The sequence below is a fragment of the Castanea sativa genome, chromosome 7, assembly GCF_040712315.1.
Source record: "Castanea sativa cultivar Marrone di Chiusa Pesio chromosome 7, ASM4071231v1".
NCBI lineage: Eukaryota > Viridiplantae > Streptophyta > Magnoliopsida > Fagales > Fagaceae > Castanea > Castanea sativa.
Window position 1 is genome coordinate 35,700,276 of NC_134019.1, and position 55,507 is coordinate 35,755,782.

A 55,507-nucleotide genomic window follows, 5' to 3' on the forward strand; every position below is an offset into this window, starting at 1 on the left:
TTTTCAAGGTATTTAGATTTTACACGCACAAATTCTGAGATTTTAGGGTCTAAAATTTAAGTAGCCCCAAATTTTATGGTCTAAAATCTACAAACTCCTAAAATTTAAGAGATAAAATTCAAATTCTGAAACGTTAGAATATAAAATCTAAACGCCATCAAACTTTAGGGTCTAAAATCTAAAATTTGAAATTTTAAAATATAAAATCCAAACAACTCAATCCTTACGGTATAATTTGCAATTTACTCTATTAATTTAATTATAATTCAAAATTACACCAAAACGGCTAAACCCACTGACCCACTCACGACTCGCCCACATTACCAGACTCTCTAACTTGAAAAGTACTCACTAGTATACAGATTTACGGAGTAAAATACAGTTAGAAAGCAATATCAAATATGCGAGAAGCAGATCGGACGAGCGCTATGCTATTTTTGAAATTAATTAAACATGAATATCTGTATAAATGGTTTTTTTTTTTTTCAAAGGCTAAGAAACTGGGCTTCCTGTGAAATGTTTTGGAATATTGTTTGTTGTTTTGAACTTTGAATTAATCAAATATATCCCAAAATCAACGTTCGTTCAAGTTGGCTTTGTTGATGGCATTCTTTGCTTTTGCATATGTTCTCTAATATACTCTGTTTCTCTCTTAAATACATGTTAAATTATTGTTTTTAATTTTTGAGTGAACCCAAATCCTATTTGTGAATTTTGGGTGAAAAAGACATTGTGAACTTTGGGTTAAACATCAGAGTATTCTTCACCCACCCAAATTTTCCTTTTTCTGTTATAATCCAAACCCTTTTCTCCCCATAGAGGATAAAGACCAGTGAACCACTTGATAACAAATGTACAAACAAGAAATAATGAGCTTGTTATCTATGGCAAAACTGTTGAGTGCAAGTTCTTAATTATATGGCATGGCTAGGAGGAGAATTTAGTATTTTATTTTTGTAGAGAAGTTATGGATATGCTAAAAATGAAGTTAGAATTCTAGGAAATTGATAGTGACGTTTTTTACAAGCTGTCAGTACATTAAGAAGGCTGATGGGAATATACAACCCGTCAGCCATTCTCATTAGGACGCCTCCTTTTGACGTAATAAGCCACACCCCTTACGTGACGACGTTAGGCTAAAGTATCAAGCTAACGAGTCAAGGCTGACGACCTTGATTGTGAAGTTCCTTAGCTGACGTTCTTTTTGGAGACGTACATAGGCTGACGACAGTGTAGGAGGCACACGTGGGCTGACGACCTTGGCAGGTAAAAGCTGAAGAAGTAATCCAACCTTCATTCTTAGCCTATCTTGACTTCTACATACGTGAATATAAGGAAAGTTCTTGCGCTACACGTTCGACCTTGGTCAAGAGGATTCCTATAAGGAAAGGGCTCTATACAATAGGCAAAGATCCACGAATTACTCTTCTAAAAGGAAAGTACTTCTTCATCAGGGCGTTTATTTCGGCTCCATACCACTATATATACCTCAAAACCCTCATGACCCAAAGGTACGCACAATTATCTCAACTCTGGCACTCTAGGGTTGATTAAAAGACTCTAACTTGATCGTCGGAGAGTTTTTGGTCGGCACTACACCGGTGCTCTCTGTTCGATCATCTATTTCCTCTTCGCAGGTGTTGTTTCGATCTGGAGAGTGCTCGCAGCTTACTGGTGATTTCTTCGGCATCATCAGTTGGCACCGTCTGTGGGAACGACATTTTCGAGTATTTCAGCCTTGCTCTATTCCTGAGACAAAAAGTTGCATGGTACTCACTTGATCGATGGCAACAAACAACAACCAAGGCGACGAACCGCACGCCACAGGTCTAGAGAGGCAGGTCCAAACGCTTGCAGCGATGGTTGAGCACCTCACCAAGCAGAATCATGATTTGGAGGAACAGTTGCGACAAAGGACTGCACACCCGAGTGCACCAGAGGAAGACCAGGAAGGTGCTAGTCCAGAAGGAAGGAACGCGGAAGGACTTGAGGGCAACAACGCTCCGACTAGACCGGAGCGACAAGAAACCAACCGACCATCCGTCTCGGACACCTTGCCGACCCACATCGCTGCTGAGATGCAGGAGATGAGGGAACATATGGACGTAATGATGAACGCCCTTAGAGGACGAGTATCCAGCGACTTGGACGACCTAGTCCACAGGACGGATTCGCCTTTCACAGCGCTCGTGAATTCATGCCCTCTTCCTCCAAAGTTTCGCATGCCACACGTAGAGAATTACGACGGATCCAAGGACTCATTGGACCACTTGGAATCCTTCAGAACCCTAATGCATCTTCAGGGTGTATCGGACGAAATCATGTGCAGGGCTTTTCTCACCACTTTGAAAGGGCCTGCGAGGGATTGGTACAGTAGGCTGACGCCTAATTCCATCGGCACTTTTAAGGAACTAGGCGCACAGTTCGTATCACACTTTATTGGAAGTCACCGACACAAGAGGTCTACTGCGTGTATACTGAGTATTAAGCAACGAGAAGACGAGACATTAAGGTCATATATAGCCCGCTTTAACAAAGAAGCCCTCTCGATAGACGAGGCAGATGACAAGATACTTGTGGCAGCATTCACGAATGGGCTACGAAAGGGTAAGTTCTTGTTCTCTCTATGCAAGAATGACCCGAAGACTATGTCCGATGTATTTTACAGGGCGACGAAGTACATGAATGAGGAGGATGCCTTGCTAGCCAGAGAGGACAAGCCCAGAAAAAGGGAAAGACAGGAAGATGCACAACCAGACAGAAGACAAAAAAGGGCGAGAACCAGAGAGCGACGAGATGAGCGACGAGATGATCGACGACCCAAGCCGCCTACAGGAAGATTCACGAACTTCACTCCCCTAAATGTGCCCATCAACCAGGTGCTAATGCAGATTAAAGATGAGGAAACTTTGGCCTTTCCTGGCAAACTAAAGGGAGATCCCAACAGGAGACTAAGGGACAAATACTGCCGTTTTCATCAAGATCATGGCCATGACACCGCTGATTGCTACGACTTGAAATAGCAAATAGAAGCTCTTATTAGGCGAGGAAGGCTGCAGAGGTTCGTCAACAAGGAGAGGGCGGACCCGTCACAAAATCAAGCCCCTCGGCGAGACAATGATCGCCCCAGGCAACCTGTAGGAGATATAAGGATGATTGTAGGAGGCACCATGATCGTCGGGTCTTCCAAGAAAGCCTGAAAGACATACATCAGAACGGTTCAGAACGTCCAGATGACAAGTCCTGCACTTGAAAGGTCACGGATCGACAATCCCCCAATTGAATTTTCGGAAGGGGACGCTAGGCGCCTTCATCATCCCCACGACGACGATTTGGTTGTCACCATACGGGCAGGAGACTATAACATACACCGAGTTCTCGTAGACAACGGTAGTTCAGCAGACATCCTTTACTATCCCGCTTTCCAACAGATGGGAATTGAAAAGGAACGACTAGTTCCGGCTAACGCCCCACTCGTTGGCTTTGGAGGGGCGAGGGTACATCCACTTGGCGTTGTCACTTTGGCGGTAACCATTGGAGACTACCCACAGCAGGTCACCCGGAATGTAACAGTCCTGGTAGTCGATTGCTCGTCGACTTACAATGCCATCATAGGACGTCCAACCCTCAACTCATGGAAAGCCGTAACCTCGACATACCATTTGATGATAAAATTCCCTACTGATCATGGAATTGGAGAGTTGAGAGGAAATCAGGTATCCGCACGCGAATGTTACGTGACCATGATGGAGATGGACAGTCACATTCAGGCCATGAACATAGAGGAACATCGGGTGGCGACAGAGCCCGTCGAGAGACTCGAAGACGTACCTCTCGACGAAGCCCACCCGGAGTGAACGACCAAAATCGGCACCCTGGCCGACTCGGCGATACGCCAAAAACTCGCGACCTTCTTGAAAGAAAACAAAGACGTATTCGCATGGAGCCACGAAGACATGCCAGGAATTGACCCGTCAGTCATGGTGCACAGGTTGAACGTGTCGCCATTTTTCCCGCCCGTCCGACAGAAGAAAAGAACCTTTGCCCAAGAAAGAGATCAAGCAATAGCAGAAGAAGTCCGCAAACAGCAAGAGGTGAGATTTATCAGGGAAGTGTATTACCCCGATTGGTTGGCAAACGTCGTGATGGTCAAAAAGAACAACGGGAAATGGAGGATGTGCGTCGACTTCACGGACTTAAACAAAGCATGCCCCAAAGATAGCTACCCCCTCCCGCGGGTCGACATCCTGGTGGATTCTACGGCCAAACATCAACTGCTGAGCTTCATGGATGCATTTTTCGGGTATAACCAAATCCGAATGGATGAAGCTGATCAAGAGAAGACTTCGTTCGTAACGAGCCAAGGCCTCTTTTGCTACAAGGTCATGCCCTTCGGCCTGAAAAACGCTGGCGCAACCTATCAGAGGCTCATGAACAAGATGTTTGCACGACAGATTGGAAGAAACATCCAAGTATATGTCGACGACATGCTGGTCAAAAGTCAAAGGGAAGAAGCTCATCTGGAGGATCTTAAGGAAACATTTGATACTCTTCGCTCCTACAACATGAAGCTCAATCCAAGCAAGTGTGCCTTTGGAGTAACGGCGGGAAAGTTCTTAGGGTACATCGTATCCCAAAGAGGGATCGAGGCCAACCCGGACAAGATTCAGGCCATTATGGGGATGGCCCCTCCTAAAAATATGAAGGAAGTACAAAGCCTTAATGGCAGGGTCGCCGCGCTTAGTAGATTTGTGTCGAAGGCGGCAGATAGATGTCTACCTTTTTTCTAAACATTGAAAAAATCCTTTGAATGGGCAGCCGAATGTCAACAAGCGTTCGAAGATCTGAAGGTCTACCTCTCTTCGCCGCCGTTGCTAAGCCCCTCACAACCAAGAGAAGAACTGTTTCTTTATCTAGCCGTTTCCCCGGCAGCTGTCAGTGCGGCCTTAATCAGAGAAGACGACAAGGTTCAACGACCCGTGTACTACGTGAGCAAGGCGTTGCATGGTGCAGAAGAGAGATATCCCCTATGGAAAAACTTGCCTTCGCTTTGGTTACAGCGGCCCGTAAACTCAAGCCATATTTCCAAGCCCATACGATAGTCGTCCTAACTGACAAACCTTTGCGACGAGCAATGGGCAGCCCTGCGGCTGCCGGACGAATGGCATTGTGGTCGATAGAACTAAGCGAATTTGACATACAATATCGCCCCCGCATTGCCATCAAGGGACAAGCGGTTGCCGACTTCATTGCGAAGTTCACCAGCGCGGAAGGCGAAGAGGAAAAGAATCCCCAATAGAGCATTTTCACTGACGGGTCGTCCAACAAGAAGGCTGGAGGGGTAGGGGTCGTACTTAAATCTCCGGAAGGCGATGAGCTCAAATGTATGATTCGCCTCGATTTTTCTACAACTAACAATGAAGCTGAGTACGAAGCCCTGATAGCAGGTTTAGACCTTGCCCAAGTTGTAGGGGGCCGTGAACGTAGTTGTTCACTGCGACTCCCAGGTCGTCACAAGCCAGGTAAATGGCGAGTACGAGTGCAAGGGTGAAAGAATGAAGAAGTACTGGGAGCAAGCGAAAAAGAGAATAGATGGGCTACAAGCCAAAATAGTCCAAATTCCAAGAGGAGAAAACGAACATGCCGACCGTCTTTCCAAAGCCGCATCTGCGGAGCCTATGATCACCATTGACAAGGTACTTTCTTTTACTCAGCCCTCATCGTTAATAGACATTGTCAACATACAGGAAATTGGTTCCGAAAACAATTGGACCACCCCCTGATCTCCTACTTAAAAGATGGCACGCTACTTGAGGGGAAAGAGGCCACAAGGAAGCTGAAGGTCCGGTCAGCACAGTTTGTCTTGATAAAGGACGTCCTTTACAAGAGGGGCTTTTCTCGACCGTACTTAAGATGTGTAGACCCCGAAGAAGCAAGCTATGTTATGAAAGAAGTACACGAGGGGATATGCGGCAACCACTCTGGATCACGGTCATTGGTACATAAGTTGATTGGGGTCGGATAGTACTAGTCGACAATGCAAAATGACGCCCAGGTTTATGTGAGAGCTTGCGACAAGTGTCAAAAGTTCAGCAACATCATTCGGCAACCGGCGGAAGAATTGACCCCCATAACCGCCCCATGGCCATTCGCCCAATGGGGGTTGGATATCATGGGACCATTCCCAATGGCAGCAAGGCAGCTGAAGTTCCTCGTCGTCGGCATCGATTACTTCACCAAATGGGTTGAAGTTGAAGCCCTAGCCACAATCACTGAAAAGAATATAAGGAGTTTTGTATGGAGAAACATTGTTTGTAGGTACGGAATTCCAAGAGTCCTAATTTCTGACAACGGTAAACAATTTGACAACGACTCCTTCCGAGCCTTCTGTTCAGAGTTAGGAATCAAGAACCATTATTCCTCCCCAGCCCATCCTCAAGCAAACAGACAAGTGGAAGTCACCAACCGATCCTTGCTTCGAATCATCAAGACTCGGCTTGAGGGGGCAAAGGGCGTATGGCCTGAGATGCTACCCAGCGTGTTATGGGCATACAGAACGACAGTACGAACCCCTACAGGAGAAACCCCTTTCCAGCTGACATACGGAAGTGAAGCGGTCATTCCAGCCGAGATAGGACTCACGAGTTATAGGGTGGACAATCACGACGAGGGAAGAAATGATCAAGAACTTCGTTTACAACTCGATCTAATTGACGAGGTAAGGGCGATGGCTGAGCAGAGACTCGCACGATACCAGGATCTCGTGGCCAAGCACTACAACTCCCGAGTCAAGCACCGAGACTTCAAAGTCGGAGATCTTGTTTTAAGGAAAGTAATGGGCGCAGCCAGAGATCCCGCACAAGGAAAGCTCGGCCCAAACTGGGAAGGACCCTACAAGATTATGTCATGGCTAAGAAAGGGCACCTATCACCTAGAAACTCTTGACGGGCAGAAGCTACGACACCCATGGAACGCCGAGCATCTCAGAAAGTACTACCAGTAGAAGATAGCGAGCAGAACACTACTCCTCATATCTAGTTTATGTTCTTTAATTATTTGTCTTAGCTTATTCCTCTCTACAGTATATTTTAAGTCCAAAGGGCTGAAAGTTTATCTTTCCTTCTTGAACAAAATTTTACTTATGCATTCATCATAATAAGAGGAGGTTCATTCAGAAACGACTAGTAAGTTTTTTATGTCTTGAAGAAAACAGCAAATCCTCCACAACTAAGTCCAAAAATTGGACGACCTACAACTAAGTCCACAAGTTGGACGACCTACAACTAAGTCCACAAGTTGGACGACCTTATGGCCAAGTCCACAAAGTGGACGGCCTACTTCTAAGTCCACAAAGTGGACGACCTACTTCTAAATCCATAAAGTGGACGACCTACTGATAAGTCCACAAAGTGGACAACCCTATGGCCAAGTCCACAAAGTGGACGACCTACTTCTAAGTCCACAAAGTGGATGGCCCTATGGTCAAATCCACAAAGTAGATGACCTACTTCTAAGCCCACAAAGTGGACGGCCCCATGAATAAAGTCCACAAAGTGGATGATCCCGTGGCTAAGTCCACAAAGTGGACGACCCCATGCCTAAATCCACAAAGTGGACGGACCTACACCTAAAATCCGAAAGGTGGACAACCCTGTTTCTTAGCCAACAGAGGTGAACAACCTCCTTGCTAAATAGAGGGCCTTATTACCAAATGCATAAAAGGTACAAGCGCAACAAGATTTATTCCCTTTGATTGAACCCGTCGCCTTGCCATGATGCAACTAAGTGACGGTGTTATATTCAAAGTGACGGATAAACCGAAATCATCTTAAAATAAGTTGACTAAACCGACGGTATTGTTCATAAAAATAATGGGCGTATGGCAAAATAGATACATCCAGCTAAATCAACTAAAGAGCTGACGCCGTTAGGAAATTGACAGGCATACAACTAAGTTTTATTCAACGACATCACCCATGAAACTGACGGAATGATAAAAACGACCCGAAGTTTTAATAGAAAAGAAGCTGACGCCATCACCAGTTCAACAAAAATTGAATTGAAAAATTGAGAAAAAACCTCGTCACCCATGAGCTGACGAGCACGTCACGAGCATGTGATTTTAATTTGGAATATGTATAACAAAAAAGAGAGAAAACACATACTTGAAGTATAAAGTGACATATTAAGATTAACACAAGCAATGTCTTTACAAAAGCCCAGAAAAACGGGCGTCAAGTACTACAGTTCGTCTACACTTTTCCTTAAAAAAAAAGAAAAAGAAAAGAAGAGAAAACTTTTTAAGATCATGAAATGAGGGGGCCTCAAGGCCTTCCATCGTCTTCGGCAGTAAAAGGCCAGGCGCAGGAGATAGAAGGGCTGACGGCATTTGGATCGTCATTGTGAGGGTTTGCTGAAGTAAGAGTGACGGACTGATCCGCGGCTGGCTGAGCTAGAACGACGCTGTTGTCCCTCTGACTATTGTCGTCAGCTCCCTCATTGACGACGTCGCCTGCAGGGGTTGACGGGATGGACTCATCCATAGAAATCCTTGACAAATTCAAGTCAGGATAGACGGATTTTACTTGCTTCAAGTAGTCCTCGAACTCGTCACCGTAGTAGGCAGCACAAGCGTCTATGAAGGATGACGAATCCTTAAACTCCGTCACAACATCGTTCCTAGCCGTCTCCACTTGGACTAGAATGGACCTCAGCTCCTTTTTTGCCGTCAACTTGGCCTCCTCTTCTAGCTCCCGTTGGCGGGTTTCCTCTGTCAGCTTCTCCTTAAGATCCTTCAGCTCTGCACCCAAGATGCGGTTCGCATCCTTGTACTGCGCTTGACCGTCAGCTAGGTACTTGACGCGCTCGTGCAGACGGGTGATCACCCCTTCCTTGGCAGAGCACCTGTCTGACGGAGCCTTCATGCGAACCATAGCCTACACAAAAAAAAGGGAACAACACAACGTCAGGGTATAAAGATTGGTCGAGCACCAAGGTAGAGAGCGAGGCTTACCCTAGTAAGGTCAAAAAGGCCTGACGCCCTTATCTCGTCGGTAGCCTGCTCAGCACAAGGGTCCATTTCTTCATCTTTCAAGATGGACTCCGTCACCTCTACGACATAGTCTTTATGGGTCAGTAGGCGGCGTACAGATCCTTGGGAGATAGGGCCTGACGAGGTCATTGGCCCCTTACCTGCCCCGTGGACGGACCTGGGAGGTGACGGCCTTCGAGAAGACTTGTCTCCGGAAGTTGGGGCAACCTTCTTCCCTGGACGGTCTTCCCTGCCGTCAGGTTTCCTCTTGGCCACGGCCCTCCCGACGGGCTTTGGGGCAGACAGAGGGGTCGACTCACCCCCAGCCTTCTCTTGCTGTTTTTTCTTGGCCGCAGTGGCAGCTCGAACCCTTTGCTTAGCTGATTCCATTTCTGCAAAAAATAAAGGTTAGAAAGAGACAGCGTTAGGATAGAGACAAGAAGTCGAAGGATACTCACGACGACGGGAATAAGCGTTTAATTTGCAAGCTTCCTCCGTCGGTTCGGGGCCACCACAATATAAATTAAGAGTATCTAGGGTAATTAAATCCCGACACTTCCTCTCATCCAAAGGAATGGCCGTCACTCGACGAATAAAATCCTCTTGCTCCGCAGTAATACGTGGACGATTGTTAGCTGCAATGAAAGGTGACGAGTTAGGATATCAAATAGGTAGACGAAGCGAGAAGGTCGACGGGATTAACCTGAGTTTCTAACATGTGCCCATGTGTTATCAAAACCATTGGGCATTGACTCCCACTCCTCCTGATGGCATACCCAGTTTGTTCCTTCTACAAAGAAGTATCTGCCCTTCCACTTCCTATTGGAATCAGGCATATCTGACACTAATTTCAACTCCTTTTCCCTCACTGCAAAGTGATACACTCCTTTTGACGAGGAAATGTGTTGAGGATGATAACACCAAAAGAACTCGTCCAAGGTCAGCTGACGGTTTCCACCACTTAGACGACCCCACAAGATCTCGGCACCAATAAAGGTTTGCCAAGCGTTTGGGGCAATCTAGCTGACGGATATCCCAAGGAAATTAGCTAACTGACGATGCAACGCCGTCAGCGGTAGCCTTAGCCCGGCCGCGAACATGGCATCATACATGCCAACGTCCGCGGTTCGTCCCGAGTAACACCTCTCACCTTCCTCAGGAAGACGGATGGGAATGTCGTCTGGTATTTGGTAGCGGGACCGCAAACTCTTGAAAACATTCTCCGACATCGTTGGGAGAAACTTGTTGACGGACCACTCTGAGGGTAAGATGAAGGGACGATCATCACCAGAGGATCCCGAGGTACTCTCTAAGGTCTCCTCGTTGCCGTCACTCTCACCCCCGTCACTAATACTCGCCTTTTCATTAATCCCCTGGTCTTCATCGTCTACCCTTTCTTCGCCACCGTCACTACTCACCTCACTTCCTCTAGAACTCCCTACTTCCCCGTCAGAAGGAGTTGACGATTCTCTTTCTGACGACCAGGATAGGCCCTCCGCGGGCTCACGACCTGATTGGAAAACGTCGTCGTAACCCGCTTCGTCGCGGATCGACGATTGATCACTCGGCGTCTCCCTAGACATCTGACTACCTACAAACGACGGGTTTTTATTCTAAGATCCTAGGTAGACGACTTCACTAAAGGGCGTCACTAGAAAAAGTAAAAAGGTAAAGGAGAACTTACGAGTAGGAGGACGGTCTCAAGAAGCTGACGGCTGTACGATTGACGGCGTGATAAGATCGGCAGTGACGTATTCTTTCTCTCGAAATGAACAGGATGTAAAAAGTGGAAAAAAGGTAAATAATGAAGTATATATAGGAGAGAGGAGGCGCGAAAGACGAAGCGACACACCCATCCAGACACGGAGCCAATCAGTCTACGCCATGTGTTCCACCATTTAATGAAGATGGCGCGAATCACCATGCAAGAACCATTTCCCCAGTAACGACAACTCCATGACCCGTCACCCATAGCTGACGGGGTAATGGAGTGGGGGGCAGTTGATAGTGACGTTTTTTACAAGCTGTCAGTACATTAAGAAGGCTGACGGGAATATACAACCCGTCAGCCATTCTCATTAGGACGCCTCCTTTTGATGTTCGAAGCCACACCCCTTACGTGGCGACGTTAGGCTAAAGTAACAAGCTGACGAGTCAAGGCTGACGACCTTGATTGTGAAGTTCCTTAGCTGACGTTCTTTTTGGAGACGTACATAGGCTGACGATAGTGTAGGAGGCACACGTGGGCTGACGACCTTGGCAGGTAAAAGATGAAGAAGTAATCCAACATTCATTCTTAGCCTCTCTTGACTTCTACATACGTGAATATAAGGAAAGTTCTTGCGCGACACGTTCGACCTTAGTCAAGAGGATTCCTATAAAGAAAGGGCTCTATACAATAGGCAAAGATCCACGAATTACTCTTTTAAAAGGAAAGTACTTTTTCATCAGGGCGTTTATTTTCGCTCCATACCACTATATATACCTCAAAACCCTCATGACCCAAAGGTACGCACAATTATCTCAACTCTGGCACTCTAGGGTTGATTAAAAGACTCTAACTTGATCGTCGGAGGGTTTTTGGCCGGCACCACACCGGTGCTCTCTGTTCGATAATCTATTTCCTCTTCGCAGGTGTTGTTTCGATCTGGAGAGTGCTCGTAGCTTACTGGTGATTTCTTCGGCATCATCAGAAATATTTGTATTGATAGAAGAACGGAGTATAACTGCACAACTCTTTCTTTTTTTAGTTTTCATGTTCCTCAGCTTTCATTACACATAACATCTATTTATACATGTATTAAGTCAGCTAGAGTACTGCACAACTTCCTGCTAGAGTACTACACAACATACTTCTAGAGTTTGATGAAAATTACTCCTTGAATGACACCTAGCATTATAGGTGTCTATCTTCAATTTCATTTTGCTGACTCTTATTTCTTCACTTGCTAGATTGTTGACACCTAGTTGATACTTTGGGACCTACTTGATAATTACAAATTACAAATTACATTTTAACAAAAACAAGGTTTGATTGATGTGCTTGTTAGTTTGTTAGTACAGTCAGAAAACGTGTAAATGGGTCCGAGACTGAAGACTCCATGATGCATATATAGGCAAATATTTAAAGTTGTTTTTCTCACCCAAAAAAAAAAAAGTAGTTTGCTGGTCTTGTGAACAGTGCACATGACCCACTAAAAAAATGCGCCGCTCACTGAAGCTAAGTGTTTATAATAGTCTGCACTATGGGCAAGAAGCAAAACCAGTTTGGTTTCTTGACGGGACCTTGATTGGTCTTCAGTAAGACCCAAGAGTTTGGGTTTTTTGTCTCCATAATCTCCATGGCCAAGTGGGGGCATATGGGCCTATCTCGTTCACATGGTATACGTCCACTGCTCAGAGATGGATTCTAGGAGACTTTTAACATTCAATTTTCCTTCTATATTAGCAATTTGTTTCCTCTTTTTACTTTTAAGTAGGAAACCAAAAATTAAAAATAAAAATAAAAATTAGACTTTAAATATTCAAAAAGATCCTGTTTAAAAACACCTTCAACGTTGATTGACAAAACTTGATATAATGTCTTTATCGATTAAAAACCACTACTTCTCGGGTTCATCTATTGAAGTTCAGAACTAAACTACTATATTTTTTCCACAATGTCTCATCAACCACCCCAGACCATTGAATAGAATGAACAAGTAACAAAGACACTAGGCTTGAACAAATATTCTGAATCCCTTTAAGCAGTAACTAAGCTAGCTCTAAAGAAGTTCAAAACTGTGAACTCCCACAGCTAAAGAGAACAAATCTCATTGAAAGTAGAGTTTACCTCACTGTCTGGACAACGACATTGGATCCAAATCGGCAAAGAAGCAATCCCAAGCCAACCTGCATCAATCAAGGTTGAATAACCCACTTAGCCTATAGCATTGACAATATAGCAAGAAGAAACAATACTAGGAAGACAAAGCGTTAGAATAATTGTCCAAAGATGAGAATTACATTTTTCCTTTTCTAACCCAAAAAAAAAAAAATCTATTAATTAAAACTCTGGAGACAAATGATAATTTATGATATACAATATAAAAAAAGAAAGAAAAAGAAAAGTAGATGTTGAGTTTATATCTTGTCTCCACTCCATCTCATTTTATTTATTTTATAAATATGATAAGATTTGATATCTATGACTCCCCACAATGATGATTACTATTTATCATACAAATACCCAAAAAGTTTTATTTATTTATTTTAATATAAGTCATTGATTACTATTTACCGTACTGCACCAATATATATATATATATATATATATATATATATATATATATATATATATATATATATATATATTTTAATGTAAACTAATTAGCTCAAGTGATGAAGTCCCTACTCTACCTCCCATAAGATACTAAAATTCCATGTGTTAAGCCGAGGACAATTTACCAAAGCTCATTACCATCAAACCATGCACCATCAGATTATAATTTCTTGAAATTAAACTAATAATACCTCTAAGTCAAACTAGATGGTACTAATAAAGATGAAGTTAGAGAGAGAAAGATTGAGATAAATAGGTTGCGAGAGAGTGAAATATTGGGGGTGTTTGGATATGAGGGAAGTCTTTGGGCCTTGTGGTTTTGTCTCTGAGCAGAACAGAGCTTCTGCCGGGATTTGAAACCTGGATTCTTTATTACCAAAGAATTGCCAATGTGCTACAGCGGACCAGCTGATATATTCTCATATATTTTTATTCTTATATGTTTATTGAATAAAACTAATTATTACTCATAAACTAGGGAATTAGTTTAGCTCAATGTCAATTAAAGGTTCTTTTAGAACATTATCATGATTCAACTGACCACCAGGATAATAATTAACCTAAGCATGTCTCCAATCTTACTCTTATTCAAAACCCTATCCTAACATTTTCTACTTCCAAGAATTTTTTGCCCAAGAGTATCATAATTCAAACCTATCCTGTATGATACATACAATTATTTATTTAAAATATTATTAGAAAAAGAATGTTATAATCAGAATTTGAATTGATTTCAAAAGTAGGGGTGGCTGCTATGAGCTCTGCTCTAGCATGAGCCTTTTTCTATCTTGTCAAAGGGTTGTCCTACTCCTACCTCACTTGTGGGTATTTCTCGGACCTTTGTGGAGGTTTTTGCAATCCCTTGCGTGGATCTTAAGCCAGCCTTGTGGGGGGGGGTGTTCTGTCCAGATCTTGGACCGGTCTGGATTCAAGCTCCTTACAACAAAATGTTTGGGTCTAAAGGTTGGAGTTTTAGCACCGGATGGGTACCTCCTCATGGCCACCGAGCATCCATGTTTTCAAAGCAGGGTGAGCTCTCTCTTTTGGATTTGGTTTTCTCCAAGTGTCTTTGGCTTTGGGGTGGATTACTGGAGAGCTTTGGTTTTTTGTTTCCCAATTTTTATTGATGATTTTTCTGAGTTTGATGTAGTTTTGATATACTGATAATTGTAAATTTTCATTGAGAGTTTAGGGGCGTTTGGTAGAGTAGTTTAAGATGAGATTTTTGTAGTTTTTTGTAATTTTTTGAAATATATGTAGGTGAAAATGTGTGTAATGTTGTTTAAAATGTAAAAATGTAAGTTTGAGATGAGAAAACAAACGGCCTTTACTCTCTTACACCATATTTATTGTTTTTTTTTTTTTTTTGTCGTATGTTGATTTTAGCAATAAAATTTCTGTTGTGTATCTCAACAAAAATAAATAAATAAATCTATGACAGGATTCCTTGTTAGCCTAAAAAACATTTCATGTTGGCAAAGTAGCATAAAAATGTATTCAATTTAAAATCTCCAATTATATCAAAATGCAGTTAAAGCAATCAAATTGGACAATGGTGTACCAAACATTTCTACACTACTACATCAACCTTTGAAAAAGTACTTAAGATTTAGATACCCACTATTAACCACTTGAAACTTATTCAGCCAAAAAAAAAAAAAAAAAAAAACCACTTGAAACTTGAAGACACCCAAGAGGAATATTTTGATAAATGCTTTGCGTAGACGTCTTTCAGTCTTCACTAACACCCATTTACCAAAGTTGACGTGATAATTACTTACGATGGTACATCAAGTATCATGCTCGTATACATTAACTTATGTGATCTTAAATCTGCAAATTCTATCATCTATGAGCTGTAACATGAAAAAGAGAAGGAAAAAAACAACTTAGAAATACAAATTTCCCATCATGGATATTATTATTACCGGTCAAATCATTATTTCCCAAACTAGAAAATCGCACTAAAACACTTGGATGGACTCCACATGGGACTCATTCAATGGCATAGGTGATATGACACACCAAAAGAGATAGCCTTAAACTCTGCAATTTGCATAGTGTAAAAGAGGAAATCTTTGATTGAACAAACATTATGGGCTGCATAATATTTTTTTGATAGGTATGGGCTGCATAATTGAGTACCCTTCATTCACTCAATTCCTTTTTGTGAACTTTGGGTTAAACCTAACATCAGAGCATTCTTAACCCACCCAAATTCTTTTTTTCTGAGTTAATCCAAAGCCTTTTCTCTCTATAGGGGACATTGGACAAAGACCAGTGAGCCACTTAATAGCAAATGTATAAACATGATATAATGCGCTTGTAATGTATGGCAAAATAAGCTTGAGTGATGTGCTTGCTAATTTGCTATTATTGTCAGAAAACATGTAAATGGGTCCAAGACTCCAATATGCATATATAGGCAACTATTTTTGTCTTTTGTAAATGCTGTTTTATACTTTTATTCATTCCTTTGTTGGTTCTCTTCACTTTTCACTTCGAAATGATTTCTACTTCATTCTCCTTCTCTTTTTGACGATAATATTCATTTCTTTTGGGAAGTTTTTCATATTTTAGTAGACCTGTTGACTGTTATGAGTCTAAAACATCAAGAAATTAATGTTTAGTTTATACTTCTGCTCTCTTCAATAAGTGGATCATCTTGCATTGCTCCCTCTATAAAACCGACAGCCCCTACACTCCTCACTCCATACATGACATGAGAAAGGGGTCATAACTCTTAGTTGCCTCTAACCCCGTTTAAGCCACTATAGAGTTTACACTCCCTCAGCCACACACTTTTCCCTAAACTTCTCAAAGGCCAGGCCAAGCCATCAATCAAGGATAAACCTAGGATTTTAAGCTAGCGGGGGTCGAAGTATAAAAAAAAAAAAAATCCAAATAAGCATTCATATTGTATTAAAAAAAAATATAAATACTCAAAATCATTTCTAAATACATTAAGATGCAATTATTTATTAACAAATACCAAAAAAATAATAATAATAATAGGCTGGCTAGGATTTTTTTTTGTTTTGTGTGTGTGTGTTTTGTGAAGTTAGAGCATTATAGTGATGGTGCTAAAATTTTTAGCTTTTAGCACTTCAAAAAATTACTTTATCTATTTTACCATCTTACTTTATAATACATTCCTAAAATCAAATGTTCTATATTTTTATCACTTCATTTATAATAATATAAACAACTCATTAAAATAATAAAGGAAGCGAGAAAATTTAAGTTTTTTAATTGAAGAAAGAGATATAATCTTAATAAAATATTGTATTTGTGGTGGGCCTTTTTGTAACTTTTAGGTTGGGCTGTCTCTTGCCACGTCATGGCCCACTGATTTTGGGTGGGGGAGTCAGAACTGGCTTGGCTGCAACATACCCCACAAGGAACCACTTTTCAATGTGGGTAACCTCACAAGGAAGTCCTTCCGCAGAAATTACCCACTTTGAGAGAATGGGTCTAGATGGCTTTATCCTTTAGTTCCTTAATCCTTACTAGAGAAAGAGAGAGAGAGAAGGAAATAGCCTATTGGTCCATGCCTACTAACACACTCTCTGTTCTTTCTCTCTTTTTCTTCTCTGTTTTTCTTTCTTTTTCTCTATTTTCCCTTCATTGCTTCTGTTCTGCCACCTGTCGCCCCCATTTTGCACACCAAAAGCCCTTTTTATACTTCATGTTGTGACTGTTTTTTACTGTTTTACCTCTTAATTGCTTTTGTCTTGGTATGAGTGTTCTTCCCAGACCACCCACTGATCTATCAGCTACCCAGCTATCACCACTTACCTGTGTTGGCCGTGCCCCATTCCATTCCCAGAAAAAAGAGTTTTATTTTGTTTCCTTGCTCTTCGTGGCATTCTCATCCCGATAAAGGTGGGCATTTTCCCTTACTAACCCTATGACATGGACCCAGTGATTCTAGTTCATCTTTCCCTCTTTTGGATGGTATGTCATCTAAGCAGGATATTTCCCCTAAAAAAGTTTGAGCGGGAACCTCAGAATAGGCTTTTCCTTTCTCCTTATTGCAAACCATTCTCTTTTTTACCCCTGACCCATGGCCCACCACTCTTCTATTGGTTGGGTATAAATTGGTGGTGCCTGAGCCCTATGCGTGCTCCACTTTCATGTATGTCCATGGCTTATCTGCCACTCATGCGTTTGCCATGACTTGGTGGTTCGTCTGGCCTTTATTGCGCATTCTGCTATTCATTCTTGACTTCTTATGGCATGAATCAGTCATTAGGTTTCCTTTCTTTATACCTTACTTCCTCCTTGGGTTGGGTCTTGCTTGGGCATGAGCCTTTCTTTCTTCATTTCAACCTTTATTTTTTGTGTGGGTCGCTTGGCACCTTTGCCACGCCGCCCCATTGTTTCTGCCATGCTGTCATTTGACTTGTGCCTGCCGAGCTTTCTTTTGGGCATGCTGTACATTTTTCCTCTATTTGGTTCCAATAGCCTAGCACTATTGTTGGGCTTTTGCTTACGCTATTTTGGGTTTCATTAGCCCATTCCATTCCTTTGGGACTTCCTTGGCCCAATTTTATTTCTTTAGGTGTCTTCGGCTTGTTTTATTCCTTTGAGTGTCCTCAGCCCATTTCATTTCCTTGGTCATCCCCGACCCATTTCAATCCTTCCTTCTCATGGGCTTTTGCTAAGTTTTTTAGGCTTCCTCGGCCCAAATTACCATATTATTTACTTTGGGGTTTATAGGCTTTTCCACCATTCTCATTTACCTAGTACCTTTCTTTGGGCTCTTTTGATCCTTTTTTGCTTAATTTCCATTTCTCATAATACCCATGGGTTTACTACTTCTGTCCTCGGATCTTTTTGGACCTGTTTTGCTTTCCTTGAGACACTTTTACTATTCTGTGGGCCTATGGATCATTATTCCTGCCATACAGGCTGGAAAGTTTCCTTCTCAATTTGCTAAGTCTCTCTTCTTTATCCCATCCCATATTGTTGGGCTTCTTCCTATTATTGGGTCTTCCTGCCAAAGTGAGCATCGATAATATTTTATTTTTAACAACTTACTACAGTCAACTAGCATAGTCAATTGGTATTTATACCTGTTTACTGTAGTTGTAAAAAATTTAGCTTTAGCTTTTCCAATACACATGATTTTTTGATTCTTTGGTGGTAAAATAGTTTTTTTTTTTCTTCTAAAATGCAATCATCATTGTGAATGTTTTTATTGTTTTTATTAAGTTTTTGGGTTAGATAGTTGCTATTTGGTTGAGACTAATTAAGCTTACTAAGGAGAAAAGAGGCCTAAGGTTTTGGAAGGAGGCCCAACTATAAAAATGAAATATATAATAGCTAAAAAAAATAAGACCTAGGGGGCCGAGCTTTCTTGGGCCCCCACCTGGGTCTGTCCCTGCCACCTACTATAGTGTTTTTTTTTTTATAATCAAATTGTACTCGGTCTTTAAAGTTCATTTATTTTTATTGAAAATCTTTAAAGTTTACTTATTGAGCACTTTTCAACAGACATGTATAAGGTCCAAATCTTTACTTCCTATTTTAATTATTATATTATAGAAAGAAAAAAGTTGTAAGTAGGTGTTATTGGTCACTAAAATTTAAAATACGAGTGTTATTGTTTCATCTGTCAGCATTATTTACATCAAATTACAATATTCCAAGCAGCATTATGTGGATTAGAGGTCAATTGTGCCGTTAAAGAGTTAAAGTCTCAAAGACTCAGCCGACTCATTCTAATCCTCAGGAAATAGTGACCCTGCAACTTTTCTATCATCTACGATCTGTAGTGCAAAGTGACATAATGGGTCTTATAAATGCAAATTTCCTATAATGGATATTATTTTTACCTGTTAAATCATTATTTCCCTAACTAGGAAATGGCACCTTGGAATTTGGATGGACTCCACACGGATTCATAATAGCATATGTGATAGGTGTTGGGTGTGCATTGCACCACGAGGGTCCAGGCATCCAGTCCATACTTTGTTTTAGCTCATTAAATGAGTTTGTTGAAAGAATGCCAAGAAGTCAGCAAAGCAAATTGGACATGTTGGAGAAGCTTTCCAATGAAAGGAATTAAAGTTATCTTTACATACAAAAGTCAAGATAAGTTGGCTTCTATTTACTGTGACTTGATGTGAAGAGTGTGCAAGGAAGAAAAAATAAGTGAAAAAATAAAAGGAAAGGCCATCCACCATTTGGGGTAGAAGAAAAGAGTGAAGAAAAGTCCTAGTGAGGGAGACTGAGGACAGGAGATAAAATTGTGAGCGGTACACTGTGAAGAAGTGAGCAGCGAGTGAAAAGAAAAAAATGAGTTTTTTTTTTTTCCCTCAAGTTGTATATCTAAGTTTTGTAATTTTTATTTAATATAGTGAAATTATTTTAAGTTTTTCCTATGATTTTAATGAGCAAAATTTTTCATGTAAATTTATGCGTTCTTTTGTGGTTGTGCTTTCACTGTGTTTGCTGAAATTTATTTCCATTTATATAAAATTTTTCCCGACAATAGGTGATCGGATGAGGACCCACCCAAAGATACCCCTAGACCTGGCAGATTGTCAAGCAGAGACTTTTTTTTAATACTAGATTATAAATTTTTACTCTAAATTATTGAGTCTTACAATTTTGAGTTGTTTCATGTTAATTTGAGATTTTCATTTTAGTTCGTCAAATTTGATTTCCTCTTTGAAATGATCATTTTGTTTAGCATTAGTAAAGAGAAAGGTAACACTTATCAGCCAGATGACTTACAAAGATGGATGAAAGGGTAATCATGAAATACAACTTAATTGGCTCAACTTAAAAGAATCTATGACATAGCCAAAAAAAAAAAATGTCAAGTTTGCAAAGTAACATAAAAATTGTATTCAATTGAAAACCTCCAATTATATCAAAATGCAATTATATGAAGAATCAAATTCGACAATGGTGTACTAAAAATTTCTAGACTAGTAGATCAACCTTTGAAAAAGTACTTTAAGCTTGAAGAGACCGAAGAAGAATATTTTTGTATCAAACATTTTGATGAATGCTTATGCTTTGCATCCATATCTTTGATCTTTCAGTCTTCACTACCATAATAACTTTTGGTGGTACATTAACAAAGTATCATGCTCGTACATTAACTTATGTGATAGTAACCATGCAAATTCTATCATCTATGAGTTGTAATATGAATGAGAGTAGAGAAAAAAAAAAAAAAACTTAGAAATGCAAATTTCCCATATCATGGATATTATTATTACAGGTTAAATCATTATTTCCCAAACTAGGAAATGGCACTAAAAGTCTAAAACACTTTAAGACTCAACATGGGACTCATTCGATGGCATAGGTGATATGACACACCAAATAAAAGGGATAGCCTTAAACTTTGCATGGTGTGAAAGCCAAATTATTAAAAAAAAAATTATAACATTTTGATTCTTAAAATTTAGAGTTAGTTTCATTTTATTCTCCTAAATTTGAAAATTTTCATTTTAGTCTACAAAGTATAATTCACTTTTCAAAATTGTCATTATGTGTATGCCTGCTACTAATCTCGTCGTTAATTAAGAGAAAAGAGAGAAAAGAAGGAAAGAAAATAATGTTGTTTTGTTGGCATTTATAACCTAAAAACTAGATCAATCACAATGAATAGATGACAAATGAAATGACCATCTTAAAATACAACTTAATCGCTTCCTCCTTTAAAGATTCTATGAAATGGTTCCCTATTAGGGTAAAAATTTCAGTTTTGCAAAGTAGCATAAGAATTGTATTCAATTTAAAATTTTCAAATTAGATAAAAATGCAATTAAAGTCATCAAATTCGAAAGTGGTGTACCAAAAATTTCTACTCTATTAAATCAACCTTTGAAGCTTTGGCTCTCTACTACTAACAAATTGAAAGAGACCCAAGAGGAAAATTTCTATGTTAAACATCTTCATGCATGCATTACATCGACATCTTTTGTCTTCACTAACACACATTTTCCGTAAGTGGTAGTAACTTTTGACGGTACATGAACAAAGTAATCATGCTCGTCCTATTTTGAGGACATGGGGATGCTGTGTATCACATGATCATCTTGACAAGGTATATCGAGTGCTAGATTGCTAGTACATGAATAATTGTGCTTCTTTTTATTTATATATTGCCAATGTATCACATGCTCGTCTTCATAGTATTTTCACTATTCTTGACACAAATATTTATATCTACATCAACTTTTTGAAATGTTGTTTGAGAATCTTTCGAAATTGGGAATCATACATTTTATGAAATTGGGATATTGAAAAATTTTAGAATTCAGGTATTGAACACAATTAAATTTTTAACTACATAATTAATTATTTTTGTGTGCAATTATTTATTAACTATGAAATAGATTTATTTGTTCTTATTTGGCAATAATTTACGTTACACTTTTAGTTCAAAATGGAACTCTTTTTTGAGAAACAATTTCATTTTGTAATTAAATATTCAACTAAACTAAAAGATGAAACTCACCCATGTTCTAACTGAAGCCAAGGCCATGGAGGAAGGAATGCAGTTTGCTTGGGAGATGGGTATTAGAACTACAATTTTTGAAGGTGATTGATAGGTGGTCTTTCACTCCCGGCTTGGTTCGACCACTCCTCTATCAAGCATCTCTAACATTATCTTAGGGTTTTTGTTACATGCTTAGAGGTTTAGTGATTGCAAATTTTCTCTTTTTTTCCACAGGACGGTAATAAAGCTGCACATGGTCTGGCTCAATATTCTAAAAACCTGTCAGAGTTTAGGTCTTGATGCTAGAAACCTATTAGAGTTTAGTTCTTGACGCTAAAAACCTATTACAGTTTAGTTCTTGGAAAGAAGAAACTCTATGGGTCCGTTTGGATAGAACTTATTGCTGAAAACTGAAAACTGAAAACACTGTAGCAAAATAATTTTTAAATGTGTAAATAGTGCTGCGGGACCCACTTTTAATAAAAAATTGCTAAAAAAGTACATGTACAGTGCGCGCACAGTGCACGCACAGTATGCGACGCTTGTCTCCTGCAGCAGCAAAAAGAAAAAGAAAAAAAAAAGCAAAACTTGGACGCAAAACGTGGACGCTGCATCCAAACGTCCTCTATGTATCATTGAGCACTTGGTGTCTTAAGATGTAATGTTTTTATCTTCATTTGAATAAAATGAACTACTTTTCATTAAAAAAAATAATTATAATGGGCATGTAAAAGAGAGAAAAAGAATGATCCCAATGTATGTGTGGATAGTAACTGTCCACACTGCAAGCTACAGTCCCGCCAAGATTACAAAACAAAAACAAAGACAAAAACAAAGCCACTTGCACTTTGAAATACTTGCAAGCTACTAAACCCCTTTTAACATTATATCAAGGGTAAATTTGTAAAATATACCTTAAAGTTTGAGTGTATTTAAATTTTACAAATTGAAGTTTTAGAATTTAAATTTTATCCCTCGAAATTTTGGATGTTTGAATTTTACACCCTGATATTTTAAAATTTGGATTTAACCCCTAAAGTTTCTGGATATTTAGATTTTACATGCATAAATTATGAAATTTTAGGATGTAAAATTCAAATAGCCCCAAATTTTATGGACTAAAATCCACAAACTTTTAAAATTTAAGATGTAAAATCTAAATTCTAAAACGTTAGGATATAAAATCTAAACATTACCAAATTTTAAAGAGTAAAATCCAAATTTTAAAATGGTAGAATATAAAATCTAAATACCTATTAATGAATATAATTTGCAATTTACTATTAATTATAATTCAAAATTACACCCACACAGACTACACAGCCACATACTTACTCATGACATGACTCGCCCACGTTACCAGACCCTCTAAATTGAAAGCAGTAAAAAAAGTACTAACTTTGCCAATATCACAAAATACAGATTACAGAATAAAATACAGTCAGAAAACAATATCAAATGCGCGAGAAGCAAATCGGACGACTATGCTGAGGAGGCATCACTGCACGATGATCATCGGAAAGTTGGCAGCAGTGGCGTGGCGTCCGGTACACAGTCAAACTCACTCTCTTGACTCTTCAACACTGGTATTCATGAATATCTGTATAAATGGTTTTTTTTTTTTTTTTGGGAAAGGCTATAAACTGTGCTTCTTGTGAAATGTTTTTGGACTATTGTTTGTTGTTTTGAACTTTGAATTAATCAAATATATCCCAAAATAAAAAAGTTCGTTCAAGTTGGCTTTGTTGATGGCATTCTTGGCTTTTGCATATGGTCTCTAATATACTGTCTCTCTCTTGTACATGTAAAAATTATTGTTTTTTGCATCTACATAAGCACTTGTTTTTAATTTTTGAGTGAACCCAATTCCTATTTGTGAATTTTGAGTGAAAAGACGTTATGAACTTTGGGTTAAACATCAGAGTATTCTTCACCCACCCAAAATTTCCTTTTTCTGTTATAATACAAACCCTTCTTTCCCTGTAGAGGATAAAGACCAGTGAACCGCTCGATAGCAAACGTACAAACAAGAAATGATGAGCTTGTTATGTATGGCAAAACATACTTTGAGTGAAGTGCTTGCTAGTTTGTTATTTATAGTCTAGGAAGCACTGGTGCGGCGTTTGGGCCGCCGCACCCGCGTCCGACGCGGCACGACACGGGGACGCGTAGGCGATGCCTCTACCTAAGCGTCGGTGCTACGTCGGACATTAAAAAAATATTTTTTTCGGCGCGATATGCGCCGATTCGCACCGATATAGCGCCGATTTGCGCCGATTCGGCTCGAATCGGTTCGTATCGAGCTCAACACCGATACGGCCGAAATTCAAAAAAAAAAAAAAAAACAACAATAGGTGCGAAACGCACCGTTTAACTTGGCCGAAAAAAAAAAAAAAGGTGCAAATGCACCGTTTGGAAAAAAACCAAAACCCCATAACACATACATACACCCTCATTTCTCTTCAATTTTCACTCAATCCGTGCTTCTGCCCCATAGCTCTCAGCCGACCCAGCCCTCTCCCTCTTCATTTTTCTTGCGCCTCTATCCCACTCTTTGCCTTTACTCTTCAGCTAAGCTCTCTCCCATTCTCTGTATTCTAGTTATTATTTACTATTGCTTTTAAATTTGATACATGTTTATATAATTTGAAAAAAGTATGTTTAGCAATATATTAAAAATATAAATAAAAATATTTTTAATAATTTTTTAATCGCCGCACCCCGCCACACTCGCACCCTATTTTTTCAAAAATTTTCGAGTCCCGCACCCACACCCGAATCTGGAAACGCACCCGTGCTTCATAGTTTACTGTTAGAAAACGGGTAAATGGGTCCGAGACTGAAGATTTCATGATGCATACATAAGCAACTATTTGTGTCTTTTGTAATCATTGCTTTATTCATTTCTATGTTGGTTCTCTTCACTCTTCACTTTTTACTTTGAAATGAATTCTACTTCATTCTCCTACTCTTTTTTGCCGACAATATTCATTTCCTTTGAGAACATTTTTACTTTTTAGAAGACTTGTTGTGAGTCCAAAACATCAAGAACTTAATTAATGTTTTAGTTTAAACTTTGGACCTCTTTAATAAGTGGCCCATCTTGCATTTGCTCCCTCTATAAAACCGGACAAGCCTCATACACTCCTCACTCCACACATGACATGAAAAAGGGGTCTTAAGTCTTCAAAGTTGTTGCCTTAACCCCATTAACCCTTTCCTATTTAAGCCAAGCTTAGCCAAGCCACTTGCTATATAGTGTTTTCCATCAAATTGAGCCAACTTGTAAGTTTTCATGCATTATCTTTCTTTCAAGTCTGTTTGTTCTTGAGTATTATATTGGTTTGGATTTCTGAAATTGTGAAGTGTGTGTTTTTTTCATGTATGATTTAACCTTTTTTTTATAAAAAAAAAGTATCATTTATCTAGTTTCCGTGAGTTGGGATATGAGTGTATCTTAACATATTTTTTGTTTAGGGAAGTGTTTATTGCAGATACTATGTGGAACAAGTATTGGCCAGCTTTTATTTATATTTTAGTGACCCTGTTTCTTTAAAACGTTTCAGCAATATGCTAGCTCCACCAAGGGAGTGTCCATGCACTTGGCAAACAGGTCTGAGACACCTTCAAAGAGCAAGACAGCGAGCCAAAAGGAAGAGATGGAGAAAATATACTAGTGCTGCCTTTCTTTTGAGAATGGGAGATTTTGGGAAAATAAATAATAAATAAGTTGGTAAGTTTTTTAGCTTTTTTGGTTTTTTTCCTGCTAATGTGATAAGTATCAATTAAATAAAATTTAGGGCAAGTTTCACTTTAAACCTATAATTTAGGGGTGGACTTTTTTTTGATAAACAGGGGTAGACTTTTGAAAAATAACAAAATAAACTTTTTGAAGTTAACATTGGTATAACGTTGTATTGAGAAACATCTAATCTTTTAGTTCTTATATCAATTTGATCCATTAATGTGTATTCCTGTAGAATTGCCGTTTATGGTTTTTTATAATATTGCAAACTGCTATCTCATTGTTTGTCATTGTTACATGTATATGGTTCATGATTATATATAATATAAGCAATATTTTGCTTAAGATACTTTCTCTAGCAGCTGTAGAAAAGTATTCTCTAAAACTTGTGTGGATGTAATTTGTTTAGGCTGTCTAGAAGTCTTGATGCGCAAGAACTGTGTTCAAGAATTCACAAAGAAGTCAACCATTCCGCTGCCAATATATAAATCAATAACTGAGGGTTGGGAGGATCGCACCTGACTGAATGGAGTGGAGTGTCTTACATCTCTCCAAATACTTTTTCAAAGTGTAAATCAGCATTACAAAACAATGCTGAACATGCAGAAAGAGCAGAGAAAGTAAAATCGGTCAAGGTGGTGCCAGAAATAGGAAAATCCCGTGATTTCAGATTCGACAACCTTAGAGCTATGAGTGCGGCAGAGGCAAAGAAGAAGAGTGAGAGTTTAAAAAGGAGCAAATAAATATAGTATATTGTTCTGAGGAAGTAAGAAGAACAGTGAGAGTTTGAAAAGGAGGAAATTTAATATTGTATATTGTTCTGAAGATCAAGGATTAAAATAGGAAATTTCTTAAAAGTGATTGGTTAAATTTGTTTACGTTTACAGTTTCATGACTTCTGTGTTTTATAATATTGAAAAGTTAAGAGCATCTCTGTTTCTTAACTTAAACCACTTTGCTATCAGAAAAAACTACTACTGGTTGACTAGGACTAGTAGAATTGCCGATTGGATGCAGGATTCTATCATTACTATGTCTTAACCAAATTTGCCTCTTGCCATATGAGAAGCCAAAGGCAAACCCCACTAGCTGCTATATTTATTCCACATTGTCGTATCAACCACCCCAGACCATTGCATAGAATGAACAAAAAAGAAAGACACTAGGCTTGAACAAAAATTATGAATCCCTTTAAGCAGTAACTAAGCTCGAAAGAAGTTCAAAACTGTGAACTCCCACAGCTAAAGAGAACAAATCTCGTTGAAAGTAGAGTTTACCTCACTGTCTGGACAACGACATTGGATCCAAGTCGGCAAAGAAGCAATCCCAAGCCAACCTGCATCAGTCAAGGTTGAATAACCCACTTAGCCTATAGCAGTGACAATATAGCAAGATGAAACATACTAGAAAGACCAAGCTTGTTAGAATAATAATGGTTCAATGATGAAAATAACATTTTTTCCTTTTCTAACCAATTTTTTGCTTCTATTTATTAAAATTTTTGAGACAAATGACAATTTATGATATATAGTATTAAAAATAAAAAACAAAAAAAAAAGTAGACATTGAATTCACATTTTGTCTCCACTCCAACTCATTTTATATATTTATTTTTATAGGTACAATAGGTTTTGATATTTATGGCACTCCTCAATGATAAAGATTACTATTTATCGCACAAAGATGCCAATATTTTTTTTTTTTTGAAAAATATTTATTTTATTTTATTTTAATGTAAGTCATTGATTACTATTCATCTTACTAGACCAATAAATTTATTTATTTTTAATGTAAGCTAATTAGCTCAAGTAATTGAAGTCCCTAGTCTACCTCCCATAAGATACTGAAATTCCATGTGTTAGGTCAAGGATAATTGATTAAAGCTCATTATACCATCAAACCAAGTGCCACCAGATTTTTTTTTTTTTTTTTTTTCTTGAAATTAAACTAATGCCTCTAAGTCGAAGTAGATGGTACTAATAAAGATGAAGTAAGAGAGAGAAAGATTGAGATAAACAAGTTACAAGTTGCAAGAGAGTGAAATATTGGGGGATGTTGGGATATGAAGGAAGTCTTTGGGCTTTGTGTTTTTGTCTCTGAGCAGAACAGAAATTCAAATTCCGAGTATTTGTTATTAGTGTATTGCTATTATGGGCTTCCTGTGATAGACCGGTTATATACATTAGAGAAGAAAAAGAGAGAATCTCTCCTTGGCTTTGCTATAAGCACTGCTCCAGCATGAGCATTTCTCTGTCCTATCAAAGGGTTGTCCTACCCCTCTTGTTTGTATTTCTTCACCCTTTGTGGCAGTTTTTACCGTCCCTTGTCTTGTGTGGATCTTAAGCTAGCCTTGTGGGGTTTTGTCTCTCTCATTGGTGGCGGTCCAGATCTTCCTAGGAACGGTTTGGATCTAAGCTCCTTACACCAAAATGTTTGGATCTAAAGATTGGAGTTTTAGCACCGGATGAATTCCTCCTAATGGCCCACCGAGCTTTGTTCTCTTCCAACATATTCTGTTATTGTATTTTCTTTCCTCATATTTTGATTTTAGCAATAAAATTTCTGTAGTTTATCTAAAAAAAGAGAAAAGATAAATCAATGACATGATTCCTTGTTGGCCTTAAAAAATGTCAAGTTTGCAAAGTAGCATAAAAATTGTATTCAATTTAAAATCTCCAATTATATCAAAATGCTATTAAGGCAATCAAATTCGACAATGGTGTACCAAAAATTGGCACACCACTAGATCAACCTTTGAAAAAGTACTTAAGCTTTATATATCCAATATTAACCACTCTTTTTTCTTTTTTCTTTTTTTGGGCAAAGTACTATTAATGACTTGAAACTTGAAGATACCTGAGAGCAAGGACGAACTGTGCGGCCCAAGCCCCCTTGGGTACAATTTTTTTAAAGTAATTATATATTTAATTTTTATAGTTGAGCTCCTTCCAAAATCTTAGACTCTCGTTATCCTCAATAAGCCTAGCTAGCCTCACTCAAATAGCAACTATCTAACCTAAAATCTTAACAAAGACGATAAAAAATTCACAATGGTGATTGTATTTTAGCAACAAAAAAAAAAAAAAAAAAACCTATTTTACAACCAAAGAACAAAAAAATTATGTGTTATTGGAGAAGTTAAAGCTAAATTTTTTGCATATACAATAAACTAGTATAAATACCAATTGACTGTAGCAAGCTGTTAAAAATAAAATTTAATATTTTATTAAGATTATATTTCTTCCTCCAATTAAAAAACTCAAATTCTCTCTCTTCATTTATTATTTTAATAAGTTGTTTATATTATTTTAAATGAATTAATAAAAATAATAGAACATTTGATATCGGTTGTACGTATTAAGTGAGATAGTAAAAAAAAAAAAAAGCATTTTTGATGTGCTAAAAGCTAAAATTTTTAGCACCATCACTGTGAATGCTCTAACTTCAACAAATAAACAAAAATCCTAACCAGCCTAGTATTAAAAAAAAAAAAATTTCCGTTTTTATCTTTGTTGGTAAATGATTGCATCTTAATGTATTTAGAAACAACAATTTTGTATATTTTATAATTTTTTGATACTATATAAATACCTATTTGGAGTTTTTTTGTTTATACTTCAGCTCTTACTAGCTTAAAATCTTGAGTCCGTCCCTTCCCAGGGGAATATTTTTATATCAAACACTTTGGTGAATGCGTTGTATAGACATCTTTCAGGCTTCACTAACACACATTTACCATATTTTACGTGTAGCAACAAAAAAAAAACAACTTAAGAAATACAAATTTCCCATTATGGATATCATTATTACGGGTTAAATCATTATTTCCCAAACTAGAAGATGGTACTAAAACACTTAAATAAACTGCACATGGGGCTCATTCAATGGCATATGTGATATGACCCACCAAAAGAGATAGCCTTAATGAGGGAATCTTTGATTGAACAAGCATTATGATTTATGGGCTGCAAAGCAGTATCCTTCACTCACTCAATTCCTCTTTTTCCTTTTTCTTTTCTTTTTTACTTTTTTGCTGAATAAAAAACTTATTGAACAACAACAGATTCAAAAGCCTGGGATGCCTCAACCAAGATAACATTAACAAAACTTGGAGGGTCAAATCCCAAATCAAAAGAACCAAACAAAGACTGGTTAAAGGACCAATTGACAAGCACATGGGCAGCCAAATTAGCCTCTCTATGAACCCAGTTAAAAGATACACGACAATAGTCACTGATTACATTCTTAACTGAGTCAACAAAATTCAAAAGTCTCCAAGGAATTAGGTTCCCACCAGCTTTAAAGGCATCTATACAAACTTTACAATTACTCTCTATAACACAATTACAAAAAGAGAAGTTAATAGCAATATGGACAGCCAATAGGATGGCATTGGCCTCTGCTTGAATAGGGATGTTGGTATTAACTTTCTTTGAAATTGCAAACACCAATTTTCCTCTCCAAACTCTAGCAACAATAGCTATACATGATGACAAATCACCTACTGCTGCATCACAATTCAATTTTAACATACCTTGGTTTGGACAACACCACCTGACACTACTTATAGTTGGGGCTCTTGTCAACACTGGAACTTTGGGCCGCCAATGCTCCAAGAACAGCTTCTGAAGGCTTTTGATAACTTGACCCTCCACTGGAAGAGATCTCTCATTAACTGCCTTGTTTCTCCACATCCAAATCATATCTAAAGTTAGAGTTCCAAATAGCAGAAATTCATCTCTTTGCTCTTTATTCAACTGGAGAGACGAAGGAGGATCAATGAATAACTCAATCAAATGGGCCGGAGATTGAACTTGCCATCTTTCAATTCTAAGGTTCCATTGACTGCCAAACCATATGGCTCAAGCAATGTGACATTATGTAAAGTGGTGTAGGGCTAACTCTGCCTCAACATTACAGAGAGGGCAATTGGTGTTAGAGGAGGGAGAAAACTCGCTCAACTGATCCTTAGTGGGAAGAAGATTAAATGCTATTCTCCAAAGATGCATCTTTAGCCTCTCATAAATGTGAGAGAACACTCAATTCCTTGTGAGAGAACATTCAATTCCTCTTTGTGAACTTTGGGTTAAACTAAACATCAAAGTATTCTTAACCCACCTAAATTCCTTTTTTTTTAGTTAATCCAAAGCCTTTTCTCTCTAGACTAAAGACCAGTGAACCACTTAATAAAAATGTACAAACAAGAAATATTGCGCTTGTTAGATCTATAAATTTAGCAATTTGGCACAACAAAAAACAACTTTATCTATTTTACTTTTACACTTTACAAAACATCCAACATCAGTGGTTTTATTTTAGCTTTCAACACAATAAAAAAATATAAACAACACAATAAAATAATATATCAATTACAATAAAATAATATATTCTTTACAATAAACAACAATCACAACCACTGCCACCACCACCCCCACTATCACTGCTACCACCACCACCACTGCAACCGCCACCATCAAATTTTTTTTTCCTCACTAATATTAGATAGTAATAATATACCACTTAAAATTTATTGTGAAAATATTGTGGTAACATTTCTTAATTTTAATTTCTTATTATTCTTTATTTTGTTTTTCCCTTTTATCTTATTTGGTTTCATCTTCATCCACATACACATTTCTTTCTTTTTCTTTTTCTTTTTTTCTCCACCACACACGTATACTCCTCTTAACTCTCCTCCACACGCATATACTTTCTTATCATCACTCTATCTTCACTTGCATTTTTGTTTTTCTACTTCAACTCTCTCTCTCTCTCGCACATAGAGATAGGTGGGTCAGATTTGCTGGGTTTTTTCTCACACACATGGGTTTTTTTTTTTTTTCTTTCTTTCTCTTTCTTTCTTTCTTTCTTTCTCTGTCTCTCTCTCACTCTTAGATGGGTCAAATTTGGGGTGTATTTAGATACCGCTTATTTTGTTAAAAACTGAGAACTGAAAATACTGTAGCAAAATAATTTTTAAATGTGTGAATAGTGCCATAGGACCCATTTTTAATGAAAATTTTGTTGAAAAAAAAGGTTTGTGGGTCCCGTGAACAATGCACAGGACCCACTGGAACTTAGTTAACGCTCTTCTAAAAAAAAATACACGTGAAACGCAGACGCTGGATACTTTCATCAGTATCCAAATGCTACCTTGGACTTTTTTTTTTATCATACTAATTTGATTAGTTTTAAGATTGTGATTTGAGTTTGTATTTTGATTGTGAATTGAGTTTAGATAGAGATATTTGAGAGAGAAAAGATCTAGAATGGATGAGTGGAGGAGGAAAGAAAAAAAAATGAAAGAGAGAAGAGAGATCAGTGAGGTTGGCATTGGGTAGGCTAGATCGGCGAGTGAGGCAAGGTGGAGGAAGAGAAAAAATTTGAGTGTTGGACACAATGTGTGGAGAAGTGAAGAGTGAGGAGAGAGGAGCAATGGGCAGAAATGAGAGAGAAGAAAAAAAAAATATTCGGACTAGTGTGAATGCAACATAAAATTATATACATATATAAGCCTTTGAGCGCACATCCACTGTGCACGCTGAGAAGCCAAAATTTTTGGTTTTGGCTCCACAAATGCAGCCTATGAATGCAGCCTCAGTTTTGTAATTGTTGGTGCTAAAAATAGTAATATGACTTTTTAGAACCACCAATACTAATGCTATTATGTATGGCAAAACAAGCTTGAGTGAAGTGCTTGCTAATTTGTTTTTAGAGTCAGAAAAGCGTGTAAATGGGTCCAAGATGCATATAAAGGCAACTATTTTTTCTTGTTGTTTTATTCACTCCTTTGTTGGTTCTCTTCACTTTTCACTTCGAAATGAGTTTTACTTCATTCTCCTTATCTTTTTGACAATAATATTCACTTCTTTTGGGTACATTTTAGAAGACTTGTAGTGAGTCCAAGACGTCAAGAACTTAATTTATGTTTTGGTCTATACTTTGGCCCTCTAGCATAAGTGGCTCCTCTTGCACTGCTCCCTCTATAAAACTGGACAGCCCCTACACTTCTCACTCCATACATGATATGAGAAGGGGGTCTTAACTCTTCACCATAGGGGCTGTTGAGTTTTATAGAGTTTTATAGAGGGAGAAGTGTAAGATGAGCCACTTATGCTAGCTCCACTAAGGGAGTGTCCATGCACTTGGCAAACAGCACTGAGCCACCTTCAAAGAGCAAGACAGAGAGCCAAAAGGAAGAGATGGAGAAAATATACTAATGCTGCCTTTCTTTTGAGAATGGGAGATTTTGGGAAAATAATTAAATAAAACGTCTGGCAAGCTTTTTAGCCTCTTTTCCCACTAAGGTGATAAGAATCAATTAAATAAAATTTAGGGTAAATTTCACTTTAAACTCTGAAGTTAAATTAGTATAACACTGTTAATTACCAAGGGACGGGTTTGGTCTTGATTTCTTTCTACTTTCTTTATTTGTTTGAATCTAGATCTAATGCAATTGCCACATCATGTGAAATAGTATAAAAGTTGATATGCTAATTTTTAAAAAAACATTTTACTCTTATCAACTTTTGCATGTGCAAAATAGCCCTATCTTCTGATCGTTTATTTGACCAACTGTTGAATTTTGAGGCAGGGGATGCATTTGTTGGTGGATTTTTATCTCAGTTAGTTCAAGAGCTGGCAGTTATGCTTCCAACACTATAAATCAAACGCATGGTTGCGATCATCAAGATAAGCCAGAGTTCAATTATGTTGTTAGGCCCAACGGCCCTTTGAATTAGCCAGAATAAATAGTTTATAGATTATTATCAATGTATATGATAAGTAAACAATCTTTGGGGAGAGAAAACAACTGTATTTTAAGTCTTAAAAGATTTTGGTTGCTAAATAAGGTGGTTGTCTCTGAATACCCATTAATTTGGAAGGCACTAGTACTACAATACCACTACAAAGAGAATACTAGAACAGCATGAAGAAGAAAAAAAAGACAGTTGGCTTGAACAGAAATTCAGAATTCTTGTGAGCTCCCACAGCTAAAGAGAAGCAATCCCAAGCCAACACTATCTGGACAATGTCGACATTGGATTCAAATGGGCAAAGAAGCAATCCCAAGCCAACCTGTATCAATACTCAGCCTATAGCAGTGACAATACCACAAGACAACACTAGGATGACAGAGCTTGTTAGAATAATGGTTCAATAATTAGAATAACATTTTTTCTGTTAACTAAAGCTTTTTGGGACAAATGACAACTTTTGATGGTATAAAAGAAGCTTACGTTGAGTTCACTTATTGTCTCCACTCCACCTTTCTTTCTTTATTTGTTTTATAAATACGTTAAGATTTGATATCTATGCCGTCTGCTTCAATGATGATTACTATTTATCAGACCAAGGCCCCAATATTTCAAAAGCCAATAAACATTGCTAACCTCTAATGACACACATGTTCAGATTTTGTGACTTCAATTCAACATATATTGGAGTCGACAAAAATAGAGAATTTGCTTAACTGGTTTACAAAATTCTCATGAAATGTGACAAAAATCTGGTTTACATTGATGTTAATGCACAATTAAGCGAAAAAGGCCATCTTAATTTTTTTTTATTTTCGGAAATGTTTTGGGCCAAATATCACTGTGACAATGTTGCATGGAGATTAGAGACACAATATGCATATATGGATGGAATAATCACACACGTCAGGCCATCTTGAGCCTTGAGGGGCAGGGTGATAGAGCAAGGATAAATTATACATACCATGTGTTTCTGCAGAGGGAAAGAGGAGGCAAAGTGGGTTCTGTATCTCTTGGACCATGTCATTTAATGTGATTCCTAGTAACTCCCAGATGGTGCAACTCTGGTTGCCAGAAGAATCAGCTTTCCTGTCACTGCCAATGATAGTAAGGACCATATGACCACCAGAGACCATCTCTTGAGAATGCGATCTCAGAAATAATGTGAAGTCCCCTCAAAAAGATTTATGTACGCCTGTGAGCACACTGTGGGGCTTGCCTTTGCAATGTGAATATTTCCCTTGTTTAATGGAATCCCTGACTCATCCACAAACCCTTCAGGGACCTGTAAATATAACATTCACCATTGTCGCATGTAATATGAAGTAGATTAGATTAGGATTAAAGATTTTTTGAAAATTTGAGTAATGCAATATGAAATAGATTAGACTAGGATTACCAAAGGAAAATAATCAAGGCTTTCAATGACACTTAACATGAACTTTGCCCGAACGATGACAAATGATATTTTGTCCAACATAACATCTTAGAGCCAAAAAAACCCCCCAAAAAAAGGAAAAAAAAAAAAAAAAAAAGAAGAAGAAAAGAACCATGTTGGATTGAATGTCCATTATGGGAAGTTATTCTCTATGTTCGGTTTTTAATTTGATAGATCATTGTAATTTGCGGGCTTGATTGTATAGCCCCCAATTGTATACTCTTTTTTTGTCTCAATAAAATTCATTATTTACCAAAATGAAGAAAAATAGTTAGGCAAGAGCCTCCTGTAGAAAGTCCTAGACATTCCTGCGATGAAACAAGGTCCAAACTGACATTGTCCCCCCACACACCTTCTGACTAGTGCTTGAGCCCCGTCTCCTCCATTAATGCAAAGAGACTTGAATTAACGAGTTACTGGCATGGCTAGTTTCTCCCTCTCATCCATTCATGCAAAGAATCTGATCTACCTCCATTAATGCAAAGAGACTTGAATTAACGAGTTACTGGCATGGCTAGTTTCTCCCTCTCATCCATTCATGCAAAGAATCTGATCTACTTCCATGTCCAGCCAGTGTTAATATACCTTTAAATTTATATTCTTTAATCTGAACTATGAAATTGGTTCATTTCAAATGGAGAGGATTCTAATACTTTGATTCATATAATTTTTAATATTAACTATGAAATTAATTCATTTTAAATATATATAGGATCCTAATACTTGAGAATACTCTAGGTTGGGAGTGGAGTTAAACAAGCTTAGCTCCCTTGTTTGGTTAATTATCAAACACAATAATTTCCTGCCTCCAATTATGGTGGCATCAAAATCAAACTTTGTAACTTGCTGTTCCACGGATCCCATCTCCTTATGTCTTTATCTCTTTGTAAAGAGTTTCACAATCTAGTGCTTAAATTCAAGTGTATTATTCCAAGAAAATCGTTGCATTTAACTTTTAAAAATTGAGTTTTCATTGATTTTACATTGAGAATCTAGAATAAACTATTAATTTGGCGAAATATTCAAACACCATATGCATCAAGCTTGCAAAATAACTAATATTTAGAAAATACATACAAGTATTGCAGCTTTTTATTTTATTTTATTGGGTGAGTACAATTATTTGAGAGTTGATTATAACATGTTATTAGACATTTTGCCTTTTTTTTTTGTTGTTGTTGATAATTAGACATTTTGCCTTAACCAAGATAAACATGTTATTGCACTTAATAATAAGTAGGTTTTTTTTTTTTTTTTTTGATATAAGATAGAATTTCTACTCTAGTCTAATCTAAGTGTATATGTGTATGAAGCTCCCTCTTGAAGACTTGAACTCCGGCCCTTGCCTCCCACAAACACTTATACTTGTGGAGTGGCCACCGCATCAAGGGTGCGCGGTGGTAATAATAAATAGTGTTAAGTTGCTTTTTAAGCAAAATAAAATAAAAAAATAGATGGGTTTGAAAGAAATTTGGATTCATTAAATCTATGTGGAATAAATTTGAGATTAAATTGCTAAAATTTAATAGAACTAGTCGCAAATCCCACGCGTTGCGCGTGATAATATTTTTATGGTGGTCTCATTAAATTTATTTTTGTAGTTTGGACTAATTTAATAAATAGACATTTCATAATCATATTTTCATTTGTTATAATGACAATCACAAATGTAATATATAATTTTTGTCATATCAAAATGAAAATAATACAATTTTTCTCAAGAATTCAAAAGTTGAAAAAAAATATTAATTTCTTAATAAAAATTATTTATAACAATTTATGTATCATTAAAAAGTAACTAAAATTTGGAAATTATATTTAGTTTTAAAAAAACTTTTTCAAACCCAATTTTTTCTACCGTACAATGAGAAACACCGAGAAACGTATCAAAAAAATTTATAAAATTCAACAAAGCTACAATTCAAATAAAAAAGAAAGGAAAAAATAAAACTCACATCAAAGTCAAACTCATTCTCACGAATATGTAAAACATTTCAAATGTGATGTGATCAAGCCAAATATTCAATACATAATCAAATTCAAAATTTTTAGCCTATTATACATAATGATTGTAATCAAACCAAATATTGTGTTAATACTGTCATAATCTAATCTAACATCTAATTCAACATGTGAGAAATGAATAAATAAATAAATAAATAACTTTAAACTCGAAATTCAATTTGTTTTCTTAAAAAACTCAAAAAATACAGTATAAAATAAGGAAGATGAGCAATACAAAATATTCGTAAATGCTTAAAAACAATTACTCAAGCATCTAAAAATATCATATAATAAAGATATAACAATTTGGTGCTAAGTTGTTAAACAATATATTTACAAACAGTAAAAAGAAATTACACAAAGACCATCTTCTTCAACTGCACTAATTGTTCTTCATCATATTGTCCAAACTATCCTACTATTTTTCAAATAAACTAAAACATGACAATAACACAAAATATGAACATATTATAATATAATTTTCCCCCAAATCTAGTCAACAACATTAAATGTATTTCGTGCTGCAAATAAAATAAAAAATAAAAATACTTGCATCAAGGAGCATATATGAGTTAGTCAATGGGTGTACAAACTTTTTAAAAAAAAAATCCAACAAAAAATGAAAAAAAAAATGAGAGAGAGAGATAACCTTTTTGTATGTGAAAATAAAATATGCATAAAATGGGAGAGAGTGACAAATTTATAATAAGAAGATGAGAATAAGAATAGACAAAATATAGGAATATAAATGGGCAAAATTATATGTAAAGTTAAAAACGTTTAAGATGAATATGTATAGACAATACTTAGTTATAACATTAAAATTAAAGTAGATAAATATGTAAAGTTTAAACTGCCTAAGATGAATTTGTAGAGCCAATGTATTTATATATTTAATAATGTCAAAAAATTAAAAGTAAAAAATAAATATGAAAAAAATGATGATGTGGCAATGATGTGGAGGATGAGGTGGTTTAACAAGAGTATAACAACAATAAATGGTACGCTTCAATTTTTAGATATATATATATATATATATATATATATATATATATATATATATATATATATATATTTATAGATTTGGGGGAAAAATGGGCTTTTGTCCTTATTTTTAAAAATATTTAGCACAATGTCCCTGTTTTAAAACTATTAAGCACCGTGTCTCTATTTTGAAGCTCGATTTTCTAAAAATTGAGTTTCAATGTAACTCAATTTTCTAAAGATCAAGTTTCAATGAAACTTGATTTTTAGAAAATCAAATTCTAGGTAAGTCCAATCACTTAAATTTTTTTTGAAAATTTAAGTGGAACTCGACATTACTAATATCGAGTTACACTTACAAATATACACAAAACTCGATTTTGAAGATATCGAGTTTTACACAAAAACGGAGACATTTTGCTAAATAGTTTCAAAACAGTAGTATTTTACTGCATAGTTTTAAAATTAGGGGCAAATGCCCATTTTCCCCATAGATTTGGAATGAGTTTGAGATCTATATTTTTAAATATATTCATATATAAAATAGGTACTTTCAACCAAAACATGTCTTTTCTTATTATTAAGTAAGTGCATCAAAATATACCGAACGGAATTAAGTGGACCAAAAAAAAAAGAGTTTGAAAAGGAAGAGAGAAAATACTGTATATTGTACTGAAAATGTATCTGTATGTGTTCTTTAGCCCTGTTGTTTCCGCAATTCATTGAACTGATTTTTTTTTTTTTTTTTTTTTCCTTTTCGATTTTGTTCGTTTTGCTGTTTGGTTTTTGGGAAAAATTGATAACTAAAATAGGAAATTTCATAAAGGTAATTGGTCGGCTCAATTCTTCATTTGATTAATGCTTTGCTTTCATTTGTTTACGTTTACAGTTTCATGATTTCTGTGTTTTAAAATGTTGAAAAGTTAGTGCATCTCTGTTTCTTAACTTAACCACTTTGCTATGAGAAAATGGTTGACTTGGCCTATTATAAAATTACTATATACAAAGCCAAAAGCAAACCCCAGTAGCTGCTATATTTTTTCCACAATTTTTAATCAACCATCTCATTCTATGGTTTTCAAAATGTGAATTGTATCATAGATCAATTTTTTATATTTTTATATTGTATATTTTATCGTAAGATATACAAATACCTAATAAAATTTATAAAAATATATAGCTATTCATATATAAGTAAATTCACTACAAATTTGAAGTATGTTCAACTAAAAACTAATTTAATTATCACAATATACAAAAATTGTTTACACCATACACATTTAAATTTAATAAACTCAAAAGTAATAATACATAAATTATGATCCAAAATAATAATTTATTTTCATCATCTTGCCTTAACTCTATTTTAATTTTCTTCATATAGTTAAATAAAATATAAAATAGTCAATGTTATCATTATTATATTCATCATCTTGCAAATTTAATTTTTCTTGAACATTTTCTACTCTCCTTGTTCTTATATTCTAATATTTTTCTTGGTATTCTATATGTCATGGCAACATTAAGTGCTTGGTAGACTTGATCATTAGCCACTAGGTCATGCATTGAACGTATAAATTTGTTTAATAAAAGCATACACAGCAAGAAATTAAGATCCATCAGAGCAATGAATTAGTATTTTATACGATAAAATAGTGAAAAGTTACCTTATTAATTAATTTCCGCATGACATTTGACAATACTATCAGCTGTGAAATGGTGTTGTGCACTCAACCCCTACCAATTTAGCAAAACTTCAGTTTTCGAAGCATCCCACAAGAATCCCATGATTGTACTCGTCCAGGATAGATTTGAATGTTGGGAATGTGAGCAATTTTATGCCAATCCTCGCCTCTTTGTTTCTTGCACCGCCTCTCTAAATTTGGACATCCTGCAATTTTCAACGACTTCAATGCAGTAAGATTCTGCAACTCCTCTGGTACAGACATTAGATTAGGGCAGAACCAAATTGTCAAATGTGAAAGTGAGGTGAGGGATCCCATCTGTTTTGGCAGAGAAGATAATTCTTTACAATTGTAAAAAAGCAAAGAATGCAGAGCAGTTAGATGTTGAATACTCTCTGGTGGTGATATTAGCTCATCACATCCCATAATTTCTAAGCGTTCAAGTGTAGTTAAATATTGAATTCCCTCCAATGAAGTGCAGAATTTCTCACAATCGATTATCGTCAAGGTCCGAAGTGAAGATAAGCCCAACAAAACGTTATTAGGAAAGAACATAAGACTTTTACAGGCCCATATATGTAGGTGTTCCAAAGAACGTAGGTTTTGGACTCCAAGAAGAGTTTCGAGCCCGTAGCAAAATTCAAGCGTCAGACTTTTCAATGCTGAAAGATATTCCAACCCAATTCTTAGTGACTTGTGATTGTGTAGTCCAGATATACTTAAGGATGTAAGCATTTTATGATTTTGCAACAGATTATCAGGAAGAACTGTTGAACCATGGAATCCTCCAAACTTAAAGGAAGAAGGTGAAGTGAGATTCATTACTGACCTATTTAACATTGCATTATTTCCTTCCATAATCAAACTTGTAAGTGAAGGAATAACCGGCAATTCAACTAACTTTGGGCAGTAATTGATATCTAATGTGCTTAGGCGGGGAAAAATTTCTCTTCCATGCAGTGTTCTCCATTCCTCCAAATTAGTCATCCTAAATAACTCCAATCTCTCCAATGAAGGGAATGAAATTACACTGTCCCCGTAGAACTCATTGCCAAGATACTTCACAGCAGCCATGCCACGTATAAAAAGATCCTTAAGGAAGGATAGTTTCCCTAGATCTAGAGGTGGGAGATGTTCACATCTTTCACAATCTTCTAGTGAAATTTCAACCAGATTTTGAAGAAGTAAATCTTCCATCCATGTTGGAAACTTTGAACCACGGTAATGTTGTATACTCAACTTTTTCAGATTTGAATGAGGTTGGAGACCGTCTAAAACGTCTTCAACGCGTGCTGGTATATTGCTCGTGTCATCTCTTCGCCAAATCAAACTCACTGTGTTGAGATTTTCTTTCCCAATCAAATTGGCATTTTTGGCATCCATTAAATTTGTTACGTTATCAAGACCCTTTAAGCACAACGCACCCCGAAGATTAAGCCATTTCAGCTCATTTATTTGATAACCATCATCCTTACCAGCAATGAAAAGGCTCAATGAACGGAGACAAGTTAGTTGTCCCATTTCCTTGGGCATACGAGTTAGACTATGACAGTCAGTGAGGCCTAGATACGTAAGATTTTTCATGTGCTTCATACCATTGGGTAACTCCCGAAGACTAGAACAATAATCCAGTTTCAGCACTTCTAGATTCAAAAGGCAAGTTGTTGATTCAGGTAAAATATTGATTCCAGAATGAGACATGTTGAGATACCTCAAATGTTTTAAATTGATGATGGACCTTAGTACTTCCTCAACAACATATTCAAAATCCCATACCCGCAAATACTTTAGCTTCAATATCAAGGGCAGAAGAGATTTATATTGATGGATATTATCAGATGATGTTCGAAAGCATGAGCGTAGAGATTGAACTTTGTATATGTCCTTATCCCAAGAAGTCTCTTGTGAGCTCGTAGTAAAAGACAAGTGACGGATCCTTCTTGAAACTTTAGCCTCTTTACCTGATTTCACCGTAGAGCATTCAAGCCTCATAATAAATTGAGCAAGGTCATGCATAAGATCATGCATTTTACATGTTATATTGCCGAGAACATCCTCACTGACATCTTGAAAGAATGATCTCCAAACTAATTCATTAAAGATATCCTGACCAACATCATGCAAATTTAGTAGTCCTCTAGAGAGAATAAAACCATTAGCCAACCACAATTGTATCAATGTGTCCATCTCAAGCGTATGATCTTTGGGGAATACACAACAGTAGGCAAAACATTGTTTCAAATATGGGGGTAAGTGGTGATAACTCAACCTTAAGGCAGGCAAGATGGAATTTTCACATTCTAGCAAATCCCAAATTTCACTTTCTTTCACAAATAACCACTCACTCTTCCTATATTTTAAGCTCATGAGGCTTCCAAGAGCCTTTATTGCTAGAGGTATCCCTCCATACTTCTTCACTATTTCCTTGCCAATTGATTCCAATTCTAAGTTCTCCTCTACCCTTCCCATCCCAAATGCACGTCCCTTGAATAATGACCAAGAATCAGCCTCTAACAAACACCCCATGTGGTGTATTGGAAGTGTGGCCATCATAATCGCAACTTTTTCAATCCGAGTTGTCACTATAACCATACTCCCGCTTGCGTCACACCTCAATGTAGCTTTTAGGTCATCCCATTTGTCATGGTACTCGTTCCAGTCATCATCCAAAACAAGTAAAAATCTCCTCCCACGCAATTTTTCTTGTAGGCATTGTTGTTGTGAATCCAACTCTGAAAGACTACATGCATTCCCATCAATGGACTCTATGATCGCTCTCATCAACCTTCTTATATGGAAATCATTTGATACACAAATCCAAATTCTCATCTCAAAATGCCTCTCCACCCTTACATCATTGTAGACTAACTGTGCAAGTGTTGTTTTTCCCAGACCCCCCATACCCCATACAGCATAAATGGAAAGATTATCTTGATTAGACACATCAGTGAGCAACACTTCAATTATCTTTTCTTTCTCTTCCCCTCTTCCATAAATCTCACTTTCATTCACAATTGAGCTAGTTTGTCAGCTTTCTATATCAAGAACTTCCATATTTATAACTCCCTCTCTCAAATGAAACTTTGATCTCTCCATGGAAATGGCTTCCAATTTGTCCCTCACATTTTTTCAATTTATGTGCCATCTTCATGCGAAATATAAGTCTATTTCAAACAGAAAAGAAGCTACTTACTAGGCCTTTCACAGCTTTCTCTCTCTCAATCTTTCGTCTTAGAGCTTCAGTTGCAAACTCATCTAGAACATCATCCGCATCATAAGCTCCATCTTTGAGCTTTCGCTGCCAATTCCTGATAGCCTCACTCCTCCACTGCTTCTCCTCTGCATCTTGGAGAACCGCCTGGATGGTGGACAGCGTGCTCTCAAGTTTTTCGAGCTCAGTACTTAGTCCCCAAGCAACTCCGAATTCTTGAAGTGCTCTAGCATTCAAATTACGCACCATGGAGCTCATCAGGGCAGAAAGAAGTACGTCTGCTATAGCCTCTCTCTCTCTCTCTGTGGCAACAAATTGTCTTGGGAATGCAGGTTGCTCAAGAGAAGTGAATTGCCAAAAGGGAAACGCGTAGATTATCAGCTTGATGGTGCTTCGAGGCCTAAACGTGTGTTTTTTTTAATAAAATTCTGTTTAAGTAGTTACTGTGCAAGTCTTTGAACCTTTGGCTCCACACGGCGTGGACTTGACTTTAGTTGCAACCTAATGAGCAAGCTTCGTTTACTGACTCTAATTTCTACATCTGGCTCCATACGTTATTGACTCTCGACTACCAAAGCAGAGCATCTACTAATTATCAAATCGTTTGTAAATTGACACTTTTTTTCTTTTGGGGTCTCCAAAGTCTAAATAGAATTGTAATTATTGTTATTGGGAAAAGTCTGTTACACACCCTGTATGTAATAATCATCCCCATCTTAGTTTATGTTTGCTAATTATTTGTTCCGTGTTAAGGAAGAGAGATGTTGTTGAGATAATTGACAACTTGGTCCTCAAAATCTAAGACAGTATGGAAATTGGAAGAAGTTAACAAATTGCATCAAACTCTTATATAATTAAAATTTTAGAATATTTTAAATCGTTTTTTTAGTAAATAAAATAAAGATTACATATTAGAGTATAATAATAATTTAAAAAAAAATTGTACAGATCAATTAATTTAAATTAAATTAAGTAATAGATATCATTTTTATATGATATAATAGAAATATAATTATAACAATACTAAATGAAAAAGTCTTCTTCTTTTTTCTTTTTTTCTTTTTTTGTGAATCACTTTTTTTTTTTTTTTATAGAAAGTTTCAACTTATTGCATACTCTTAATGATAACTCTTTATTATCAAACCAAGACGCTAATCGATTTTTGGTATAGGAGGGAATTGAACCCTAGATTTCTTATTCAACCATCAGAGACTTAACCAAATGACAAAGTAGAGCACGTCTCAAACTTTCAAACCATAACAGTCATAGCATAATGGCGTGAGAAAAAAATGTTAAATAATTAATTACACAAATAATTGGTAAAAATACATAAACAAGTAGTTTGCGTTTTGATATAAACTCAAATTCCAACTTTCAAAAGAACTTAATATTAACCAAACTGTCAAGAGACTTGTAGATTAGTGTTATTGCCTAGTCTCTCATATGAGGAGAACCAATGTTTAAAGAGTAATGTGATAAACAATATTTTTCACTACATTTCATAATTGTTGAGTTGGTAGATTATTATTAATTTTCATAATTGTTGAGTTGGTAGATTATTATTAATTTTCATATGTGCCCAAAATAGATGTCACTTTATAAACCACCATTTCTCATTCCTTAGCTGTTTGAACTTCTAACTGTAATTTCGGAGGCCTTCTTTTGCTACTCTCTTAATAAAATTTCTCATTCAAAAAAGGAAAAAAAAAAATTTGCACCCCCATCCCCCCCAAATCTCCCTTTCCACAGACACACAAGCTTAAGTAATAGACAAAAAAAAAATTCATAAGTGCATTTTTAGAAATTGATAACTTTGGCATAAGTAACAAATTCAATTACTGAATACAAATTGGACCGTTGTTTCTAAAATGAATACTCCCATTAATGAAAAAATATCTCGAAGGCCATCGATAAAACTGAAAATAATTTATGGATAGGGTTTCTTTTTAACAACACCATGTAAAACCAAGAAATATGGTGAGGTGGAGGAAAAAGAAGTACACATATCTTGATCCCGAACTCTTGAAGCACGCACAAACTTATAAGGGTATATAGTTCATAGAAGCACAATACTTGAGGCCTATATAGCTCATCGGAATTTAGAAAATGCTAATTCTTTAATCTATGAAACAAATAGATTTATGGGAGAGTTTGGGGAATCAATGTTTATTAGGAAAAAAAAAAAAACATCAATCCTCCTTATCAGACTCTAGCTCCTCAATTCGTCTCAGTGGGCCTTCAATCGCTGCATTTGGATTTGGTTGCTTTTGCATTGGGTGCATCATGCCCCTGACAAATTGGTATGCTGATATTGGGGGGAGGAGTGAATAAGTTTAACATGTTTATAGACATCAAACATATAGGAAATTTGACAGTGAAATTGATAATGAGTATCATATGCTGGCAATTAAATCACAATGATAATAAATTAATATATGGAGAAAAATGCAAAATTATATCAAGACATATGACCACCTAATTTGTACTACTAACATGACACTAAATGCATATTTGCAACAATACTGAAAAGTTCACTCAACTAACAATTTATGTTCAGTGTTCATTCTAGTAGCAAGGGCCAAGTAGTGGGTCAATATGCATACCTGATGTCAAAATCTCCAAAGAAATTGTCTTTGCAAACTGGATTTTTGCTTGGTGTGCGCTGACAAATTTACTCTGCAAGTCCAGAAATATGAGACACCTCTTGATGTTAGCATAGACATTATTTAATCTAGAATGGTATATGGGGTGGTATGAATCATGATAGCTTGGTATGAATTCTTACCAATTGACTGTATATAAAATCCACAATTTGATCAAGTATAGCTTGGTGCTTCAGCAGGAATGGACGAAGATGGCTCATATACAAATTTTTTGCTCCCTGTTCAAAACAAATCAGATGGTATAGCAGTTATTTAAGCTTGCCTTAACTTACATCAGCAGATGAAAGTTCTAGCAGGTAGAAACCATCTACAAAGTGTAAAAGTTTTAGTCTATCTTACATTGGCAGATGGAAGCTGTAGCCAAACAAGAAATGCAAACTTCACATGGTGGTAGAGTGGAAACCTGATGAAACAAGGAGGATACTTAGATTACAATATGCAACAGGAAAAGGAAAAAGGCAATATTTTGGTTGAATTTCTTCTTAGAGGACAAGAGCAACCATACTATCGTACATATACAATTGCAAATACAAGAACAACTTTGCATGTCCATCTACAGGGTTGGATTTTGTGACAAACTGACAACAAGAGGAAAAGGAACCAAAAAGTGGAAACTATAAAAAGTGGAAACTATAAAAAGTTCGAACTATTTCCAGAAAGTGGAAAGAAGCATGAAAATATGAGAATGGTCACTGAGCAAGCACCCTCTATGATATCAATACAATGATTTTTTCTTCTTCTTAATTTAATTAATGATATCTCCACAATTATATTTACTAGGCTAAAATGGGGATTTTCATAGCTTTGCAAAACCTATCCAATGAACAGCATCCATATTCAACAATTCAGTTGCACAAAAGTATGACTTCAAAGAGAGTATTACTTTACTTCAGCCATTCAGTTGCACAAGAGTATTAATTAATTTCAAATTTTCAATATAAAGAACCTTCCAAATCAAGGTCTGAACCTTATCTCTCTTTGCAGTCGTTGTTTACATTGTGTGCTTTATAAAAGAAGCTAAATCTTCACAAGGCAGCCCAAGACTATTATCTTGATTTCTACTTTGGATTCTTAAATTTTAAAAGAAAGGCAATGTAAAATAGCTTTGTTTGTTGATATCTATAACATCAGGAAGTAAAACAAAACTTGAGCTTTTCATGATGTCCCTTCTTATTTCCTTTCCTTTAACAACTGAATCTCTCTGAAGAAAGGGCTTTTTTTTTTCTTTGGTGACCAACACTTCTGCCCTTTTAGCATCATCTTCCATGCTAGCCTACTACATTTTCCTATGCCAATAAATTATCCATATCATTACAAGCAAGATTTAAAAAGTATAAAAAATTGTGTAGAGCACAAATATCTCACAAAGCAAACAATAAACACCTGATGTCAGAAGACGCAAGAGGAGAATTTCACACAACAAAAGGGTAACAAACTTTCTAAGACTTTAATCAAAGAGAAAATTGAGGAAGAATGCAATCGGCCAAATGAGAGTATGGTTATCTTATCTCCATTTAAAAATATTATACAGATGAGTCGGTCCTAATTTTTCTCCCTTGTCAATACCCGAACACAAAATTATTTATTTGACGAATATCACCAGGTCAAAACTTATTTGAGAAGTAAAACAAACAAAATACAAGATAGTTAAAATTGTACCAAGAGAGAAGTTTATCTGCAAACACCTCTGCGAGACTAAAAGATCCATAAGCTGCAAACAATAAAAAATGTTAATATGAAGTATACCAAGGAACCAAGCAATGGAATTGAGTTCATGTACTTCCACAGTCAAAAGCCTGAGTAACCACAACAATTATGAGGTTCAAAATTTGCCCAACCTCACACACACACATGCCTCTTTTTCATAGTTAGCTGTTCCTTTGGCCTTGTTCATTCAATTTCACAAGTGGTCCTTAATCATTGAATATGGAATATGAAGGTATTTTATACAATAAAAACTTTTAACTTTTACAAATTGTTTACCAAAAACAGATTTCCTAGATTGGTTTTCTAAATTTTTTGAAAGGGAGTAAAATCTTAAAACCAAATCATAGTAATCAAATTTATCTGGATATATTTTCAGTTTATTAATTGGAACTCACCTGCAACTTAGTTGTGTCAAAATCATTTAAGATAGAATGCCACAAAGATTTAATGATGGTGGCACAGTGATGCTGATGGAACAGATTACAATATGATGTCAGGAAGAATGTTACTGACCTGCCCAGTAGAGAAGCCACCGTTGTTGCTCATCTTGATCTTTCTCCTCTATAGCTTTAAATGTTTTGTAAACAGGTAAAGCAATCCCAATAGAACAACTGCACAAACCACATGATCATCCATAACCAAGTACTGAGTTATATTATACATTAATTTTAACGAACAAGGTAAGAATTACATAGGTTTTACATCCAACAACTGTGTCTTAATCAAAGTTACTAATAGGATAATAAAGATAACAAGGTGAACATATATTGTTGGATTGCCACTACCCATGTCTCTTTCCAAAAAATATAAGCCAAATCCACTAGCTGCTATATGTTATCCACAATTTCTCATCAATCACCAGGTATATAAATCCTCATTAACTTGAAAGGCACTAGCTCTACTTCTATTACCACTACAAAAAAAAAAAAACAAGTGGCTTGAACAAAATTTCTGGATCCCTTTTAGCAGTCGCTAAGCTAGAAAGACATACAAAATGGTGAATTCCCCAGCTAAAAGAGAACAGGAATCATGAAAGTAGAGCTTACCTCGCTGTCCGGACAATGATATTGGATCCAAGTGGGCAGAGAAGCAATCCCAAGCCAACCTGCATCAATCAAGGTTGAATATACCCACTCAGCCTGTAGCAAGAAGAAATACTACTAGACAGACAATATGGCAATAAGAAACAATACTAGAAAGACAAAACTTGTTAGAATAATAACTAAGTGATTAAATTCAGATTTTCCTATTAACTAAAACTTTGGTGCTGAGTAGCAATTTCTGGTCTTGAATTCATACCCGTCTCTTCTACCTCTTTCTTTTTTTCATAGAAGTGATAATTTTGAAACTTATAGCGTCGTTCTATGATGTTTACTTTTTATCATAAAATACCCCCATCCCGTCTACTATAAAGAGCAATGCTATATATACAATATTTTCACAAACAGTTAAATTGGCAAGTAGCTAAGAGCCATATTACTCAACTGGTCGGCAATTTCCCCTCCCCCCATTGTAACTATTGAATTTTTACTCGTTCTCATCAGACTCATCACTTGTGAATCTTTTTGTGACTCTAGACTTATTGTGCTAAAACATCCATGAGTTTGGCGTCAATGGCAATTTATTTGTATAGCTCATTACCAATTAACCATCAAACCATGGGAAACAGAAAACGTTGGAATCGAAAACTTGAAATTAAAACAATGCATTATAAGTCGAACGAGATGGTAAACAAAGACGAAGTAAAACAGAGAGATTACTGACCTGGCTTGGCAGAGCCATAATAACTGTGTAACTGAAGCAAGAAAGTGGGGTTGTTCTCTCTCTCTCTCTCTCTCTCTCTGAGGCAGAACACGACTTTGTCAAATCGACAAAATCCGACGGAATTTAAAGTTCTCTTCAACTCTGAAGTGTGAAGTGTGTTCCGATTATTCGTTAGTTTGTTTGTTGCAAAGTAGGTTCCTTCGTGTGTGAGTGTGTGATAGTGACAACGGGCCTTTCCTTAAAAGTTAAAAAGCCCGTAGGTACGTATATATGATACATAGGAAATAGGATATTATAGGATAGGCCCAATTTATATTATTAAAAAACAGAGAAACAATAAAAAAAGAGAATCTTCCGCTGCCGGGATTTGAACCCGGATTCTTTCACTTTAGACTTGCCAATGTGCTACAGGGATTTGTTGAAATATCTCTCATTTTAAATTTTAAATTTTCTTATCTTTTTCTTTTAGATTATAGAAAAGTTTTTTTTTTTTTTTTTTAACCATGATAATAACTCAAACAAATCTACAAGCCCAAGACCTACCTTTTTGAAATACTTATACTCCTACTCATAACCCTATTTCGACATTTTATTATGTATATATACATAAGAAGAAGTTTATAATCCAAGTTAGATTTGATATCATAAAAAAGCAAAAGTATTCTTTAACATTTCTTTTTAGACCTGACAAATCGGTCAAGTTGAGTGTATTCGGGTTTGATCGATCAAGTACAAGCTAAAAAAAAGAAGAAGAGGGGGCCAACCTAAAACGGATTGCTAATTTTATGAGTATATGACACATTTATTTTTCACAAAAATAAATTTGTAAATGAGAAATTAAATTTTTTTTTTTTATTTCAATATAAATAAGAGAACAAAGGAACATAACACTATAAAAATATTGGATAATACATAACTCCCTTAGATATATCATGGTACAAAATTTTAAGTGTACTTATAGGCCATAGGTTAAATTCCATATAACAAGCTATGGCATGTGAAATAGAAAATAACGTCAAAATCATGTATGAAAATTGAAAACAAACTAATATATAGAATTTTAAGAATAAAATACTAAATGTTAGGTGAAAAAAAGGCAAATGTTACCTTGTGTACTTTATAAAAGAAGCTAAATCTTCCCAAGGCAGCCCAAGTCTATTACCTTGATTTCTACTTTGGATTCTTAAATTTTAAAAGAAGGCAAATGTTAACAAGCACCGGTGCTTGTTAAGGTTAGACTAATGTGGGTTCTATTTAATAAAAAAAATTAGATAAATAAAGAAAAAGATATAAAACTAGTCCACAATCTATTTTAATATATTTTTTCTCTCTATGAAGCTGGCCCCACAACTTATAAAGCTGCAAAAAAATGACATAAAGCTATAAAAAATTTAAAAAAAAAAAAAAAAAAAAAAGGACAAAAAGTTGCTATAAGGTGTCCATTAACACAACCCTTAAAAGAAAGCCAATGTAAAATAGCTTTGTTTGCTGACATTTTAAAATATCACGAAGTAAAGAAAAACTAGAGTTTTTCGTGATATCCCTTCTCGTTTCCTTTCCTTTAAAAACTGAATTTCTTTGAAGATAAGGGCTCTTTTTTTTCCCTTTGGTGATCAACACTTCTGCCCTTTTAGCATCATCTCCCATGCTAGCCGACTACATTTTCATATGCCAATAAATTCCCCATATCATAACAAGCAAGATTTAAAAATAAAATAAAAATTGTGTAGAGCACAAATATCTCACAAAGCAAACAATAAACACCTGATGTCAGAAGATGCAAGAGGAGAATTTCACGCAACAAAAGGGTAACAAAATTTCTAAGACTTTAATCAAAGAGAAAATTGAGGATGAATGCAATCGTCCAAATGAAAGTATGGTTATCTTATATCCATTTAAACCTATTATACAAGATGAGTCGGTGCTAATTTTTCTACCTTGTCAATACTCAAACACAAAATTATTTATTTGACTAAAGAATATCACCAGGGCAAAACTTATGTGAGAAGTAACACAAACAAAATACAAGATAGTCAAAAACTGTACCAAGAGAGAAGTTTATCTGCAAACACCTCTGCGAGACTAAAAGGTCCATAAGCTGCAAACAATCGAAAAATGTTAATACGAAGTAAACCAAGAACCAAGCAATGGAATTAAGTACATGTACTTCCACAGTCAAAAGTATGAGTAACCACAACAATTATGAGGTTCACAATTTGCCCAACCTCACACACGCACACATGCCTCTTTTTCATAGTTAGCTGTTTCTTTGGCCTTGTTCATTCAATTTCAAAAGTGGTCCTTAATCATTGAATATGGAATATATATGAAGGTATTTTATACAATGAAAGCTTTTAACTTTTACAAATTGTTTGCCACAAACAGATTTCCTAGATTGGTTTTCTAAATTTTTTGAAAGGGTGTAAAATCTTAAAACCAAATCATAGTAATTAAATTTATCTGAATATCCGGAAAAAAAAGAAAAAAAAAAAAGAGTCTTCCGCTGCCGGGATTTGAACCCAGATCCTTTGAATTCAGAATTTGCCAATGTGCTACAGCGGAATTTTGAAATATCTCTCATTTTATATTATCTTATCGTTTTCTATTAGATTATAGAAGAGTTTTTTTAACCTTGATAATAACTCAAACAAATCTGCAAACCCAAGACCTACCTTTTTGAAATACTTATACTCTTATACATTAGAGGAAGTTTATAATCAAAAGTTAGATTGGTTTCATAAAAGCAAAAGTATTCTCCAACGTTTCTTTTTAGACATGACAAATTGGTAAAGTTGAGTGTATTCAGGTTTGATCGATCAAGTACAGCTAAAAAAAAGAGGGGGGGGGGGGGGAACCTCAAATAGATTGCTAATTTTATGAGTATATGACACATTTATTTTTCACACAAATAAATTTGTAAATAAGAAATTAAATTTTTTTTTTAATTTCAATATAAATAAGAGAACAAAGGAACATAACACTAAAAATATTGGATAATAATACATAAATCCCTTAGATATATCATGTAACAAAATTTCAAGTGTACTTAATGGCCGCAGGTTAAATTCCATATAACAAGTTGTGGCATGTGAAATAAAAAATAACGTTAAATCATGTATGAAAATTGAAAACAACTAAATATATAGAATTTTAAGAATAAAATACTAAATATGAGGTGAAAAAAAGGTATATAATAAGAAGAATATATAATAAAGACATACAAAGCTAATCAACATTCTTTTGTTTTATAACTAATTTCCCTCTCACTTGTGTGTGCGTTTGTTTATATATATATATATATATATATATATATATATATATATATATATATATATATATTCTTCACAAAAATCAATATTAATTATAAATATAACAAACTTGTTAATCAATATCAAATTTTCACCCAATTGTTGTAATTATCAGCCTTCATGCTTTACTGTTCATTGTTCACATAAGTTATGAATTTTGCTTACAATATGTTAAATTTTTTGGGGGTAATAATGGGCCACTTATATTGGGTTCTCTATTCTCATAAGAAGAACATGTGATTGATGGCAAAGGCCAATGGCCCGTTAAGTATAAACAATAGCAAAAACAAAAGTACAAAAAAGGATTTCCGCTGCTGGGGATTTGAACCATAACCGAAAAATTGCAAATGTGCTACGGCGGAATTAGATGTTAATATTGCCTTTACTTTTTGGTCTTATTTAAATAAAAGCTTCTCAGCAAGTTGCAAACTATTTGATTACCAACCTCAACCTACAAGTACGGTAGCTTTAATGAGAACTCCGCTTCACATTAGTTTATTGAGATAGCAAGTAATTTAACCATTTGTAAATAATACTGCAGACTCGTGCAATGTATTAACAAATAACCAAACTTCTCATGAGGATAGATGGGGGTAATTTAGGTGAGATCCAATATAGATCCAACTTTTTAAAAGTATCAAAACAATCAGCATTAAAATAAATGTCATATTTTAAATGATTACTGTCTCTCTTGGCAATATTGGACCTTGGTTATTAAACAATGAATTTTAGTAATGAATTTATCTCGAAAGCAATAAATTTTAAATTTTGTTAGAGAAAGAAAGGAAGAGTAAAAATTTCGAAAGATTGAAAATTTTTATGTTTTTAATTTGCCACAAACATAGTAAAACATATCAATAAAATGTTGAACATTTATAAACATAATATCTTCTATTTTAGGGGTCTTCTTCCATTTGGAGCCTTAGACCATTGCCTAAATGCCCTTATGGTTGAGCTGCCTTTGAAGAATTCTTAGGCTTGACGGTTGAAAAAATGGCGCTTCTTGAATTGTTTTGGGATTAACTTAAATAAACAGGTTCTGTGCTTGAATTTGAGTTAGGGTTAGGAGATGGAAAGCTGATCTTGTACTACACCAAGGTTTACATCAAGTGGAAATTTCACTTTTCAATTCTTGTGCTACGAGATCATCCTTGTGCTGCCATTGGAGGGCTCTTTCAACTTTGTGCATAGTCATGCAAAATTGTAACATTGGACATCCTTCTTACATTATTTTGCTAGCAATAATTCACGTCAACTTGATCTACATAATAAAAGTTTGTTTAGGCTTCTACCCTTCACTTTTCTCTCCAAAACCTCCCCATTTTTGTCTCCTGTTCATTCATGAAAAAAAAAAAATAGTGTAGGGAAAAAGAATTTTCACTGATCCCGGATTCTTTCAATCATAGAATTGCCAATGTGCTACAGCAGATTTGATGTCAGTTTGGTCATAATTTTATACCTTATTGAAACTTTCCCAGCAAGCTGGGGATTTTCAATTTTGTCAATGGAAGAGATTCTTAGAAGACTACTATGATTGAACTCAACAGGATAATATTCCAACAAATCTACTAATTAGAGACCAATCCATTGAAACACTTATTCATAACCCCATCCTGAAATTTTCTACTTCCAAGGATCCTTTGCTCAATAGTAGCATGATTCGAGCCTATCCAAAATACATTAAAAAAATATTATAAATATTATCGCAAAAAAAGTTTCTAGTTATAAATTCTCCGTATGAAAGCAAAACTATTCTCTAACATTTCCTTTAGACATGACAAATTGGTTGAGTTGGGAGTGTTTGGTTTTGATCAATCAAGTATAATCTAAAATAGTAAGGAAAAAAAAAACAAGGTTAATCTAAAATGGACTTGTAAGTGCACAATCGCACCTGGACCCAAGAACAGATATGGGCTCAGGCCCAATGAGCTTTAAACAATAAAAATTTGTAGAGAGTGGGCTTGAAACCCAGGTTAGAAGTGAGTGAAGATTAAATGACAAACTAAAGATTGGCGGTATTTGGAAACAGCAAGGAGTAACGTAAATAGGTCTCCTCGGACGTAAGCCGAGAGCTGTTCTTATATTATCTCTCTCTCTTTGTCTTTTTTTTCTTGTTAGGTTACAAAAAGTCCTCCTTCTTTCTGTTCTAGGTCCTCCCTTAAATACTCTCTTTTTTTTAATACTTTCTACACGTGCTGCCCCAACTCCTCCCTTAGCCTAGATATTTCTTTTCTTAGTGCCTTTGAACAGTAACTAGAAGTTTCCCTTTCACTGTTCAAGTGTCACCTCCCCATTAATGCGGCCAGGGTGGTAGGTGCAGGGTCTTTAATGTGGAGGTAGCAGCCTTTATCTTTGACATTTCTTCAACACCGGTGCTTCTGGGGCATTCTAGGGTTTCCCCCTTTTAACCATTGGCCTTAACTGTGCCATCCCCTAACCTTTACTATGAAATCTCGAGTTCTTCGGTGCTCACCCGAGGGTAAGCTCACCCTCGGCTGGGTCCTCGGATCCTCGGCGCATGGGCCGACCCATAGTATTAACAACTTCTAAACTCAGGGTCAGGTCGGCCCTCCTTAACACGGCCCAAAAGGCCCATGTTCCCATCAGGATCTTTTTACCCCCCACAGGACTCATACCAAATCTTTGATGGCTCAGGTCAAAAGGGATAACTCATACCAAACCTGGTAATAAACAAGCAATTTGAACAATTTTTTATTATTTCAAAATAAACAAGAGGACAAAGAAACATAAGTTACATAACACTAAAAAAAATTTAAATAATAAATAGATCCTTTTGTTAAAAACTTTAACAATTCACCAGTCTAATAACTTCACCCAAAAAAAAGAATGATGGATATTATGGTCCAAATTTAATCTACTACAGCATCATTCCATGAGATTTTGAGGTGACTCCTGGAGAAGGAATGAAATAGCCTAGTCGAAAATCAGGACACCACTTCATTATATAGGGGAAAAAAAGAATTTGATTTTCTCCCATCCTAATGATATTTTATGAGTTGTTATCATGTCTGCAAGACTAATTTAATGCGAAATGTTAATTCATAGAGTTGGGTTTATTCCTTGCAATTTTTTGTTGTATCTTTTAGGTTTCATCTAGCAAGCAATGCTGATTAACTGATGATCAATCAGTACATATACAGTTACTTAAATTTTAAAAACCACTCATGATAGCAAACCTCCCATATGTGCTGTTTTAGCAGAACAGAAAATTGCCTCTACAAAGGTCGGTCATAGGACTCATTACCAATCCTACACATATCTATAGATGCAGCAATGGTTCAGTCCTAGTAAAAAAATAGTAAGATAAATCAAATAGATTAAAATCCTAGATGAGCAGAACATTTTATAACACTAGCAATAAAATTATATTTAAGCATTAGTGAAGCCGCTGCACAAGGCTA

At 36.1% G+C, this 55,507-nt stretch overlaps 1 protein-coding gene, 1 long non-coding RNA gene and 1 pseudogene across 2 annotated transcripts; 1 reads left to right on the forward strand and 2 right to left on the reverse strand.

Annotated features, from left to right (window-relative positions):
• Positions 1-24,974: 24,974 nt before the first annotated feature.
• On the forward strand, positions 24,975-26,432 carry LOC142641953 (uncharacterized). Its single transcript, XR_012845556.1, has 3 exons — positions 24,975-25,104; positions 25,386-25,552; positions 25,974-26,432. It is a non-coding gene; the product is annotated as an uncharacterized LOC142641953 (long non-coding RNA).
• Positions 26,433-39,474: 13,042 nt separating this feature from the next.
• LOC142644386 (putative disease resistance protein RGA3) lies at positions 39,475-43,194 on the reverse strand (annotated as a pseudogene).
• A 1,243-nt stretch (positions 43,195-44,437) lies between these two features.
• LOC142643269 (HVA22-like protein k) lies at positions 44,438-48,955 on the reverse strand. The gene is made up of 8 exons (XM_075817813.1): positions 48,778-48,955; positions 48,060-48,118; positions 47,527-47,624; positions 46,966-47,017; positions 45,646-45,709; positions 45,429-45,524; positions 45,247-45,319; positions 44,438-44,948 (listed from the first exon to the last, which is right to left on the reverse strand). Exons 1-8 carry the CDS (start codon positions 48,793-48,795, stop codon positions 44,833-44,835), a joined length of 576 nt encoding a protein of 191 aa, XP_075673928.1. The 5' UTR covers positions 48,796-48,955; the 3' UTR covers positions 44,438-44,832.
• Positions 48,956-55,507: the final 6,552 nt, after the last annotated feature.

Excerpts from the sequence above, each read along its gene's own strand:
- LOC142643269 (XM_075817813.1), bottom strand. Across the intron at positions 47,625-48,059 it reads ATCATTGTCCGGACAGCGAG|TTGTTCTATTGGGATTGCTT; the intron begins GTAAGCTCTACT and ends TGGTTTGTGCAG. Across the intron at positions 45,525-45,645 it reads TACAGCTTCCATCTGCCAAT|GGAGCAAAAAATTTGTATAT; the intron begins GTAAGATAGACT and ends TGTTTTGAACAG.